We start from the raw sequence: 72,089 nt of genomic DNA, 5'->3' as shown, positions 1-72,089 counted from the left end.
CAAACATTTTTTTCTGAATTTACATGATACATTTTGAAAGAATAAAATAATCTTTTTTTTTTTTACACCGAGCTAGTAGAATGGTGAAGTGGTACATCAGAAAATTATTAAAAACGCGAAAGCAATGTATTCTAGTGTTTAGCATATATGAAGCAAATTGAACGGCCAAAATATTCATAGGCCAATACGTTGTCTTGGTCACAGACCAATGCATTGGCCTCAAAGACCTCATAAACCAATACATTTTGTAGTGATTTGTAGCCTTAAGGAAATCATGACATACCTGATAAATTCTTTTAAAAATCCAGCATATTAGTACAACCTGTCTGGAAATAATTAATTTTGGAGCTTTAATTCATTATGGGATAGGAAGATTCAACTTTTGAATACTCCGCACATGATCGAAGAACATCTGAAGATAGAAGAACAAATATCTCCATTGTATTTATTTCGTCGTAGAGCTAGAATTTTATTCCACTACATCCACTATTGGTACTAGCATCACTATAGGAGCACTTACCCTAGCACATTAGTAATATTGGATGATTTTGTTCGTCTGGTCAGCTTGTTCTCTAATTGATTTGATACTTTAATGAACGCAGGCTGGGAGCTCAGACTGTATTTGTGGCCATATTTATCCGTGGAGAAATTCACGCGCCATCCCTGCTAGAGCTAGTTGAATTCAATTCACCAACTCGACAACTGCGCTCTACTGACTTTTTAAGGATAAGATTCAGCAGGACTCCATATCCTCTCTTTTCTTCACATCTGTCGACACATTTAAAGCCAGGGCCAGATTGTAATTATTGTAAATTAGTTCTCAAGACATTCATTAGGACCTCGTGTAGTCCATTGAATACATAAATCTACTATATATTTTAGCTTTTTTATGTATAGTTCTATGTACACTAAAAACACGAAAAATATTGAACTGTCAAAGCTGAAACTTTTCACACATATAGTTTAAGCACTGCAGATGTTGTTGAAGGTTTGTTTGATCACTATTTTTCTATAAAATCATCTAAATTTTACAACTAAAACTCAGTTTTACTAACACAAACAACACAAGCATGTAAACAAATGTCAAGGTGTATATATCATAGCTACAACTAGGTTTATACAACACGGGGAAATTGATGAAATATCAAACATTTTAAATATGCCGTTATTGTAACTATTAAATTAAATCGAACTTTCAAGTAACGAGTAAAACCATGACACTTTTCTGAACCTCTTCTTCACCAAGCTAGTAAATAATAATAAAAATAATAATACTGAGGCACGGATGAGAAGGCGAAACGAAAGTTGCCAGAAGCGAAGTTTAAGCGGCATCACTCCTGACATCACTTCTAGGCACATATTTCAAAGAGCTAGTCAAAGAAAGGTTCCACGATTTGCGGACTCTTTTGATATGCAGTCGCTGCTGTGAGATATACTAAGATCTTAAAAATTCGAACACAATATTCCTATCATTTCTGTGAGGATTTTACAGTTTCACGATTCAAATATGCATTATAGCATAGCATCAACTCTAAGCTTAAAAGTTTGTTGTACTAAATTTTGTTTTCTTCGAATTGTTCTGGAAATCAATCTATCAAAAACTCCAGACCTTCTGTTGCAGCAGTGAGTTTGTTTCGTTTCGTGTTTCTCTTAGTGATTGCAATTTTTAAGTGAATTTTAGTCGCTTCAGATAAATCTTTAACGATGGATATTTTGGCATCGGTCCGCAGTGTTGGTGAACAAGCGGGGTTACTTGCACAATCTGTGCTGTGTGAGTATTGTGGACGATTTATGCTGTTGCGGTCTACAAAGCGCGCGAATTACAGCAAATGGATTTACAAAAAGTCCCCAACTTGTCGCGGAAATGAGAGGAGGAGGGGAGGGACGTCGATGATGATCAACCAGCAGTAGACAGCCATCGGACGAAGACCATTCCAGTGGTGAGCCCGCAGACGACGGTGTTCAGTTTTGTGCTTTCCTCCAACGCGTTCGAGGCATGCATGCTCCGACGATCGCCTCCTCAGCACCGTTAGTTCACGGTTCATCAAGTTTTTATCGCGCTATTAAGGATGTCCAATCTCCACCCTCAAACGACACCGTCGACTCCGGTGTGCCAAGTACCAGCCGGCCCGCCGTTCGTCCAGTGCCAGTGGGAGATGACGGTACCGCTACCGATGTTCGATGGCAACCCGTTCGAGAGGATGGGCTTCAACACGGAATACAATTTTTTGACGCGAGCCTACAACATCAGCAACGAGACCAATGTTCGGCGGCTGTGGGAAGCGCTCAAGGGCGTCCCGTTTGCCTTATGTACGGCCTGTTCCATCAGAATTGGCCGCCAATTGGCCGGAATTGGAGATCATGGACATGCTGCACCAGAACTTCGACACCATCAACCGGCTTTTTCTCATCCCTGCTGCAGCGCGTGTACGACGCGGCCGGCGACACCTCCGGAGGCCCGCTGCACCAGCTGCAACGCTTCTGCCAAGCGCTGGAAGTGCTGATACACAACACCGCCGCGTACGGGGTAGCGAACGTCATCTACAACGCATTGCTCACGCGCTACATCGCCCGTTCGCTACCGTTTTGGTTCTACACCGTCTGGGAGCGCTTCTACGCCTCGGACGCCAATCTGTACCTGCTCCATTACTTCACGCGGGAACTGATTGGGGTTTTCATACAGCTGGGTATCGGGGTACCGCAACCGGTTCCGCCCAGCATTGCGCCCGTTGCAGTACCGCCTCAATAATAACGCACGCGACGGTAAGCCGCATCAACAGCTGAAGACTACGGGGTGGTTAGTTAAACCCTTGCAAAGGGGAAGAATCAAAGCTAAAAACGTCAAAACACCATCATATACTCATCGAGTGCAGTGAAAAACAGCCAAACTAGAATTATTTGCCAAGGTTTCATATAGCAACTCCATGTGTTCAAACTAAAGGAGGGTAAAATCCCAAATGAAGCCCCCCCAGCCGAAATCGCTGTTGTGGCTACACCATTTGTGAGCGGATGCACCGTAAAGGTATGCAATTGGTGAAACGTGCCGTTGTGTGAACCGTTTGAATTGAATTCTCGTTAAATTAAAGATGATGATTATACTGGAAAGGATGTACAACATAAACTCCCTCATGCATTACTTACATGAGTGTATCAAAATTCGGCTACGCCATCAGTCTAGGGGTGCGGTATGAGGGGGGCCCACGGGCCCCCCTTATTTCACAAATTTATAACAAACTCCCTTTTTCGGTAGACCTAGCGCAGTCCGCTCGCTGCGCTCGCTGCGGGCGCGCCGCCGTTTCAAACTCATTTCTTCAGTCCAACTCATTGGTTTATGATCTCCATCTTGCTCAGTTTTACCGATTAGTTCAAGTCATTACAGTTTCTAACGGAAATTCAACTGTTCAAATATTCAAACTGACTTGATGTGCCACCTATTGCATACTTTCAGGCGCACATGTGGAAAAAATGACGACGATGCGGCGACGGGGGGGCTTCATTTGGGATTATACCAAAAGGAGAGTTGTTCGATAGTTTTTAATATCTTGAAAGTGAAAAATCATAGCTAGAAACGTCAAATTACACAAACACTTTCGTTGCCGCAATTAGTTATTATTATTTACTCGTGGTTGCAAAATTTTGCTACGTCAAAGAAAACCATCGGAAAATGGTACAAGCTGCTGAGGCAGCTTAGTTCAAGCTATATCTACGACCATAAACCTCAAATTGGTGGGGTCGGATGCGTTGTCGAAATCGACGAGTCTGACATCACCAAACGAAAATATCATCGGGGAAGAATGTCCTTCAACAATCAGGTGGAGGCATTTGTCGCGAAACTCGCGATATTTTCATTGAGATTTTACAAAGACGCGATTCCCAAACGTTGATAAATCTGATTACGACGCACGTCCTTCCTGGCTCCACAATTATGACGGATTGCTGGAGAGGTTACAACGGGATTAGTTTGCATGGTTTCCCCCATCAAACCATAAACCATTCGCAATGTTTTGTACACCCGGAAGACCCCACGGTGCACACTAATGATGTGCGCTCTGAGTGAGAATGAGTGAGTGATTCGAATCTTAATATTGAATGAACGATTTAAATCATAACAGATAGTTTTTGTGACTCCCTTTGATTTGAATTCTTAACTGGGATTCGAATCCCAAAAGAATGAACGAGTTGGTAAAAGAGTCGCTAGTTTGTTTACGATAGTGGATTGTGTAGTGAAATACTAGTTTTTGAGTTATTTTGTGTGTCTTCAGACATTTTAAGTACAAAAACGTTTGAAGGACAACATATTAAAAGCACCGCAACTCCGAACATCAAGTCTGGTTGCCAATCGGATTCCAAAACAGTGTGGCATCGGCATCGGATCACTCGGCTCGATATCCCATATGTCCTGGCACTAAGTTTTTATCTGTCCTGGCTCAGCTCGACTTAACTCGTGAATGAATTAAAATGAAACAAACCGTCCGTATACAAATCACCAACGGTTTCATATTCATTACAAAACCAATGATTGTTGAGCATTACCGAGGGCCTTCACACACGGGCAAGACCAAGGCAAGATTTTTTGACACTTCCGAGTAGCTTGTCAAGTATTGCCTTGGTCTTGTCTTGGCAGGCCTTGGCGACAGTCTGTAGGCACTTTAACAACTTACAAAGTTCTTGACACGTACCATAGCAACTGTTTTTACATCCATGTACTACACAACAATGTGCCTTTGACTTGCTACTGAGTATTAAAAATGTTACTAGCTTGGTCACAAGAAGAAACTGCTTCATAGTCAATGCCAAATTTTTGTGTAAATCCTTTTGCCCCGAGACGTACCTTGTATTGTATAATAGTGCCATTATCTTTTGTCGCTTTAAGCAACCACTTCAACTGGTTAATGCCTTTCAGGTTTTATAACTATTAAATCCTTCATTTAATGTTCCATCAAAAATCTGCATGCATCCCCATCCCTGGTTGAAAAAAAAAGTTTAAAATTAGCGTCAGTAAATACTTCATGTGTTTCATTTACGCGTGCTAAAGGTCTTCCTAGATGATGAATTGCTGATATAGATTATAACTAATCCAGTATGAACTGATTCGTTGGTTCAGAAAGTTCAATTTCCGAGAGATTTGTTTTTGTTTCCGGTCCTTGCTCCCATTTTGTTGACGAATGTGACATCACTTCTGATTCACTTGCGCTTTATATAAACTAGCTCATTTGCCCGGTTACACGGGCTGCACTATGTATTTTGTATGTGCTTTCACACCTCACATTTTTTATGTGCTATCTAGGAGGTGAAATGTGGAATTTCAGTCAAATGTAACATTCATTCAACAATTTATTCCAAGCCCAGTTGAGTCACTTTCAAACCGTTGAAATCGGTACTGTCCGACTTCATGTTAATCTTAGGAAGCTTTGAAACTATTTTTGCTAAAAACTGTCTATCAAACATCTCCTTCAATTTTCTCGTGTTTGTCCATCGGAGTGAGCTCTGGATTTCGTTATGGTAGAATTCTATATCATGGCGATATTTTTGTTTTGTGTGTGACTGTATTTTATATGAATTTGTGTTTTGCATGTGTTTCGAATCACTTGAAGAATCGTGTATTGGAGAAAACAGTTCTAAGGAAATTCGCCATCACTTCTGTTGGTGTTGCATTTTTTTTTTCTTTTTTTTTTTTTTGTTTAATTATACCATTGCTAGTTACTATATTGCTAGTACATATTATAAGACCATTGCTAGTTACCCGGTGTCGAGTATTTTTTTTCACTTGACTCTATTGAACGTATTTCATAAGGCCTGGGCCCGGGCCCGGTGCCGCACGAAAATTTTTAATTGCTTCAAAACACAATTTCAACATGAATTTTTTTTTTGATAATCCAAGTATCTTAACTCTTTCCCAAATCAGCTGGTTGCTATAGCAATCAATGCTATGTAACTGTCGGTACTTTTTGTCAAAAGCAAATACGCTTCGATATTTTTGTTCATGCTTCATATTTGTGGACAAATTGAAAATACTAAACATCCGTGGCAAGTTAGCGACTTCAAACCGAGAGCCAAGCGCATCAGGACCGATCATGAAGACGCTATTTCAGTTATTCTGTGGCGGGATTGTTGGTTTGGATAGTTTTTCCTATTCCAGCAGCAGGTTACTGGTTGCATAGCACACTTGCATGCAACTTGAGATTGCGTGCAACATGAGATTGTACAACTTGTAAGCGCACTTCAGTTTGAAGTAAGCAAGTAAGTTTCAGTAATTCAGGAATGAATTTCTCCAATCAAAAAAAAATTTTTTTTTCTTTTTGTTGTAAGTTGGTTTAGTGCTACAAGCTGTACTAGGAGAAAGAACGCTTCAAAAACATTTTTGTCCTAAATTTGCTTCAACGCATTCTGAATAAGTTGTGCGTTTAACAACTTCAGTATCACCACAAGTGATAAGATGCAAATTTTCTTCTTCAAGAGTTGTTTTCGATGCGAAAACTTCAGTTCGAAAAGTTTGTTCCATAGAAAAGTAATACACACTGAGTTCGATCTTCTTTTAGGGAAATATTTGTTAACTTAACCCTTTCAGGACCGTAAGCTATTCAAGACTAAAATTGGCAATACAACACAATATTTTGGCTATTTGGGGTGTAAAATAAGAGAATATCACCAGAAACACCTAGCAGTATGTGTAGGTTTTATATAATTTCATGGGAAATATTTTTCCCTACAACAATATATCCTATATATATGACACAACAAGAAGCTACAGTTGGCAGTAGAAAAGTATCCGTAATAACAAAACACAAAATTACAATGATATTCCACCAGGTGATCTACCGACGTGCATCTCAACGGAAGCATCCATATCAAGTACCCAAATGTTGGACCAGCAGACGCCTCTAGGAAGCTAGGCCCAAAATTAAAGGATGCATCATTTGGTGGTAGCTCAAAATGAATTGGAGCGAAAACTAAAGGAATTAGAAGCGAATCAAGCCACTTTGAAACAAACAGTGCTTCAGCATGGTAGGACAATAGCCCTCCAATAAACGATGCACGAACTGGCCCTCTCACAGGGAAATTTAGGGGGTGCTAGGCTGTGTTCAACAATTGTGGCAAACGAAGCCAAAAATCGTTTGCACGAGGCGATCGACCTGCTATTCGATCGAGTTGTCGACTCGGTCATACTCGGTCATACTTCACATGTTTCGTATGAGACTATTGAGTTGACCCCCTCCCCCCCCTCCTCCTCCCCCTTCAAAGTCGCCCCGCGCAAGATTACCGAAAAAACTGAGGCAAAAGTTGGAACCGAATCTCAAAGTTGGTCAGCTACAAATGTTCGAGAAACACCAATAGGATTTGGTTTGGCTGGGTCCTGTAGGTGATACCAATTAGTTCTACGTCTGGCAGGAAATGAAAAACAATGCAGCCCACCACAGCGCCAGATGACAACCATAATGATTTCCTTGGGTTTTGACCCCGATGAGATTGAAAGCAACGACATCTAAACCTAAATACGTTTAAAATATCTTTTATCAATTTACAGAGCAACGGAATACCGCCTTGTCATCAACATGAGATTCATTTGAAATCTTCAAGCCAATCATTCCAATAATAGATGAAAGCCCAGGTGAAGTTGATCGTCTCCCAAGTAACGACACTGATGGAGCGTCCAAGATGGACAAATAGAAAGGCAGTCAGATAAAAGACCGGACGTAAATCCAGAACCAATGCTAGACAGTTCATCTTGCTCAACTCTCCTAGAGCAAAAGGAAAACTTGTTCAACAAAGCTTTTGTGTTGCCAAAAGTCCTGTCGAAGACTTCGACAATGAAAGGCACCGGCAAACGACTTCCCCCTGCAGTCGCCACTAGTGACAAAGAGAGCAGCTCGTGAAGTAGTAGTAGTATGTATAGTTCATAGAGGCTTTAGGCCGTGTGGCTTCTTTCGCCTCTATACAGCTCGTGAAGCAACGATAGTCTCTGCAGCTAAGAGTTTGAAAGCTAAGTCCGCAGCAAAAAAAAAATGAATTGATGATTTAATTGCTTTTGAAATGTGTTTCTATTGCTTTAAGTTGATCATTGAATACTTTTGAATAAAACTGTTAAATTTCATGAACTACATCCAATTTGTTTGAAGTGCGCCAAGTAAGGAACATTGCAAAAACCATGCGCCAAGTTAGAAACAAAATGTGCCACACAAATAGTTTCTGGAACTTCTTTCGATACTTTGATGTAATCCTGAACTTATTCCACCAAAGTATGAAGTAAACAGACAAATAGATGTTATAACTCCTCATCTACTTGGAGGCTTGCATTTTATGTCTATGGCATCTACTTGTATATTGGTTCCCCACGGTGAGGTTACCAAACCGAGGCAAACGTTTAGGCCAGTAGATTTACATTAATTGTCAAATGCATCGGCAGGATCCATTACCCGTTTCCCTTCAATTAAAATCGTTGATGCTCTCTGACTTGCCGTACTATCTCGTTTTGTTTGTTTTTGTTAATAAGACTGTTAGAAACACTTTGCTTTTGGAACGGGTAATTTTGAATCGCCTCAACCGTCACCTGGAGGACGACCCCTGGGGTCCACACCTCTCTACACGGCAGTTCGGCTTCAGGAAGGGAAGATCGACAGTGGGAGCGATCCAGGAGGTAGTGGCCCGCGGGAGAGAGGCTATGGCATTCGGTCGCACCAACCGGACTGACCGTAGATGCTGCATGGTGGTCACCCTTGACGTGCGGAACGCGTTTAACTCCGCAAGCTGGGAGAAAATAGCTGCAGCACTCCAACAGAAGGGGACACCGAGCTCGCTGATGCGCGTCCTGGGCAGTTACTTCTCGAACAGAGTGCTGCATTTTGCCACGGACGCGGGCGTCCAAGAACGAGCAGTCACGGCTGGCGTCCCCCAGGGGTCGATCCTGGGGCCAACGCTTTGGAATGTCATGTATGATGGCGTTCTAAACGTAGAGCTACCTCCGGGCTCTTCAATTGTGGGATTCGCTGATGACCTAGTCCTAACCATCGCGGGACGTACACCAGAGGAGGCGGCGACTCAGGCTGGCATTGCCATTACGACAGTCCAGAGATGGATGGAGGAGCACGCACTGTCGCTGGCCGTTGACAAAACGGAAATCGTGATGGTGAGCAGCTTGCGGCGGCGGGCTCATCGGGGCATCCCCGTCCGGGTAGGCGACGTGATTATCCGATCACAACGCAGCATCCGCTACCTGGGCGTGCTGGTGGAGGATCATCTCTCCTGGACGCCACACGTGAAACACGTCGCTGAAAAGGCCACGAGACTGGTTAAAGCACTCCGAATTCTGATGAGGAATCACACGGGACCGTCGAGTGCACGGCGACGAATGCTGGCCAGTGTGGCGACATCGGCTATGCGATACGCAGCACCTGTGTGGCACGGGGCGATGAAGCGGCAAGTAAACCGCCGGTTGCTGAAGCAAGTTGATCGCACCTCCGCAAAGATGGTGGCAAGCACGTTCAGGACGGTTCGATACGAAGTGGCCAGTGTAGTAGCCAGCATGCCCCCGATATGTGCATTGATAGAAGAGGACCATCGCTGCCACGAGCAGCGGAGAACCACCAACGTTGCTCCTGGCGAAATAAGGAAAAATCAGCGATCGGAGACCATGCGGAGATGGCAGGACGAGTGGGACAACTTAGCCGAGCAGCCTAACGCCAGCAGGTATGTGAGGTGGGCACATCGAGTGATCCCGCAAATAACGCCATGGGTCGCACGGAAACATGGAAGGGTGAACTTCCATTTGTCGCAGGCTCTTACGGGACACGGATTCTTCCGAGAGTACCTGTTCCTTAAGGGGTTCACCCTATCCCCGGACTGCACCCATTGCGTAGGCGTAGTAGAGAACGTGGAGCACGTGCTGTTTTCCTGCCCGCGGTTCGCAGATGTACGGCAACGACTCCTTACTGACCAACAGGACCTCGTACTCACTGCCGAAACGCTGGTGAGCCACCTTCTCAGTAGTCGCCGAAACTGGGACAGAGCAAACGAGGCAGTACACAGCATCACCAGGGAGCTGCAGCGCTCCTGGCGAGCGGAGCAACAGCACCGATCAACGGCAGCAGCAGCGGAAACGAGAGCGGATGCTGCGGCAGCAGAAGCGAGACGAGTGAGAAACAGGCTGCGTCGACCGGGCGGATACTCGCGCCGTCGCCCGGCACTCACCGCCAGACTCAACGCCATGACGCCCGTGGACAGATCAAACTGGCTTCGGGAGTTGCGCAACATCCGTGAGCGAATCCGTCGCCTGAGGAACAGGACTGTCCAGCGAGCTACGCACCACGCGCTCGAGCGCAGGAACGAGAAATCCGAAGGGACCAACGGAGACTGTCACAGCAGGAAAATCGGCCCCAACAACGACGTCATCGGCGATGACACCCCCCCCCCCCCCCCCCCCCCCCCCCGAATGATCGCTCTACCACGACGGTGCACATGCGCATAGGGAACAGGGTACGTTTTTTACGATCACTAAAAAAAAAAAAAACACTTTGCTTCTAACGCCAGCTGTCAATTCGGCCAAGACACAGTACCCGGTGAAAGTGATAAGCGAAAAAGGGAACTTCATCGATCGGCTGACGGATCGGCTGATCGAGAGGATCGATGACCCTTGGCATCGGCTTCGCCAGTCGAGCCATTGTGCAAATTTCAGCGTGGAATAAAAGACTAGATTTTTGGTTCCGCACCACAGCGGTTCCTAAAGAATTTCTTATTTTTTCTTTGCCTTTGCACAGTCTTGGAACAGTTTCCAACAAAGACCTAAAATAAACTGTAACTCCATCTCTATGAGCCTTTATAAAAAAAAATCGTTGAAATTTCATTATTGCGCCGAAGGAGAGCTCGACAATGGTCTAGCTCTGTTATGTCTGTTAATACAATTTATGCTAACCCAAGCAAAACCTATTGATCCGAAAAAAACCCGGATTAAGTGCTATGTACTCTAAATAAGCCGTGAAACTCCAGAACGCCTACAAATTAGAGTAACAATTCCATAAAGAAGTACTTTCTGCACAAAACGTCCACAATCTTCTCCAATGTGACTTATTTGTTTTCACAAATTTTACCAGGAAAAATGAACTATATTTTAAACAACCCTAAACATGTTTTGTTTTGGTGTATTTTATTTCTGCAACGCCTGTAAAACTATAATTTTTACATAACGAGCGCTACAAATGGTTTGTAAAAACCTTGTAACGGTAGGAGCTTAGTGTAACGGGCTGAGCACCAACAGATGACTTTTGTCCGTGGAACTCACGGGCAATATGATATAAAGGGGGCCCCACTCAGTGGGAAAAATAGACCAATAAAGGACTAATTTTGTAGTTTTTTTGCCAGTACGCGCTAGTTCAACGATCCCACCTTCACAAAGATGCTGTACTGCTCGTTAGTTCGGTCTGTCGTGGAGAACGCATCTGTGGTATGGTGGCCGTCGGGCTCGCGTCCACAGGCGCGCCTTGAATCGATTCAGCGAAAGGCTATCTGTAGCGCGCAGAGATTGTTCGTTGTGGGCCTACGTATTGATGCGTCGGAACTTCTTTCGGGGCTCCGTTCATACGTCCCTGTGAGAACACTCCGTGCTAGAACGTCTAGGTTCGCCGTACCCATTTGGCTCCTCAGATCCATTACTTATGATGTGCCGCGAGATTAATACTGTTTGTGATCGTTTGAAACCAGACATGTTGCAATCCGCGTTTTTGTATATATTTGGCTGTATATAATTAAATTATGCTATTTTGTTACACTGTCAAACACTTCAATGGGACCGTTCAATTTTAATAAAAACTAGGTATAACGGCCCGGTTACAAAGGCCCATGTTGATGAAAGAATTTGCATTAGAATCTAGTAAAGTTGTCTTGAATTGAATTTCTCAAAGCTTCAGCCCAATTAGAAGGTTGAACCTGTATCAAACTGTGAGATGCCAAATTCAAATTCCCAGTTATTCTAATATGATAATGGCTCACTGGCTGCCTTAGGACATGCTCATGGCTGAATGGTAAAGAAAAATTTATCGGACCAAACAGAAGAATTGTTGATCACTGAAGACTTTACATGAGGAATGTGTTTTACATTGCCCGGATAGAATAATTTCCTGACTATCATACTGCCAAATGTAGTCAAAGAAAAATAACATGGCAAATATCCGTTTTATTAATTGTCTCGACAAATACTCCCGGTCTTATCTACTTACTAAATGCGGTACGCGGGAAATACAATCATCTCGTTTGGGAGACCATAGATGTACAGTCATTTGCGAGAAATATGATGTGCTCCTGTGATTTTCTGAATCCCGTTGATAATAAAATGGTACTAATCAAGCCATAGGGACTGAATGGTTGTCCCACTGTCCCATAACAAACCAACTTAATTTAAAAAATTATATTTGCTTCTAAGTGCCCCCCAAATACCTTATCTATTTCAATTAAACGCGATGTGAAATACCAGTGACTGGAGCTGCGCAATTGTTCCACCATTTCAATTTAAAAAGCGTTAAATACAATGTAATAGGATTACTGTTCGGTGCGTTTCCATATAAAGTTGAGGTTTTATTTTAAGTGCATCACTTTGTTCAAGTAAAGACATCACCTTAAAAATATGTCATCATCAATCTTTTCAAACACTGCTTTTCCGAATATTCGTTTTATGAATTTTTCTATCCAAGTATCCTTTCGTTTTACTCAAGCGAGCAGATTGCCCATAGCGATCAAAGTACAGAGAAACGTAAACTCTGTAGGTAGACAGACGAAAACTATTTAACTTAACGTTTCAAGTTCCGTAAAATTGGCTGTGAATTGTTGAGGATATTTTATATTTGTATTTCTTAGAGGCGCGTGTGTGTGGTTTTAGTGTCTGAGCCGGCCCAGTAATTTTTAGTCCAGGAACTGACCTTCAGTGAGAAGTTTTTTGTGATTATGTTGTGATTGTTTCGGTGATAGTGTTTTGTGTCGAAAACTGTGTCATATGTGCTTGTTTTTATGTTGTTTTAACTTTTTTGTATTGAAGCCCTTTCGAACAATTGTTCGCGCATTTCCAGTATTAGAAAACACACAGCAAAAGTGATTCGAGCGAGCTAAACCAGCAAGCTACCCGTGCATATCGAACACGGATTTGGTGCATGTTTGGAACCATGTTGAACGATGCATTATCAATCCAGTGTTTCCTTGATGTGTCTAATCAATCGAACTCTTAGTCCACGGGATCGGCGTCGTTCTTTTTAATCGTTTTCTTTTTCCAAACCTTAGAACTATTTTGAAAAACCCGTTTTACTTTTCTTCAATCGTGTTAGTTTCCCCAGGTCAACTGTGATTGCTATAGCGACACCCTTGGAGTGTCACCTTTCTAGCGTGACGTTAAGGATTTTTTATAATAAGATTAATTAACAAACGCATGCACTGGAGGAAACATAGCACCACCCCGTTTTTTGCCAATCTTTTTCAAATTTCCAAAAAATTTTAGCTTTTTCCAATTTGGAACGTGATTACAATTAGTTTCACAACTTTCCAGTGGATTATGGTCGCTTTCATTTCATTTCATTCATCATTTAAATCTAAAAATGCATAAAAAAGGAGAGGAAATAAAAATAGCGCCACCATACCAGAGAAGCAACCTGGCTAAAAGTTGACAGCTGTTTGATTCGATTTGGTGTCAGTTGCAATTAGTTCTTGTAGGAGGTGAAGTATTCTTCTAAAATTGGGTTTTTTTGGTTGTATATCAGTCATGGGTCGTGGGTAGCATCTTACTTATGAATAAAAGATAAAAATTGAAGCTTATGATTATGCAGGCCTATCGTCAAGAGAAATCGGTGTAAAAATCAACCAGTCACATACCGTAGTGGTACACAGTTCTTGCCAAAAGCCGCAAGTGGTGACCGGACAGAAAATCCTAGGAGGAACAGCGAACTTACGGTGAAAGATAACCGAAAGATTTTTAGAGAAGAAGTGAACCATAAAAGATCAGCGACATAAATTCTCGCAGTATTATAACTCCCGGTGTCTACTAGACGTGTTTGGCAAATTCTGTCAAGCAAGGTAAGCCTAAAGCAAGCCGTAAACGTCGCGAACTTGTTCGCGCGAACAATTTGACATCTTGCTTTTTCGTGTTCGCCGTATTTCCCGATGCATGCGGGATACAAGCACGAACATTGCTGACACATCGCAATCATGCTAGTTTACACTACAGGGCTGTAGAGTTTACTGGTATGACAAGTAATAAATTCATATGTGAATCTATAACGATTGTTTGTTTTTATCTATTGAGCCGAAAGAAAAATTATTTAACCCAAGTAAAATTAATAAAACTATATCTTAACAATCAATTTACAACACGAAATCGTACTTTTTAAGATGTCGTAGATTGGATCTCTGATATTTCCACAATAAATTCATATTCTTCTATCATTCTAGAAAAAAAATGTATAAAAAACAGGGTGTTTTGCCATATCACTTTTGGACAACCTTCGAAAACTTTTCCCTATCATGTTTTGTCATAGGGGAAGGTGGGGCAAGACGCGCCGGTGGGGCAAGATGCCCCGGCCTGTTTTACGCTGAATTAAGCAATTTAAAAATAATTTAAGTAATAGAATATGTTCATCAACGTATCTACTACAGCCTATGTAAATTTCACTGCCTGAAATAACCATTTCAAAAAGAAAACGAGAAAAAACCAAATTGACTCTAAATGATCTAATATTTTGTCACTTTTATGTAAGGTATGGCATGCTTTGATATTATATTTTTTAAACACCGAGGCCTTCTTTTACTACCTGATAATGGTATTTAACGAATACCGAAGAGAAACTGTTTTAAAATTCTCAAAATTTTGAATAAATTACATAAAACGGACGATCCTCAGAGTGGGGCAAGATGCGCCGGCCTAGGTGGGGCAAGACGCCCTAGCATTTGCGCCCTAGCAAAATATGCTATTTTGTATAGCTGTTTTTAAACAATAAACAGCTTTCGACACTCCGTCAGTTTTCTCGGAATCAACGCAGCATGGTTTAAGCAACCGATACCACAATAGTCAGTTTTCTCGGAATCAACGCAGCATGGTTTAAGCAACCGATACCACAATATTTAGTATTGAACGATTTAGCTAAGTCCTACGACCACATTTATTGAAAAAATAAGTCATGTAGCTTCAAATAAGTCATGTAGCTTCCCCAAGTAGTTCTAAAATTAGTTTTAAAAATGCAAGTTTCATATGGTATCTATCAGTGGAAGTTGTTAATATTAACACTTTGTTGACGGGGCCCGTACATGCCCAGACTAGCTTGGTTTAACGAGGTGCCGGCAAGTTAGAAGAATATTATATCAATTTTATTATTGTAGACAATTCAAGACGTCGAAAAGGTTCTGCAGCTAATCGAGCTGGTAAAGGCTTATCAATGTATCTGGAAAGATACTGAAAAGCATCACAAAAATGCAGAAATAAGACGATTGCTCCAGCAAGTGGAAAAGCCTCATGGGGCAATACAGGAGAACAAGAAAGGCAATCGCAGCGGAGCAAGTAACCGGTTCTGGTGAGTAAATGTTATTAAGTTTAACTAAAAGGTTTAATTGCGACTAATGACAAGACTTTTTACATAGGAGCTAACAACGATGACCAGGAACATTGGTATGGCTACCCACATATGCTGTTCCTTGCCGAAACCACCGAGCCACGTCGTTCGATAAGTTCTGTAAGTAATCTTCTTCTTTGAATTTTTGTTCTTCCTTTTGGTGATGTTGTTGTTTAGGCTAGTAGAATAATAGCTTACTCCTTATGGAAGAAAGGTTGCTCAAATACAGGGTATCTTTTATAAGGGTGACCGAAGTAGGATTTTGTTTTGAGATGAACAATCGGAAAATAAGTATCATAATCAACATACCGCCTGTATAATAGTATCATAATCAACATAACCGCATAATCGGTAAAATCCCAAATGAAGCCCCCCCGGCGCCGCATCGTCTTCATTTTTTCCACGTTTGCGCCTGAAAGTTATGCAATAGGTGGCACATCAAGTCAGTTTGAATATTTGAACAGTTGAATTTCCGTTAGAAACTGTAATGACTTGAACTAATCGGTAAAACTGAGCAAGATGGAGATCATAAACCAATGAGTTGGACTGAAGAAATGAGTTTGAAACGGCGGCGCGCCCGCAGCGAGCGCAGCGAGCGGACTGCGCTAGGTCTACCGAAAAAGGGAGTTTGTTATAAACTTGTGAAATAAGGGGGGCCCGTGGGCCCCCCTCATACCACACCCCTAGTTTCATTGCGTAGCCGAATTTTCATAACCTCATGCAAGTAATGCATGAGGGAGTTCATGTTGTACATCATTTTCAGTATAACCATAATCTTTAATTAAACGAGACATTCAATTCAAACGGTTCACACAACGGCATTTGTTTCACCCATTGCATACCTTTTAGGTACATCCGCTCACAAATGGTGTAGCCACGACAGCGATTTCGGCAGGGGGGGCTTCATTTGGGATTTTACCGCATAATCAACTATTTTAACTTAAGGCCCTATCATGTTCATCATGGATACCTTAGCGGTTACATGACTTGGAACAAAAATTTAATCCCTATTTTGTTGATGTTTTAAAATACAGAAGGGCGTCGATTATCCGGGGTCGGATTAACCGGAGGACGGATTCACCTGTATTCCGTTAGTATATTGATTGAAAATATTTCACTAGTACCTTATTGTCTATGAGGATGCGGAAGGGAAAATGGTAACGGATCATTAGCCTTAAAATGTTGCGCTAAGTGCGATCGCATATTTTGCAAAGTTCTTGTAGGCCTTAGAGGAGCCGGCAGCGACAACATCGAAGAAGGTAGTTCTTCACCACTATTTTCGTTATGAGCAGCAGAACTAGATTCTGTACTTCTAGTCGGGGGCAGATGGATAGCTGATGTATAATTATACAATAGATGCCGTCGTCGGAAGTTATGCAAATGAATCGTTGCCATTACCACCTTTTCCGCCACGTGGGGTTCCAGTTCAATTGGCTTCGATAAAACACGCCAAAGCTTCACGGCAATACTAAATGCATTTTCGACTACACGACGCGCTCGCGAATGCCTGTGTTTGAAATAACGTTCTATGGAGTCTGCGGCGTGCATCCCTCCATATGGCCGAAGACAATATTCTTTCATTGCAAACGCTTGATCTCCCAGTAAGTAATATGCCACCTCCATCTTGTATGGAGGTTGAAGTATTTCGGGGGCTGGAATATTTAGCTCCCGGCGTTCTAGATCCGCCAGTTGGGCACTCAGTTACTGGAGTTCGTATACGGGATATGATAAATATGTTCCATTAGACAGTATGATTGAGCGAAGCAAACACGTAAGCGAGATGCAATTTCGACCTTGAGCTTAGATAGCAATAGCGAAGGGGAACGAACGAAGCGAGCGCGAAAGTGAGATGCACTGTGCTGACGCGTCAGGTTCCCCTACAGCGTAAGTATTTCCCTTTACGCGCTGTGCTGTCGCTAAGGAAACCATATACCGTATGTTCCGTATACCATATAATGTAGTTCCCGTTTTCTCTGGGCATACAAAAGGAAATGAAACGTTTTCGTGATTTTGGGGACAAATTTTTCGAACATTGCATTTACTCTTGGGAAAGGTGGTGTTGCAACATGATGAAAATAACCAACGCACAATAAAATCAACAATCAAACTACATCCATAAGGTTGGGCCCTGAAAACGGGCCTTTTTCCGGGCCCTGTAAACGGGCCGTGTTACCGGGCCATGTAACGGGGTCCAGTAAATTGACCGTGTTATCGGGCCACTTAAAGGGCCCTGTCAACGGGTCGTGGTACCGGGCCATGTAAACGGGTCCTGAAACCGGGCAATGTGACCAAGTCTAAAAACTGGGCTCTGTAACCGGGACCTGTTAACGGGCCGTGTAACCGGGCCCTGTAACCGGGCCCTGTAAACGGGCCTTATTACCGGGCCCTGCAAATTGACCGTGTTACCGGGCCACGCAAACGGATCCTGTTAACGGGCTGTGTCACCGGGCCATGTAAATGGCTTCTGTAAACGGACCATGCAAATGGGCACTGTAGCCGGGGTCCAGTAACTGGGTCCTGTAACTGGGCCATATAACCGGGCCGTGTTACCGGACCATGTAAACGGGTCCTGTGAATGGGGAATGTAACCGGTCCCTGTAAATTGGCCGTCTTAACGGCCCTATAAACGTGTCCTGTAACTGGGCCGTGTAACCGGGTCCAGTAACTGGGCCGTGTAACCGGGTCCAGTAACTGGGCCGTGTAACCGGGTCCAGTAACTGGGCCGTGTAACCGGGCCCTGTAAACGGGTCCTGTTACCGGGCACTGTTACCGGCCCTTGTAACCGGGACCAGTCAACGGGTCCTGTAAACGGGCCCTGTAAACGGGCACTGTAACCCGGCCCTGTTAACGGGCCCTGTAATCGGGACCTGTCAACGGGCCCTGTAACCGGGACCTGTAACTGGGCCGTGGTAGTCGAAAAATAAAACAAAGCAAAGCGGAAATATGCAGACACAGTTTCATTGAAATTTTGTAATAAGAAGGAAATGAAACGTTTTCGTGATTATGGAAACAATTTTTTCGAACATTGCATTTACTCTTGGGAAAGGTTTTGCTTCAACGTGATGAAAATAACCAATGCAGAATAAAATTAATAACAAAACTACATCCATAAGGTTAGGTTATAATCCCTGTAGCCGGGACCTGTAAACGGGCCCTGTTACCGGGCCCTGTAAACGGACAGTATAAACGGACCCTGTAAACGGGCACTGTAACCGGGCCCTGTAAACGGTCACTGTAACCGAGCCCTATAAACGGCCACTGTAACAGGGCCCTGTAAATTGGCCGTGTTACCGGACCCTGTAAACGGGCTCTGTTACCGGGTCCTGTAACTGGGTCGTGTAACTGGGTTCTGTAACTGGGTCGTGTAACCGGGTCGTTTTACCTAGTCCGGTATAAAAACTCCAGTAACGTGGTGGTTCGATTACACGCTTTCCAGACTGCACCGTCGCGTAACGCGACGTCGCCTGACAGGCGCTGAACTCCATGCTAAAAAAATCTAGCGCGATTCGCGCGACATCGCGCAAGGTTTTTTTTATATGGAGTTCAGCTCCTGTCAGGCGACGTCGCGCTGTAGTGTGGACCCCTAGTTAGACAGTACGATTGAGCGTAGCAAGCACATAAGCGAGATGCAATGTTCGGCTTTTGTATCGCTTAGATAGCAATATAGCAACGAACGAGCGAAGCGAGCGCGAAAGTGAGATGCACTACAGCATACTGGTTTTCCCACGCGTTCTGCTTTTGCTAAGGATAATAAGGATGCAGGGGAAATTTTGTTGCGCTCTGTACGGGTGAACGATTTGATGAGCGAGTTTTTGGTGGTCGATGGTTACTTTGATTATCGATGGTTACTTTGATTATCGATGGTTACTTTGCCGGAAAATAAAACAAAGCAAAGTGGAAATCTACGGACACAGTTTCATTCAAAGTTTGTAATAGGAGGGAAATAAAACGTTTTCGTGGTTATGGAAACAATTTTTGTCGAACATTGCGTTTACTCTTGGGAACGGTGGTGCTTTAACGTGATGAAAAATAACCAACGCAGAATAAAATTAATAATAAAATTACATCCATAAGGTTGAGTCCTGTAAACGGGCCCTGTTACCGGATCCTGTAAACGGGTCCTGTTACCGGCCCTGTAAACGGGCACTGTAACCGGGCCCTGTAACCGGGCACTGTAACTGGGTCCTGTAACTGGGTCGTGTAACCGGGCCGTTTTACCTAGTTAATTTAAACTAGAGTTGTGTTAACCTGATTCAGACTCATGAATCTGAATGAACCTCGGCCTTATAAGGGATTCATGAATCTTTCGTTGAGAGATAATAAATAAATAATATTATTATTTTTATAAATTTCAGTTTCAAAGTCCCGTGATAAGATGAGGCAATAAACCCTACATTTATACAGTGCACGTGAAGCATGCTTTTTACAATCTGACTCTAAGTGGAAACAGGACTCGAACACGGGTTTACCAAGAGCGAAGCCGTAGTCTTGCCGAGGAACCATAGCACAAGTTAGAAATAATGAGGAAATATCACTGAGGAAATACGCTATGAGGAAATTTCGTACCATAAAAGATTTTCCCATTCGGGATTCGAACATCAAACCTCTGATACAAGGCTCGAGCACCACTACCAGTACACCAGTTGTACGAGTGGATAGCAGTGGGAAAATACAGGTCTATATAGCTATGTGAATAAATTGAACCACCAAGCTGTTAATTTAATAATGGTTATGATAATTTGAAATCTATGTAACAAAATATGATCAGATTTGAAAAAGTACATTAAATATCTAAAAAAAATCATGAAATTTTTTTTTTTAAACCGTCAACAAAAAAGTTTTTCCTAGCCCAGATTCGAACTCCGATCCTCCGGAACAACACCCATGCACTTTGCCCCCTAGACTAATGATGAAAGAAAATTTCCGCGTGATATCACAGCTACTAATATGTCTGTAGGCAATCTGAATGTAGCATAGAAAATGAACCAAGAATAAAAACTTTAGTCACATTTTTCCTCCCCGAGCATCGCCGGGGCTTCGAGCTAGTAATATAATAAAAATGATAATTATAATAATAAATACGATAGTTAAATCTCTAAATTATAAAATTTAGCAAAGTGCGCTTACAAGTTGTACAATCTCATGTTGCACGCAATCTCAAGTTGCATGCAAGTGTGCTATGCAACCAGCAACCTGCTGCTGGAATAGGAAAAACTATCCAAACCAACAATCCCGCCACAGAATAGCTGAATTAGCATCTACATGATCGGTCCTGATGCGCTTGTCTCTCGGTTTGAAGTCGCTAACTTGCCACGGAAGCGTATTTGCTTTTGACAAAAAGTACCGACAGTTACATAGCATTGATTGCTATAGCAACCAGCTGATTTGGGAAAGAGTTAAGATACTTGGATTATCAAAAAAAAAAAATCATGTTGAAATTGTGTTTTGAAGCAATTTAAAATTTTCGTGCGGCACCGGGTCCGGGCCCAGGCCTTATGAAATATGTTCAATAGAGTCAAGTGAAAAAAAATACTCGACACCGGGTAACTAGCAATGGTCTTATAATATGTACTAGCAATATAGTAACTAGCAATGGTACAATTTAACAAAAAAAAAAAGAAAAAAAAATGCAACACCAACAGAAGTGATGGCGAATTTCCTTAGAACTGTTTTCTCCAATACACGATTCTTCAAGTGATTCGAAACACATGCAAAACACAAATTCATATAAAATACAGTCACACACAAAACAAAAATATCGCCATGATATACAAATCTACCATCAGAGAAATCCAGAGGTCACTCCGATGGACAAACACGAGGAAATTGAAGGAGATGTTTGATTGACAGTGTTTAGCAAAAATAGTTTCAAAGCTTCCTAAGATTAACATGAAGTCGGACAGTACCGATTTCAATGGTTTGAAAGTGACTCAACTGGACTTGGAATAAATTGTTGAATGAATGTTACATTTGACTGAAATTCCACATTTCACCTCCTAGATAGCACATAAAATAAATTAAATGAAAAAATAAATTTTCAAAACAACAGTTTTTCTTTAAACGTACTAAAAAATAAAAAATAATGTTAGTTAAATGACATATGTATTTATGTATCAGTTTGTTGTTTTGATCATTATTCGCATTGCATCGAGATTGCTCTCAGTTCGATCGCCATCTACGATGCTATGCGAATAATGACAAAAACAAAAAACTTATACATAAATACATATGTCATTTAACTTACATTATTTTTTATTTTTTAGTACGTTTAAAGAAAAACTGTTGTTTTGAAAATTTATTTTTTCATTTAATTTATTTTATACTTTTACGTATTACATGAACAGAGAAAACAGGATTTATTCTTTTATATGAAAATTGTCATTAAGTTAGTTGAGTCGGAGTGTACTTAAGGAAGGAGTAGAAATCCACTGCCTGTTACTGCAGGATCTGGCGCAACTCGTTTTGCTTTGCTGTGAACAGGATCGCGATGTCCGAGTACCAATTATCAAGGAGTAAGAGTAGGACTGCATTCTGTTTTAACGTATGCTATGAGCACTGAGGAAGTGCTTTCGTTCTACAGCACTGCTGCGAGAGAACACAACATGCGATCTCTCAATGTCACACAGCGCTCTCCCGGGAGAGCTGCTGAAGGAGACCAGCACGCTATCTGTTCAAGTGGGCCAGAACGGGATCGCCAACGCACAGTCATAATCCGGGAGCGAAATATGCGGGTGTTGTTGGCACACTCTTTCATTACTGATCTCCTGTCTTTTATATCTGTCCGATTCAATTTTTGCGACATCCGGGAAGGTGAATGCAAGAAAACTGTTTAAAAAATGTAAGGTTTGAAGGCACATAAAAAATACATAGTGCAGCCCGTGGAACCGGGCAATTGAGCTAGTAACGATAATAAACGATAATAATTGTTTTATATTTCCAGGTGGATGAAGATGTGTATGAAACTTTTGTTGATAGTGGACCCAGTTCCTCGATTGCTACTACTCCAATAACATAACCATCAACTCCCTATTCTGACAACACTCATACAAGTCAACTCGTAAGAGAAAGAGAGTTCACAAAAGTGATAGTACAACTGAGGTCATGAAATTGGTAAGACAGAAACTGGAATCGCTACAGGCAAAGGATGCATTTCAGGTGTTCGGAAAACATGTGTGAAAATAACTAAGAGGGAGGCCTCCCAAGTGCGCAAAACGCAATAGCTCAGAAACTTATTTCTGACATGGTATTCGAAGCAGAGATGGGCACGCTAATCAGAAACTTTCAAATGGTTGACATGGCTTGCCATCGACAGGATGACTTTAGTTCAATGAATGGACAGTATGGCCAAACAATTTGGGTCAACAAAATACGCCCCATCAATTGCCACAAACTCCGCCACAGCCACATAACTACATCCCAGAAGCACTACCTCACAAAGAAACTGCTGCAAACTACGTATCTACTTTCGAATCAACGTGGGACGACATCAACTAAAATATTTTTTATTTTTGTTCACTACCATAAAAACTGGAATTATAATAAAATTAATATGAACTTGAATCGAACTTCAATCGTTAATAAAGTTAATACGAACTTGAATTGTTTTAGACAAAAGTAGTTTTATTTACCTTCATATAATCATTTTTCAGCACCTTGAAGATAGCTTCACTTGTTTCCGGAACGATATCACTCAACGATTGTTTTGGTACAACAGTTGTGAATTCTAAGTCTTTGTAACTTCTTCCGTCTGCCAAAAATCTTAAAGTTGCTGTTAGCCTTTCATGTGGTGATCTTACTGCTCTCAAACAAGTTCTTCTTCTTCTTGGCGTAACGACCTTGTTGGTCATGCCTGCCCCGTTAGGGGCTTACAAGACTTGTTTCCCTGTTGTACGTGGATAGTCAGTCCTCTCGCACAGGGGAGGGTCCAGTCTCGGTTGGGATTCGAACCCACGCCGTCGAGGTGGTGAGCCTCGGCGCTCATGGGCCGAATTTCTAACCGGCGCTACCGCTCGGCTGTCGCGGACCCCCAAGTATCAAACAAGTATTTTGTTTGATTATATACGGTGTGACTAACTCCAATAAGTAAGAATACGTGTTCATGTCCATTCTCAAGTAGTTCCGCCAGTCATTCGGTTCATCACGTAATTCACGCAATAATCTAGTATGGGAAAAGTCCCGCCTTTTTAGAAGCCATTTCTGCGACCACTTTCAACGCCTGGTTCTTCTGAGACATTCCAATCTTTTTTCAGCAAGACAACACGCAAAAGTTGACCACAGGAGAACCTCCTCCATTGCGATATCACTCAAGAATGAGTAAACGCACAAATAAGACTGTACCGTCAGGACGCTCACAATTGCAACGTTTTCACTCCGTCTTAAAACTGCTCAAACTTAAAACGTTGTGCAAAACGGAGCATGTGGACCGGCCTAAAGAGGGGATCAGTCGGGTCAGCGTGCCAACTTAAATTGTACAATTTAAGAGGAGAGTGATAGAGAATCGGAAGCTTCGATTGAATCGGCAACGAATGCACGAAGCTTTCTATGCCTTGCTCGATCCATATAATATAAATCCAACTTTCAAGTAAAGAGTAAACCCATATCTTTTTTCCCTACCTCTTCTTCACCGAGCAACGCCGGGCCTTCAAGCTAGTTTACAATAAACAGGCCAAACATTTGATGGTAAAATAATACCAATTTATGTACGAGCATTTATTGCAGATTCTCCTGCGCGCTCTTTTATTAATCCATTAATGGTATTTTCTACCAAACATGGGTGTACCAAATGCAACATTCTTGGAGTTCATGTACAGCCAGAAAAGAAAGTAATGGTTGAAGGTGTACCTGCATCACCACGCATAGATGCTGAGTTTCGTGCTAGAGTAGATAAAGCACATCGTAAAATCCTCCTTAGAAGATGTTGTGTCTAATCTTAACATGGTTTCAAATTTTCCAGTAGCTGGCAGGCATGGGCAAATTGAATCAGAACTGTATGCTTCACTCTGATCTTTCTACTGAGCGAACGAGTACCGCACATTCAAAACAACCAAAATGTTTCTTCCGCACGCGTGTGGTCCGGACTATGCATACATACAGTGTGCCAATCGGTAAATAGGACGGTCGAAAAAAGAACACTTGTCTGGCTTTGCAATTAATTTTAGGGTACTTAGAATTGATAACAATGAATTTCGCTTACCACATCTTCTTTGTCTATCTTTCTACGAAGCATGTGCAAAAAGAGAGAGTAAAAATCGGTCACCAAGCATCGAAAAAGTTAAAAAAAGTCATACATTTGCCAGCCAAACGTAAAGTTAGACACTTGCTTTTCAGGTTTAATACGTGGTTTGTTGAACAATTTTCAGAACTTTTTGATATTTATTGTTGTTTCTGTTATATTATATGACCGTTTGTTGATGCTTGACAACAGTTTTTTCTAACTTTATTGTAACATAGCCGATTTGAGCAAAATTGCACAGTATACTATTGGATTTCAAGCTGGAGACTCAGAAAGATTCTTCTGAACTTTGAGGCTGATTTAGAGTAGTATCTTTTGTGTTATTCGTAGCTTATAATGAGTATAGTTAACTTTTCGGAACTCTTAATAATGGAATATTCAAACTGTATCAACAATATCTGTCATAATTTTGATCATCATATGAACGTTGTGATGTGTATCTATCGTACTTTAATTAAAAATAAGTTTTTCAGTTCAATCTGATCACCTACAACAACAACAACAAATAACCTACAAGGTATAGGAGTTAAAACAACATTTTTTTTAAACGCATCAGCTCCGTTTTGCGTTAGCAAACTGCCTGCCTTTCTAACCAGAACTGTATATGTTTGCTTCATATGTAAGTCATACTTACTGTGACGAACATTTTTTTTTTTTTTTTGTGTGGCACGACATTCCCTAGTGGGACAAGGCCTCTCTCCGAAGAGAGTTTCGGTGACCGAAAGACGGTATATTATAGATCGGTGGTCAGCCGTTCGTAATACCGGAGGGTGCCAGACTCGAGATTCGATCCCACACCTGTGGTGTGGTGTTTTCTCGCGCTACCGCTGCGCCATGGGCACCCCCATGAACATTACCACATTAAATTAATTTATTTGAACGAGCTAGGAAGAGTACTTTTCAACATAATTTAAAATCATCGTCTATATTAGGTTTTGAAATGTAAAGGAGTTGTTTGAGGGTGCTACGGGTATGTTTTGGAAATAGTTTGGAACCTTCTAAATACTTTCATTGTCTTATTGAATTCTTAGACAACTACAATCGAAAAAGCCTTCAACTATATTTTTGACAATATTGGCATTTTTATCAATTGTTGGTGTATCACAATGCAGTAACTTTTGTTAAAATTATAACACCAGGTAACTTTCGGCATTTTTATCGATTTATGTGATAAAAAAGATAATGTTTCATTCCTTTCAGTGGTGTAACATATTTCAACCTCAAAGTGTAAAGAATTTATCAAGAATTGGAAGGGGTTGATGGACAGTGAACAACCGGTGCTTGCAGTTTTCTTGGAGCTAACGCGGGCATTTGAAACAATATCGAGACCCTTGTTACTCACAGCACTTTCGGTATTGAGGGTAGGGAACTCAGTTGGTTCAGCGATTATCTTATCTGAGGTAGAACCCAGAGGACAATTTTCAAAAAATCTGTTTCAGATCCCATTGAGAACACCCTTGGGGTTCCACAAGGAAGTGTGCTTGGACCAATTTTGTTTATCTTTACTTTTATAAATCTCAGTTTCAAAGTCCCGTGATGAGATGAGGCAATAAACCCTACATTTTTACAGTGCACGTGAAGCATTGCCTTTCTACAATCTGACTCTAAGTGGAAACGGGACTCGAACACGGGTTTACCAAGAGCGAAGCCGTAGTCTTGCCGAGGAACCATAGCACAAGTTAGAAATAGTGAGGAAATATCGCTACTTGAATGGCAAACGTAGATTTTGAAGAAAAATTTTATTTCGTACCATAAAAGATTTTCCCAATCGGGATTCGAACATCAAACCTCTGATGCAATGCTCGAGCACCACTACCAGTACACCAGTTGTACGAGTGGATACCATAGGGAAAATACAGGTATAGATGGTGATCGGATTTGAAAAAGTACATTAAATATCTAAAAAAAATCATGGAAAAAAAATTTAACAGCCGTCAACAAAAAAGTTTTTCCTAGCCTAGATTTGAACTCCGATCCTCCGGAACAACACCCATGCACTATTATCGGATTTGAAAAATTACATTGAATATCTTAAAAAAATCATGAAAAAATATTTCCCAACCGTCAACAAAATAGTTTTTCTCAGCCTAGATTCGAACTCCGATCCTCCGGAACAACACCCATGCACTTAGCCCCCTAGACTATTGATGAAATAAAATCTTCGAGTGATATCACAGCTACTCATATGTATGTAGGCAAACTTAATGTAGCATAGAAAATGAACCAAGAATAAAAACTTCAATCACATTTTTCCTCCCCGAGCTTCGCCGGGGCTTCGAGCTAGTCATGTATATAAATGACATGAAGCAGGTCTTACGTTCCTGCGAGATAAATCTTTTTGCTGATGACACAGTAATATTTATATCGCAAAAGGACGTGAAACAGGCAGAGTCTCTTTTAAATGCAGAATTGGTGGCTCTGGATGGCTGGTTGAAATACAAGAAACTAGCATTAAACATAAGTAAAACACACTACATGGTGATGTCGAGGAGGGAGTGGATCAGCCAGCTTTCCATTGCCATCAACACGGAACCAATTGACCGAGTCTCCCAGGTGCAATATTTGGGAGTCATTCTTGACGACGGACTTACATTCAGTGCACATATTGATGGAGTCATCGCTAAGGTGGCAAAAAGTGTGGGGTGATAAGTAGACTGGGGAACAACCTAATTTTTTTTGGGAAAGTTCACCTCTACAAATCAATTATCTCACATTTTGATTTTTTTCCATCAATATTGTTCCTCGGCAATCGGACACAGCTCAAAAGGTTGCAAAAAGTGCAAAATAGGGTAATGAGGCTAGTGTTGTGTTGTAGTCGGTACACGCCGTCTGCTGTTATGCTGGATGTCCTGCAATGGATGTCGGTAGAGCAGCGGATAGTGTATCAGACTACGATACTAATATTCAAACTCCTGAGGGGCTTGTTACCGGGGTACCTTGGAGAAAGAGTAGTTAAGGGTTCTGACGTTCACCGGTACAACACTCGTAGGGCTCATGACCCCAAGACGTCAAACTTCTCTTCAGTATTTGCCAGGAATTCACTATTTTGTAAAGGAATACAATGGTACAACAGCATGCCAAGAGAGATTGCCGAGGCTGCAAACGTTCGTGAGTTCAAGCGCTTGTGTCCCGTGTACGTTAAGCAGGTTGTTAAGTAGAACCAAGTAGCATGTGAAATGTCTCGTAGTTGTGTATTGTCAAAACTTAATGTTTGTAAGCATTGCACTTGTCATCACGATCTCACAGATGATGATGATGAGATTTTTGTTTTGCAAATTTAAAAAAATAATAAAAATCTCACGATGGTTTCCTTTATAATCAACGATATAATAAACGTTTTGCTTGCTTTTTATAAACGTTGCAAAAATGCTTTTTGAACAATGCACTGATAAATTGAAAGTGACTAATAAGTTAATGATATTAGAAAAAAGTTTCAACGCAAGATTGAAGAAATATTCTAGAAACTCGATAAATTCGAAGGGATTCGAAAATCTGGTTGAACAAACCATTTGACATTAGTGCCTATACGAAAAACAAACGTCGTGAACGGCCAAAAAAAGAGATTATGATCTATGCGTGTGGAATCAACGTCGAAGTATAGTCAAAAAGACAGATATCAACGGCAATCTCGAAAAGGAATTATCCTCAGTGAAGTTGTCAGCTTTTAAAGAAAAGCATTTAAGGCTGATGAGTATGATACACATGTCCTTCAAGTGTTATGCTTATGACAACCAAACCCAGACGCAGTAAAATCATTTTTCGTAGATTACAGCTCCTCAAATACTCGTCGTATCAGTCCCTTGCCAATTCAAAACCAAGAAGATTATGGTACAAGTTCAGAATAATCAAATAGTAGCTCTTTGTTAGGAAACGTCATGTCCGCGTTAGATGCTTTAAACATCATTATTTTCCAGATGACAATATTTTGAATGAAACTTTGTAGTAAATTGAGTTTGTTTTTGTAACGTACGGATGGAATGCCGGCTGTCATATGTTGAATCATCATGATCATGATATCATTGAATAAACTCTCTTCTGCGTTGGCTATCGACGAGTAAAGACGTGCCATGCTGATCTTGTTAATCTTCTGCCCGCCTATTACAAATATCGGCCCTACTATTGTGTCGCACTTATAAGCTTCGTACGTGAAGCCCTTCCGTTATTACCCTTCTATTCCTGTAAGCTTCGTACGTGAAGCCCTTCCGTGATTAAAGGGTGTCCCCGAAAGTATAAGCACGATTTCTAAATTAAGTTTCTGGAAAACGGATGACGCCAAACAGTTGATTCTTCGGGTGTTTGATTGTTTACATTCAAACCTACTAGATAGTGCATCGAAACTATTTTTTTCAACCGTTTCTGTTAAAACGCGAGGCATTTCCGTCAAAAAGCGCAAAAGCGTTCTGCACAAATGGTGCTCGACTCCTACCATTTCGCTAAGGCAATTAGCGAAATCGGTAGGTTTGAGTATCGGAGCCGTACGAACCGCCATCCAAAAGTTTCGGGAAGAGTCCAGCTTCGAGGATACGCCGAAAAGTTATCAAAAACCTGGTCCTATCGACCAACAGTTGAACCGGGAAAGAGCAAAAGCATTCAAGCAAAAATAGGAAAGTTCCATTCGCGATGTGGCTCAACAAATGGGTACCTAAAAAAGTAACGTCCAATGTGCCAATGTCCAAGTATAAAAACAAAAAAAAATCGAAACGAAGTGTAAATCAGGCCGCATGCGTTAAATATCGGGCCCAGAAGCTGTACGACAAGCTGTGGTGCAGCAAATCCTTATTCATCAGCTCGACGATGAGTCGGCCAAGACCCAACCAATTGAGATATTTTGGGCGCTAACGAAAGCACCCTTGAGGAAACATGTTAAAACTACGGAAAACATCGACAGTTTTCAAAAAAAAACTGTAAAACCGTTCAAAAGTGTCGAAAAACGTTCACGACAAGTCTGTGCTGAGCCATATCGGAGGCGACAGATCAAAAGTGCGGTCATTAGCATACGATTAAATTTAAAAAAAATTTGTTTTTTGCAAATAATCCAGAACAGAACCCAAACACAATTTGTTAAACAAAAATTCAGTTTCTGGAACAGGTTTTATTTTTTACCTAATGTTGAAATCGTGCTTATACTTTCGGGGTCACCCTTCATTATCCTTCCGTTCTAGTAAGCTTCGTACGTGAAGCCCTTCTGCGAATATCGCTCTTCCGTTCTTATAAGCTTCGTACGTGAAGGCCTTCCGTGGATATAGCTTGATGGAGGCTGGGGCAATGGATCTCACGGTATAAACATGCATGCCGGTCATACGTCACCTATCCACCAGCGACAGCCGAGGCGAACCCACGCACCTCGCCGCAGCCACCACTATCAGCATTAGTGCATAAGTATAATCTAACCTATAATATAATAAACACCCACGTAGAAGTACAACATTACTCTTTTGTTCTTAGAAGCTTCGTACGCGAAGCCCGTTAGTGACCGTTACCGTTCCGGTTTGCTACAGCTCAGAATCCCACTCATCCAATTGCTTCCAGAACTTTCGCAAAATCTTCTGTGCGCGTGTGTGTGTATGCCGATTCTACATCGTTCCCGACATGGTAGGAAAGGAAGACCTCCTGCGGGCGCTCAGCGTGGCCGGCATAGATGTCTCCGACACGGCTCCGAATTTCACAAATTCGGCAATTGTACACCTTCTTGGTGGTTCCCGGCCCCGCTCCTGAGTCATCATTGGAAATTATTGCCTAGGAGCCTGCCTGCGAAGATAGTCATAACCTCACTATCGCCATGAGGTCGCAACAAAATGGTGACGACGCCATCTTATCTCAACATGACATGGACACACGTGCTTTCGCTGTTTCCCTGGAAGGCAATGCTGACGCCAGCCTGATCGTCGAACATAGTGCTACCAGCCGCCCTGTTAAGGACAATGAGAACCATCGCGAGGACGTACCGCTCTCCGGCCGCCCTGCTGTTCCGCGATCGGTCGTCAACGCTGACCATGATCGTCCCCCTTCTGTTTGCCCTCCCGGCCCTTCCGATATGGATGCTCGCATTGACGCGCTGCGCCGCTGCGTTATTGAACTTTAGGATGCCGATCAGAACCGCGATGTCGAGCGTTGGTTCCATGATTTGGAATACCTATTTCCGCTTCATCATGTACGCGATGCAGACAAAAAGCAGGTGGGTCCTAAAGGCAGGTGTGATGAATTGGTCGGTCAATGATTAGAATACAATACCGTTGCACCTAACAACTACTTGCAATTAACTACGGTCACCGCACCTCCGAAGCCGTTATCATCCGCTCCTGTACATAATGCCGCGACGTCAGCTGTACCTGCCGCGCCGCAGCAACGCACTTCGGCTCAGCCAGCCCCAACCAACACATTCGAAAAGGCCGGCACATCCCGGGAAGACGAGGATCGGCCGATGGTCCCCTGCGGTCTGGCAGTGGACGATATCGAATTCGATATCCCGCTCGTTTCCCCTTCCGTCTCCCATCCTGACGATGGGACCAACACGATCGTAGGCGTTAAGCGCCCAGGGGACGACCTGGACAGCAATGCTGCAAAGCGTGCTGGACTGTTCATCTTCTTTGTCTTCTCCTCTCCTTCCCTTTCCCTCGACGTAGTTTGATTCGGTCTGAAACTGCCTCATGATGGATGGCTTAAGTGATATTATTTTTAATATTGCTTCAGTTAACCTGAATGCAATATCAAATCAAACCAAACTTGACGCACTGACCAACTTTACTCGGACAGCCGACGTGGATATTATATTTCTACAAGAAGTATATAATCCTGACATGACAATCCCCGGTTTCAACGTACTGACAAACGTTAATGAAGCCAGGAGGGGGACAGCGATCGCTTTACGCGAGCAACTAACATTTTCCCGCGTCGAGCGCAGCTTAGACTTACATTTGATCTGCGTTCGGCTTGAGAATACTGCCACCCTATGCAATGTCTACGCTCCATCCGGAAGCCAGCGCAGGGCAGAGCGGGAGGATTTTTTCACTCGAACGTTGCCAGCGTGGAATATAGTGATCGAATGGTGGACGCGCGTCTGGCATACACTCCGAAACTCGATCGAGCAGTAGTCCAACGCATCCAAAACATTCTGCAAGGATGCAACCCACTTGCCGCCTAGTTTCACCATGCTTTCGAGCGGATATGCGGATCGAAGAATTTGATGCTGCGGATACACGCACGATTGCCGGGGCTTGACCAGCGCCGCTACAACCAGCCTACCGTGGTTGAAGTCGCTGGCATTTTTCTCTGCTCCGAGCAAGGCAATCCACGTGATGTTGTGCTGCAAGATCGTGACACCGGATATCTTAACCGGGTATACGAGTCACATCAGTTGTTCGAAGCCATGCAGTGTCCGCTCCTACATCCTGCACGTTTGGCATACCAAAACAGCCAAGATTCGACGTAAGCGCTTCACGACATCCGGGCACCATCGCGGCAAATTTCCCCCGCGAATATACCGAGTACCGGCTGTGTTTTCGGTGAGAGGACGCTATGGCCAACCCGACGTCTTCATCACGGTCACGTGTAACCCGAACTGGCCGGAGATTACTGAGGCGTTGCTGCTCCGCCAGAATCGACCTGATCTAACGGCGCGTGTGTTTCGGCTAAAGTTGAAATCCCTGCTGGAGGACCTGTTGGCCGGAGTGCTTCGCCTCGAAATAGCTCGAATCCACGTGATAGAGTATCAGAAGCGTGATCTTCCGCAATCTCAAAGCCTTGTGATCCTTGCTGAAACCGACAAGCCACGGTCTGTAAGCTGGAAAACGGCTGCTCCTTGCATGAAAGATGGTGTGTGCTCGAACCGGTTTCCTAAGCCGGTTTGCGAAGAAACACGGCAAATGGAGGACGGGTGGCCGGACTGTTGTCGTCAAAAACGTAGCGCTGGACAACCGCCACGTATTGCCGTACAACCCGTGGCTGTTGCATAAGTATAATTGCCACATAAAGTGAAGTACCTTTATAAGTACGTGTATAAAGGACACGACCTGGCGTTTCTACTACCGTACCAGTGGACGAGATACAGCAGTATATCCACGCGCGGTACATTTCCACGTCGCAGGCTGTCTCGACGATCTTCGGATTCGAGGTTCAGGCCAAAACGGTGACAGTTGGAAACCGTTACATTCAAATTTGGTCGCTCCCAAATTATGTTGTTTGCAACTTGCAAGCCAGTTGTCGGAACTTAAAAAAAGATCGCCGGGTCACCTTTGCCCGGTCAGCTGATAAGGAGGAATGACCGCGATCGGCTACCGATCGTCGGTCGGGCGCGTGAGAACCATAGGAGAAAGGACATAAATAGGAGCCAAGAAGGAAGTGGGCTTCACTCTTGGCTCAGAACGGATGAAATAAAGCGAAATTTTTTTTAACTGCCCGCATTTCTGCGAGTTAGAAGAAATCGCTTACTTTTATTGAAGTTATTGAATCCGACATCTGCCCAGACACGGTTTTTCCAGCTGACGGCAAACGATTCTTACGCGCGCAGGCTGACGTATCAGGACATCCCAGCCTACTACCGGTACGCAAAACCGTCAGCTACATAGCGGCTGTCGTGGCACGATGGCACGGGCAAACAGTGAATCCGCCGTATCCAACAGAACGGTTTCGTTGTTGGCCGAATGGTCGACTGCCCTATCTCCGGCATGGAACGATACTGTCTGCGATTGCTACTCTGCTACCGTAACGGTCCAACTTCCTTCGAAGATTTGTGCACTGTAAGCAGTTCCGTGTATGGTTCCTTCCAGCAGGCAGCCGCCAGGTCCGGGATACTGCTTGACGAATCGGAGTGGGATCGGTCGAACCAGGAAGCCGTATCATTCCAGATGCCATCCCAGCTGCTTCACCTGTCCTAATACTATCGGAAGGTAAGCCACTAAACCCTCACAGCCTGTGGGAAGCATACGCCGATCATCTGTGCGAGGACTACCATCGGCAACATCGAGAGCGCTACTCGCTGGACGATTCTGAACAAAATCGCCCTTTGCGTGCGGCGGAACACTTCTGGGCTTTGCGGTCGAATGACCAGTATGTACGTGGGACGACGACACCGAAGACACTGGAAACGTTTCCCAGTATGCCAGAGCTCTTACAGCATGCACAGGGTGCAGAACGCTCTTACAGCATCACTGGATTGGATAGAATGCTCCGTAACGTAGAAAGGTTGAATGCCGAACAGCGTGAGGTGTACAACACCTTCACTGAAGCGGTGGATCGGAGCAGTCAAACAGAGCAGAGCGGAGGACGTGCGGCAGACGAGGAAAGTGGAAGCCTATACTTCCTGGATGGACCCGTTGGCACTGGGAAGTCGTTTCTACTCGAGACTATCCTGGCACACACCCGACGTTAGACAAAGATTGCTCTCGCATCAGCCTCCAGAGGAATCGACGCATTGCTTCTCACTGGTGGAAAAACAGTGCACTCTACGTTCAAACTCCCTCTAATTTTGGACGAAAATTTCCATTGCAACATACCCGCCTAGTTGCAGCTGGCGGACTTAATCCGACAGGCGACTATGATCGTGTGGGACGAAGCATCGATGAGCAGCCGGTATGCGCTCGAGGCCGTGAACCGAACGCTTCAAGATATCGTCGGAGTACGTCGTCCGGTCGGTGGGAAGGTTGTGTTGCTGTGTGGAGATTTTCGCCAAAACTTACCGATCGTGCCCAGAGGAACGGATGTGCAAGTGGTGCAGCACTGCATCAAACGGATTCCGCTATGGCACCTCTTTTGTGTGTTGCGGTTGCGGGTGAACATGCGCCTCCAAACGGCTCCGAATGCACAGGATGCTAATGATCTTCAGGAGTTTCTTCCGATTTTCTGCTCCGCATTGGTGAGGGTCGGCATCAAACGCTTCAGCGATTAGACACCACCTTCGCCAGTTAGCAGGGCGACGTTCTATCGTTGATCGGTCACGTATACCCAGATCTTGGTCTTCAATATAAGCACTCCGGATTTTTTTTACCGACCGCATCCTGTCACCACGGAATGTCGTCGTGACCGCAATCAACAACAGCGTGTTGGAAGGGCTAAATGAACCGGAAGAGGTGAATCTGTCCGTCGATACGTTGGTGAATAGCGAGGAACAAGAAACGCTAATGCTGCCGACCGAATTTCTTAACGCGCTGAACATGAGCGGCATTCCGATGCATAGGTTACGGTTGAAGCGGTATTTGCCGGTACTACTTCTCCGTAATCTCAACACCGAGCGTAGATTGTGCAATGGGACGCAGCTGCAGATCGTGTCACTTAGACCGCATTGCCTACATGCACGGATTCTGACTGGCAAGCGGCAGGTTCAAGACGTATCGTTGCCCCGTATCTTCTGCGACAGCAATGATGCGACCTTGCCGTTTCAGATCCGTCGCAAACAGTTTCCAGTGCAAGTGTGCTTTGCGATGACCATCAACAAGGTATAAGGTCAATCGCTTCACCATCTCGGACTCAGGCTGCAATGTGTCATTAGGATAAGTTCTTACACGCAACGTGCTTATAAACGTAATACCTAATTTAATTCTATTCTTTTCAAAATAATTAACCAGCAATTGAAGAACACACGATCGAGCGGATGTTAATAGTATTGGAGAAAAATTGTGGCGTATCGACAGATGGACGGAGTGCAATTGGGCGTCACGGAATTGTATGCAAGGTAAGTTTCTACAAATAAAGAAAATTATAATTGTACCATTCTATACAATTCTTTTCAATTACATTTCACTCATCAGCAAATATCGGTATAGTATTGCAAACCAATGATTGTGGTGCCTTGAGCATGGTTGAAAAGTGGAATCCGAAAAATGTTCGTGATTTTAAATCATCGTTTGAAGAGGTGTCTTTAAGGAAAGTCCTTACATGCGTAGTGCTTAACAAATGTACCATACTAAATAATACTTGTTTTACTTTCCAGTCTTCAGTCAATGGCCGCATCAGGAATGAATTTTCAGCAGCAGCAACAGCACCCAGCCTCGCGCCGATCCTGAGTGGGAAAGTGGGAAGTGGGAACCGACGAGACCAGCCGCAACCCTCTGACGGCGGTATGTCGTCGTGTAGGTGCAAACCGGCATTGATGTTGCCTATTAGGAGCTTTCTAGCGCAAGGGCTTCACGAGAGCCTAAACGGCTTTCGGGGTGCTCTTCAATGAGCCATACCCCAACCACTGGCTCAAACCCCGCAACAGTGGTGAAGCGGCAACATGGAATGGTAAAACAACCTTCCAAATAGTAACATGGCCCGTCCACCGCCATACTGACAGTCAGATTATTTTTCAAAGTATTAAAGTGATGTAACTTTACAATAAAAATTTACTTCCTTAGATTAGCTTGGTTAACTTTTTTCTTATCACCAACAAAAATTTGTCTATTTTTGTAGTGCAAACGCTATTTATATTCCACGGCTTAGTTTAAGACGACGTCCCATTCTTCGGATAGAAAATAAAAACTGTGTATGCTTATAATTCATTACTGACTCTTCAATACTATCCTCTTTGATCTACCGTTGCATACTATGAAGAATCAGCTTCGGTTTAGATTTGATATGCGCTCGACTTAAGACTGTTAAATGTGCACTGATACTATATCATACAAGGGCATGTTAACACGTTCCGTACCGCGTCATCCAAATATGGGTGGTAGCAGTTCTGGTTCTAAAAAGTTTTTCACGCATAAATAATTGAAAATGCAACATAAAAATTATTTGAATATTTTATAAAAAATTTTTTGGGAAGCTAAGTTTTTGCTTGGCCTTCGAAAACAATCGGTTTAACAAATATTATAAACAAATTTTCATTAAAACAATTGTACTAAAATTGTGCTAAAACGCTTGGTACGCAACGTGTTAAGTCAACTATGGCGAACATGTACTAATTTATTAATAAATAAAATAATCAAAATAGACGAGCATCAAAATGTACAGTACAGAGTCATAGCTGTACAGTCTTTCCCCGAGTTACGCGACACTCGAGTTACGCGAATTCGACTTAAGCGAATGTTCAAATTTTGACAGTTCATTGAGTTTATGACGTAAACTTCAGTTCTTCAGACTCATCATACGTCACTTGTCATTTGCAAATTTTCACATCATTACACCGCCATTCAAAACACGTCGTCAACAAAATTAAAAGCGAGTAAAATGAATAACATACGCAAAAATACCGAAAAAAGAAAGAGAAATGCAATAACTTTTGCTAAAAAATTGGAAATAGTGAAGCTGTTCGAAAAAGGAAAAGGATTTACAGCTATCGCCCGTGCAGTGAATCGTCCCGAGTCGACAATACGGACCATTGTGAAAACAAAAGATCGTTTCCTTGAATCCGTGAAAAGCAATGCGTTGATGCAGGGTACAATAGTTACGTCGCATCGTGATGAAACGATACAGAAAATGGAGAGTTTATTGCTGATATGGATTGAGGATCTAACCACAAAAAAAATTCCGCTGTTTGCAAAACATTAAAGATAAAGCCGTATCGTTACATCACGATATAAAACGTCAAGCCAATAACGACGATACTGTAGGATTACCATTTAAAGCAAGCAATGGTTGGTTTACACGTTTTAAAAAACGAACAAATTTACGAAACGTTAAAATTCACGGAGAAGCGTCCAGTGCTGACGATGATGCCGCCACCTGTTTTCCAGACACATTTGCCAGAGTTGTAGAAAACAATTGTTATCTTCCACAACAAATCTTTAATGTAGACGAGACAGCGCTTTTCTGGAAGAAAATGCCCTCGCGGAGTTATATTACTAAAGAAATGGACGCAATGCCAGGCTATAAGGTAGCTAAAGATAGAATAACGCTAATGATTGGGGGTAATTTAGAAGGAGATTGCAAATTGAAGCCACTTGCCGTTTACCGCTCTCTAAAGCCACGAGCTTTCAAAAGTGTAAATATTAACAATCTGCCGGTCACGTGGAAATCTAATGCGAAAGGATGGGTAACCCGAGCCATTTTCGTCGAATGGTTCAATGAAAGTTTTGTACCCGAAGTGAAACAATATTGCGAAAAAAATGACATACCGTTCAACGTGCTATTGTTACTGGACAACGCTCCTGGCCATCCGAATGAACTTGAGACTATGCATCCAAATGTAGAGGTATTATTTTTACCTCCAAGAACAACGTCTTTGTTGCAGCCGATGGATCAAGGAGTGATAGCTGCATTGAAATCGCATTACATTAGAAACACATTCGAGCAAGCATTGAAAACGGTAGAAAATGGATCTACGACACTTAGCCAGTTTTGGAAAACCTTTAATATTTTAAATGCAATAAATAACATTGCAGCTTCTTGGAAACAAGTGAAACTGACAACAATGCAAGCGGCTTGGAAGAAGGTTTATCCACATTTTTTTGTAAATTATCATCCACCAGTCAGTAGCCAGGAGACTCTGGATACTGTGTTAAGTGAATGTGTTTCCTTGGCACATTTTCTCGAAATAGAAGTAAATTACGAGGAAATGGAGGAGCTTGTAAATACAGCGGGAGAGCCTTTATCTAATGACGAGCTCATTAAAATGCAAACGCTAGAAGTACTCGAAGAGTATTTAGAAGACGAAGATGAAAATGTTATTGAGGAAGATAAATGCTTTACATCAAAAGGATTAGCTGAAGCATTCAGCCATTTGGAATTAGCTTGATCAGCCATCGAAGCGATGGACAATGATAAGGATAGATTTGAAGCAGTGAGCAGCAGTGTACGAGAAAAAATGCAAATCTATAAGTTAATTTGGGAAGACAAAAAAAAAACTGCAAAACAGTTGACGTTGGACAATTTTGTTATAACTTTGTAAATTAAAAAATATTAACAATGAATTTGGTATAGAATACAATTCGAATAAACTTAATAAAAAGAGGAACTTAACGTATTCGTATTATTTTGAATATGTTTTGAATGATGATATTAAATACTCGATCTCTTAACACCAGGTATAAACCAAGTGTCAAGCGGAACTCGACTTACACGAAAACTCGACTTACGCGAATGCCTCCGGCACGCATTATTCGCGTAAGTCGGGGAAAGACTGTACTCGATAGTACATCAATGTCCGCAAACAATATGTTTCCACCATCACAACAAAAATTGCAAAAAAAATCGAGAATTAAAGAAACATTGTAACATCCTTCTATTCAATTATTGAAAGTACTATAAACCAGGAAATTTTACTACAAACATGGCATCCACTTTTCTTTTGGATCATCCGTTTATCTTTTGTTGGAGAAATCGTTAAAATCAAACTAAGGTATAGTTACGTGAATAATGCGAGCATACAGGTAAGGTACGGAAGTTTAACAGAATAGCATTCATAATTGATTTTCTAACCCCAATAAAAATATGGAATCAAAAAAATAAATGAATAATTTGTAATTATTGAACGCGAGTGATACATACTTCTTCATTCATGGCACCCGAACAATAAAAATGTGATTGCATTGCACATCAATTTGAAGTGTTTCCAATGATACCCGGATGTAATGATGATTGACACTTACCTATCTTCTTCTACTTACCGGTGAACAAAATATCCTTAGCCCTTGTTATCACACTTTTTTACATTGAAACGCTGGTCGTCGGCTCGAGCATGGAAACTGAAAAACAGCAAAAAAAAAAAATAAAAAACAACAATTCACAAACTGTGTTACTAGATTTTATAAACAATCTACGTGTTGAACATAAATATTAAGAGTATATCTCATGAGGTTCGTGATAGTAAAATATACTGTAAAAAAATTACTTAAAAACTGACTGCTCCGGAGGCATGTCCTGCCTGATATCTGCCTGATGCCTGAATTTTTAGTAAATTAAACTACATTAAATTCGAACTTTTTCGTCATACTGAAAGAATAGTATGATGTTTTAATATCAGAAATCTAAAGATCAAAAGAACGTTAAATTTCGTAACTTCGGTATAACTAAAATTTCTCAAGAAATGAGCGTAATGTGAAATGCAATCTGGTGACACCAGCTGTTATTTATATTCTAGAATCTATCTAATTTTTGAAGATAAATCCAACACAACAAAGAACAATTTTTGTACACTTACCTTGAATTGCAATGGTGAAATTATCCGTTGCACATTAGCTAACACTTTTTCCTTAGCGCAGTTCTACACGGCGCTGCGATAATCCTTCGACCGCCAGTTTCTGCCTTTTGAACACCTTTGACATACGAGTTGGCCGACTTAGACAATTTTGTTTATTACTTTGGCACTTCCGTGTTCGCGGAAACCCGGTCGCAGAAAAGTCGCAGCGCCGTGTAGACCTGCCGTTACCTATCACTCTTTCACTGCCCCACATCAATAACACGTCATGCATTTGATAAGACATATGATAAGACAGCCATAATATTCGGTTAAGCTGAAATGAACCAAAAAGCAGAGTCATTAATGATTCAGTCGTACCTTTCAACAGATTTCATAGTAATTTTCAACTCACCACATTATTTGGAAGGAAATTTGCCGTCATTTAAAACTCAATTCAGTTTATAAACATCACATTGCACATATTTCTGACGAAACGAAACATTATAACATACCAGCCAACCACTGTTTACACTTCTTCCTTCATTGTCAACATAGCGAAGTAATCCTATTGTCGCGCCTACGTGAGGAACACCAAAGCTATTACGTGCGACTTATTACTTGTCGCCTAAAATCTTCACGTAAACCCAAGCTAGTCGCCAAACTTAATCTTTTGGTATTTCTTCTAAAACGAATAACATTAAAATTTCAATGCCAATAGTTTCGGTGATCAACCTAATAAATAACCAGCTTACTCACCATTAAATTATGTATCCATCTTTTGTTCTGCCGCCGAACAATATGAAAATCCTAGAACAATGTGTATTCAGTACATTTTCTGCACCTGTAAAAGAAACAAAAACATGAGAATTATGTAAAGCTAGACTAAACCTGTACAGCTTCTCATGTAACTCTCAATTGAAGTTAAAATATAGTTTGATAAAAGCTTCGACAAATACAGTAACATCCGTACAGTACAGTAACTCATTCAATTGCTGAATTGATACGGATTGACAACTTTTGTGACACGATTTCAAGATTTATTAACGCCCAATAACAATTGGCTACGATCATTGAAACGAAATAAAAAAAACGAACACTCAATTCTTTTTACACTTCGCTTTTCTACACCTTAGGAAAGTTTCAAAACTGTAGAATGATGCGCATTTGTATTTGTAGGTACCCAAACCGTGCCATGAGCTAGCACCCTGGCGTAATACACCGTCACTAGCGCAACTTAAAAAATTACGCGCAAATTTGCAATAAAATGTTCAAGTTGGCAAACGCCTTACCTAGCATACAAGCCTTCTTCTCAATCATATCTGATCGGAACAACAAATCCGCGGCTTTCTACACTTGATGTACAAACATCACTAGCATGAGCTAGCACCCTGACGTACACTATCATAAAATCTCTTTTCACTTTACAAAACTAAGGCCGGCAAAAACAATAAAAAATTTACAAGTTAGCCACCACCCCAACAGTTAGAAGCTGAACAATCAAAGCCTACTTCAGAGTAATTGTATCAAACCGGAACTAGAAAACCGCGTATTGGTACAGTTTTCTACACTTTGACATTTGGTAAACGATAAAAACCTTCGAAATAATTTTTCAAGCAAAATTATATCGACTCGTCATTGACAGTGAAACATTTCATATGAGGCAATGTTTTCCCAAATGTAAAACGGCCGTATGCTTTATAAAGCCCCAATAATAATAACCCCACCCTTTGCGCGTTTTCCGCAATTATTAGACCGTTCGCCGCACCTTTTAGCGGCAGTCATTTTTCCGAGTCTTTTATGAGCGCTTTTGTTCAAAGAGTCAATTGTAGAGGTGGATGCTTCATTTCGTGGTTTGAATTTTCCGTTACGTATCAATAGTTGCGAATATTTTTTTGTTTAGCTGGAATTTTCTTTTTCTTTTTTTTAAAATGTCTCGGGAAATTCTTTCTGAAAATTGTAAATGAAAATCATTATTTCCATAAAGAGTTTTAAGATTTATTTTCATAAAGGTCGCCTTTTCAAAAACATTCTTATTTACATTTGTACATTGTGTCACTCATTTTGACCCCAACGTAGTTTTCGATTTTTAGGCGTACCATACCAAAAAACTGGTACGCTCCTAGTGTCAAAAATCGATTTTTCTGTCAGAATTGAGCGATGCAATTGTAGTCACAAAACCTCCCAACGAGAAATTTTAGCGTCATTTTGATGTAAAAGAATTCTCTTGAGACCTGATCGCTCTTCTTTTCAGAAGTGTTTTACACCTTCTTTTGCAGCAGATTTCCAATGCAATTTTGGATGTAAAACACTTCTTAAAAGAAGGGTAAAACAATTCTCTTGATACTTGCGGGACACCGCAAAAGAGAACTGTTTTGACAACGTGACTGTGCAACGTGTTTATAACACCTATTTCTGGCTATACGCGTAAAAAACGTATACCCATTCCTAGTAGATTATATGAGCTGGGTTCAGGATATCTTTTCTTTCCCATAATAATTATTTTCGTACAGGAAAATATTTTTGATTGTTTTATTATTTTGATACATCTATAATATTATATATACATCGTCCGGTTCGGTAGGCAATCAGGGGAAATGTTCAGAAATCGTCCGACGCCTCCTCTGGTTCGTGCTGGCAAACAGCGACCACGGATCGTAGCAGGCTCCTTCGATGTACGATGTGCAGCACCACTCCGTCATGGCCAGTGAAAACACGTAGAACGCATTGATGATTATTTCAAGCCGCTTCTTCCTCCTTGTCGAGACCCTGAAATGTGTGAAAAGCACGGACAAATCATCATCAGTAAGAACTCTCTGCTGTGGGTTCTTACACACGTACTTACTGTCTGATGCGAGTTAACACGGCCCCGGTTAACCACCCCGAGTCGGTCAATCCAAGCGCTTCCTATCGAACACTGGCCACCGATACTATGTTACAACCGGTAACAACCGATGATCGCCGCGAAGTCCGTTGGCCACCGACCAACTATTTACACTGCGTTGCAGTTTCTATACCTGTCGATGAGGGTCATCGTCCCTTCCTGTTTTCGAATGCTTGCTAGTTGGCCAGACTTGCACAGTAAACAGTAAACAGTAAACAAACAAAGGTTTGACAGCCAGTACCTCTTTCCACTGCGGTGCCTCCCAAAACAAATTATTGGTAGGTTATGAGGTGTCCATGCCTACCAAAAATACACTCGGCAAGGTTCTTTTAGGTAGGCATGGATACCTTTGGTAGGCAAGTGCAGCAGGGTTCTCCTTGGGCTCTCACTCTTTCCCTATGCTTTGTCCTGCTCACGTTATATATTCAAACTGAATCCAGCAGTTTACGGTTAAAGATGGTAATTACAGGCAAATAAAAACAATAAGATTCGTTTTACCACATTGTTTCACGACTTAGAAACCATGACAGTAATTTTATCAACGGGTTTAATGCTCATAACTTCTTTCAAAACGTAATAGTTGTTGGATTAAGAACTATGACCAACAAAGCGGGTAGAAATTTTAAGCAAATACATCGTATCAATTATTATAAAAGAAGAAAAACGATGAAAAGAGAACGAGTATTCTTGTTTAATATCTCCTGGTTGGAACGACAGGTGCAGCGTATTATTTTCATCCATGGAGTAAAGTTGTCATGTTTCACCAATATTATGGTATGGAAAAATAATAATAACCGTTTTAAATTCCATCATGATTCTAAAATATGCTATTTTTTTCTATCACTCAATTATCTATTTATTTCTATCAAATGCTCTTCACAAATTAACTGATAACTGCTTGACAAGTTCTTACCAATATGAAAAGTCTAGCACTTCATTGAGCTCTGTCGAGCACACCATCGTCAGCCAACCCAGAAGTGCTGGGTTGCATTTGGTATGGTACGCTGGAGCTCGACCGTACCAAGTTTTTGGTGTGGTACGCCTAATGTGGTCACGCGGTAAAACAAAAATTTCAGATTTTTCTGTTTGCCCAGTTCCGAGAACCTACTTGACTATACCTAGATTGCTTTTCATGGCCTTATCACACTGGTCACCAACGGCGGCTTGGCGAAGGCACTGGACAGTCAAACTGGTGTATTGAGCAAGCTCATTGCAGCAGTGGCCCCCTTGTTTGACTGTTCATCTCCACATAGCGAACTCTCCTCCGACGAACTGACGAACTCAGTTCCCGCAACAGCTGGGAAACTCGTAGGAAACTGGTAGGAAACTCTTGACAGCACTAGCAAAGCCCCTGGTTCTGACGTTTAATAACTGACGGATTAAGAAGAAGCGAAGAAGACCGAAACAAATGCGTGTCCACTTAGCGAACTCGGGAAACTCGAAACTCCATACAAGTTTGACAGGAGTTTCACCAGAGTTTCCTATACCGCCGTTTAAACACGCCTGGAATTCCAGGTGGCGGGAACGGGAAAAAGTAGCCCAGATTCGACAGAATATCCAGCGGGAACGAGCTTATTCGCCCGATCTGTCAAAGTGAAGCTTTGTTTACGTTTTAGTTTGTTTACGTGATCTAAATTGGCGGCAGGTAAAAGTGGAATTGTGAGTCATTATCAAATATAAAGTTTATGAATGGTGTTGTTGAGTTCCTCCTCCAAAATTTTGCGTCGAAGACTACTCGCATTTTGGTTTCTCCCCAACAACATCGGCCGCATCCATATACGTTGCCCATACCGACGTTGTTGTAGCAAGCGAATGAAACTTTTCATGAAACGTTTCAATTAAGCAAATGCGTCCGTTCCCGCCGGGTCGTAGTTTCGCGTTTTTTAAACATAGCGGGAACGAAATCCGTTTTTTTCATATGGAGTTTCCCGTCGTCCAGCGGGATTCCCGCGGGACGGCGGGAATATTCGTGCGAATACCGCTGTGTCTAGCCGTCGCTTATGAGTTCGCTATGTGGAGATGAACAGTGACAGTACGGTGGCTATACGAATGCCACCAGTGATGACCAGTGTGATAAAGCCATTAGGGGTCATATTGACCCTTATTTTTAAAACGCTATAACTGCACTAGTTTTGAAGATTTTTCAAATCCACAAACTGCTACTTTTTAGTAAATTGGTTTTCTATATTTTAACGGTTTTGGTTTTTTGATGCATTTCTTCATCATCCCGCTAGCTCGATGTAAAGCAAAAATGGTCGAAATTGAGTTTTTCCAGCTTTTATTTATTCAAAATTGCTAATGAAGATCTAGAAAAAATGTTCTCCTTGGGGTGTGAATAAATTGCACATACCGTTGGTGGTAGAATCATATTCTTTTGTCGAGGTTTGTTTTGGGGTTACATAAAAATAATTTTTGATAAATATTGGGCACATTCAAAAACCCGGTTGACAGAAATTTAAATTGTTGCTGCTACTATGTAGTTCCAGTAAGAGTTCCAGCAATCTGCCATGGAAAAACTTAAGTTTCCATGCTGTAAGCAATTGATGTAACTACATGACAGCTGCAAAAAATTGAATTTTTGTCAACCGGGAATAGCATTTACAAACGTATTAATTTGTAGTAAAGCAAACGGCCGTTTTACATTTGGGAAAACATTGCCTCATATGAAATGTTTCACTGTCAATGACGAGTCGATATAACTTAGCTTGAAAAATTATTTCCAAGGTTTGGATCGTTTACCAAATGTCAAAGTGTAGAAAACTGTACCAATACGCGGTTTTCTAGTTCCGGTTTGATACAATTACTCTGAAGTAGGCTTTGATTGTTCAGCTTCTATCTGTTGGGGTGGTGGCTAACTTGTAAATTTTTTATTGTTTTTGCCGGCCTTAGTTTTGTAAAGTGAAAAGAGATTTTATGATAGTGTACGTCAGGGTGCTAGCTCATGCTAGTGATGTTTGTACATCAAGTGTAGAAAGCCGCGGATTTGTTGTTCCGATCAGATATGATTGAGAAGAAGGCTTGTATGCTAGGTAAGGCGTTTGCCAACTTGATCATTTCATTGCAAATTTGCGCTTAGTTTTTTAAGTTGCGCTAGTGACGGTGTATTACGCCAGGGTGCTAGCTCATGGCACGGTTTGGGTACCTACAAATACAAATGCGCATCATTCTACAGTTTTGAAACTTTCCTAAGGTGTAGAAAAGCGAAGTGTAAAAAGAATTGAGTGTTCGTTTTTTTTATTTCGTTTCAATGATCGTAGCCAATTGTTATTGGGCGTTAATAAATCTTGAAATCGTGTCACAAAAGTTGTCAATCCGTATCAATTCAGCAATTGAATGAGTTACTGTACTGATGTTACTGTATTTATCGAAGCTTTTATCAAACTATATTTTAACTTCAATTGAGAGTTACATGAGAAGCTGTACAGGTTTAGTCTAGCTTTACATAATTCTCATGTTTTTGTTTCTTTTACAGGTGCAGAAAATGTACTGAATACACATTGTTCTAGAATTTTCATATTGTTCGGCGGCAGAACAAAGGATGGATACATAATTTAATGGTGAGTAAGCTGGTTATTTATTAGGTTGATCACCGAAACTATTGGCATTGAAATTTTAATGTTATTCGTTTTAGAAGAAACACCAAAAGATTAAGTTTGGCGACTAGCTTGGGTTTACGTGAAGATTTTAGGCTACAAGTAATAAGTCGCACGTAATAGCTTTGGTGTTCCTCACGTAGGCGCGACAATAGGATTACTTCGCTATGTTGACAATGAAGGAAGAAGTGTAAACAGTGGTTGGCTGGTATGTTATAATGTTTCGTTTCGTCAGAAATATGTGCAATGTGATGTTTATAAACTGAATTGAATTTGTTTTATAAACTGAATTGAGTTTTAAATGACGGCAAATTTCCTTCCAAATAATGTGGTGAGTTGAAAATTACTATGAAATCTGTTGAAAGGTACGACTGAATCATTAATGACTCTGCTTTTTGGTTCATTTCAGCTTAACCGAATATTATGGCTGTCTTATCATATGTCTTATCAAATGCATGACGTGTTATTGATGTGGGGCAGTGAAAGAGTGATAGGTAACGGCAGGTCTACACGGCGCTGCGACTTTTCTGCGACCGGGTTTCCGCGAACACGGAAGTGCCAAAGTAATAAACAAAATTGTCTAAGTCGGCCAACTCGTATGTCAAAGGTGTTCAAAAGGCAGAAACTGGCGGTCGAAGGATTATCGCAGCGCCGTGTAGAACTGTGCTAAGGAAAAAGTGTTAGCTAATGTGCAACGGATAATTTCACCATTGCAATTCAAGGTAAGTGTACAAAAATTGTTCTTTGTTGTGTTGGATTTTTCTTCAAAAATTAGATAGATTCTAAAATATAAATAACATCTGGTGTCACCAGATTGCATTTCACATTACGCTCATTTCTTAAGAAATTTTAGTTATACCGAAGTTACGAAATTTAACGTTCTTTTGATCTTTAGATTTCTGATATTAAAACATCATACTATTCTTTCAGTATGACGAAAAAGTTCGAATTTATTGTAGTTTAATTTACTAAAAATTCAGGCATCAGGCAGATATTAGGCAGGACATGCCTCCGGAGCAGTCAGTTTTTAAGTAATTTTTTTACAGTATATTTTACTATCACGAACCTCATGAGATATACTCTTAATATTTATGTTCAACACGTAGATTGTTTATAAAATCTAGTAACACAGTTTGTGAATTGTTGTTTTTTATTTTTTTTTTTGCTGTTTTTCAGTTTCCATGCTCGAGCCGACGACCAGCGTTTCAATGTAAAAAAGTGTGATAACAAGGGCTAAGGATATTTTGTTCACCGGTAAGTAGAAGAAGATAGGTAAGTGTCAATCATCATTACATCCGGGTATCATTGGAAACACTTCAAATTGATGCGCAATGCAATCACATTTTTATTGTTCGGGTGCCATGAATGAAGAAGTATGTATTACTCGCGTTCAATAATTACAAATTATTCATTTATTTTTTTGATTCCATATTTTTATTGGGGTTAGAAAATCAATTATGAATGCTATTCTGTTAAACTTCCGTACCTTACCTGTATGCTCGCATTATTCACGTAACTATACCTTAGTTTGATTTTAACGATTTCTCCGACAAAAGAAAAACGGATGATCCAAAAGAAAAGTGGATGCCATGTATGTAGTAAAATTTCCTGGTTTATAGTACTTTCAATAATTGAATAGAAGGATGTTACAATGTTTCTTTAATTCTCGTTTTTTTTGTAATTTTTTGTGATGATGAAAACATATTGTTTGCGGACATTGATGTACTATCGAGTACAGCTATGCCTCTGTACTGTACATTTTGATGCTCGTCTATTTTGATTATTTTATTTATTAATAAATTAGTACATGTTCGCCATAGTTGACTTAACACGTTGCGTACCAAGCGTTTTAGCACAATTTTAGTACAATTGTTTTAATGAAAATTTGTTTATAATATTTGTTAAACCGATTGTTTTCGAAGGCCAAGCAAAAACTTAGCTTCCCAAAAAATTTTTTATAAAATATTCAAATAATTTTTATGTTGCATTTTCAATTATTTATGCGTGAAAAACTTTTTAGAACCAGAACTGCTACCACCCATATTTGGATGACGCGGTACGGAACGTGTTAACATGCCCTTGTATGATATAGTATCAGTGCACATTTAACAGTCTTAAGTCGAGCGCATATCAAATCTAAACCGAAGCTGATTCTTCATAGTATGCAACGGTAGATCAAAGAGGATAGTATTGAAGAGTCAGTAATGAATTATAAGCATACACAGTTTTTATTTTCTATCCGAAGAATGGGACGTCGTCTTAAACTAAGCCGTGGAATATAAATAGCGTTTGCACTACAAAAATAGACAAATTTTTGTTGGTGATAAGAAAAAAGTTAACCAAGCTAATCTAAGGAAGTAAATTTTTATTGTAAAGTTACATCACTTTAATACTTTGAAAAATAATCTGACTGTCAGTATGGCGGTGGACGGGCCATGTTACTATTTGGAAGGTTGTTTTACCATTCCATGTTGCCGCTTCACCACTGTTGCGGGGTTTGAGCCAGTGGTTGGGGTATGGCTCATTGAAGAGCACCCCGAAAGCCGTTTAGGCTCTCGTGAAGCCCTTGCGCTAGAAAGCTCCTAATAGGCAACATCAATGCCGGTTTGCACCTACACGACGACATACCGCCGTCAGAGGGTTGCGGCTGGTCTCGTCGGTTCCCACTTCCCACTTTCCCACTCAGGATCGGCGCGAGGCTGGGTGCTGTTGCTGCTGCTGAAAATTCATTCCTGATGCGGCCATTGACTGAAGACTGGAAAGTAAAACAAGTATTATTTAGTATGGTACATTTGTTAAGCACTACGCATGTAAGGACTTTCCTTAAAGACACCTCTTCAAACGATGATTTAAAATCACGAACATTTTTCGGATTCCACTTTTCAACCATGCTCAAGGCACCACAATCATTGGTTTGCAATACTATACCGATATTTGCTGATGAGTGAAATGTAATTGAAAAGAATTGTATAGAATGGTACAATTATAATTTTCTTTATTTGTAGAAACTTACCTTGCATACAATTCCGTGACGCCCAATTGCACTCCGTCCATCTGTCGATACGCCACAATTTTTCTCCAATACTATTAACATCCGCTCGATCGTGTGTTCTTCAATTGCTGGTTAATTATTTTGAAAAGAATAGAATTAAATTAGGTATTACGTTTATAAGCACGTTGCGTGTAAGAACTTATCCTAATGACACATTGCAGCCTGAGTCCGAGATGGTGAAGCGATTGACCTTATACCTTGTTGATGGTCATCGCAAAGCACACTTGCACTGGAAACTGTTTGCGACGGATCTGAAACGGCAAGGTCGCATCATTGCTGTCGCAGAAGATACGGGGCAACGATACGTCTTGAACCTGCCGCTTGCCAGTCAGAATCCGTGCATGTAGGCAATGCGGTCTAAGTGACACGATCTGCAGCTGCGTCCCATTGCACAATCTACGCTCGGTGTTGAGATTACGGAGAAGTAGTACCGGCAAATACCGCTTCAACCGTAACCTATGCATCGGAATGCCGCTCATGTTCAGCGCGTTAAGAAATTCGGTCGGCAGCATTAGCGTTTCTTGTTCCTCGCTATTCACCAACGTATCGACGGACAGATTCACCTCTTCCGGTTCATTTAGCCCTTCCAACACGCTGTTGTTGATTGCGGTCACGACGACATTCCGTGGTGACAGGATGCGGTCGGTAAAAAAAATCCGGAGTGCTTATATTGAAGACCAAGATCTGGGTATACGTGACCGATCAACGATAGAACGTCGCCCTGCTAACTGGCGAAGGTGGTGTCTAATCGCTGAAGCGTTTGATGCCGACCCTCACCAATGCGGAGCAGAAAATCGGAAGAAACTCCTGAAGATCATTAGCATCCTGTGCATTCGGAGCCGTTTGGAGGCGCATGTTCACCCGCAACCGCAACACACAAAAGAGGTGCCATAGCGGAATCCGTTTGATGCAGTGCTGCACCACTTGCACATCCGTTCCTCTGGGCACGATCGGTAAGTTTTGGCGAAAATCTCCACACAGCAACACAACCTTCCCACCGACCGGACGATGTACTCCGACGATATCTTGAAGCGTTCGGTTCACGGCCTCGAGCGCATACCGGCTGCTCATCGATGCTTCGTCCCACACGATCATAGTCGCCTGTCGGATTAAGTCCGCCAGCTGCAACTAGGCGGGTATGTTGCAATGGGAATTTTCGTCCAAAATTAGAGGGAGTTTGAACGTAGGTGCCTATCGCGAACGCAGACGTCAGTCCATATCGATCGGTATCGCTTTATCTATCGGTAGCGATATCTACTCGAATTAGCTACCGCGAACGTTCTTCCCATATCGATAGATAAAACATAATCAATCGATAAGGCAAGCAGTTCTCATGCTGTCAAACAACCATTTGTTTACATATGGCTTAAAAATTAATCTGGATAACAATTGTCATCTAATCAGTTTGATTATTGTTTTATGCGCATTTCTTCGTTTCGTTCCAACCAGTTTTGTGTGATTAGTAAAAAGCTATATTCAGCATGAATGCATTAATCTTCTTGTCGAGTGATGATAGTGAGGAAGAGGTTAATGCAGTGAATCTTGCGGTGCATCGAAGGACATTAAGGAGTAATCTGGACTTGTTTGAGATCTCCGATGTAGCGTGAGTAAGCAGTAATCTTTGAGAAAATGCATTCACTAATCCTACTTGTTGATTTTCTTCTAAAGGTTTGTGTCCAATTTTCGTGTGTCGAAGGCATTGTTCACTGCAATACACAGTAAAATTGCATCATGTCTTGCTCGGAAACATATGCGTGGGTTCTCATCGCAAGACAAACTGGCGGCAACTTTAAAATTTCTTGCCCAACGGTCATACCAGCAAGGTGTTGGTAACGACTTCACCGTTGCAATTGGTCAATCAATGTTTTCCGATATTTTTCACGAAACGTTGTGCGCCCTTGAAAAGGAAATCGGTATCGAAGTTACTGTAGAAATGACCCAAGGAGAAAAAGCTGCAGCAAGACGGTATTTTTATGAAAAGTCTGGGATTCCGGGAGTTGTGATGTGTGTGGATGGAACCCACATCAGAATCACTGCACCAAAAGACAACAAAGAAAGTTTTTACAATCGCAAGGGATTTTACAGCATGAATGCAATGATGGTAAGCATAACTGTTCATTAATTAAAGATGTGTTCGTATTTTCTGTATCGTTAAACATCAACTTATTTTTCAGCTTTGTGACCGTCGGAAGCTAATTCGATTTGTCAATGCAAAGTTTCATGGATCACATCATGATTCATACGTTTACAGCAACAGTCCTGTTGCTAACTACTTCGAGGAAAAATGGAGGAATGGTGAAAGGCAGTTTAAACTATTAGGTATGTATTTGTTAGTTGATCTTTGGGTGGTCAACACCCAAAGTAATGCAATAGACACCAATAATATCAGTTTTCTGGTGTTAATTTTTGGGGTCCACCCAGCTAGTTTGAAAATTATGACGGAATGTTAATCATATTTCACTCAATTGCAGCTGATTCTGCATATCCCTCGAAGCCCTGGATCATCAAACCTCATCGCAATGCTAACCAAAACAGTCCGGAAGCAGAATTCAATGAAAAACATGCTAAAGCACGATCCATCATTGAGAGAACGTTTGGAATGCTCAAAAACAAATTTCAATGCCTCTGCACAACATGTGCATTATGCACGGATTGACCACTGCAGATCCGAATGAATAACAATAAATAAGAACGAGCTAGAATTGATGTAGTTGTACACAGATTATTTTTTTGTTTTTCAATTTTTCTTCTTGGTACTTAACCGAATTTTCTACGAATGTTTTTCCGTAGCTCACGAACTCTCGTAGTAGTGCAATTATTTCGTTTTATTATTATTAACGATAATTTTTTTTATAATTTACGTGGCGATTCCTAGCAGTGGTCTGCTGCCGAAGATCGGAAACGTTTTGCTGGTCTGTAGAAGCCTCTGAAGTTGAAGCCACAGTTCGTACAGGATCACTCGTAGCATCCTCAATTGTTTCAGGTGATTCAGTTGTTGCAGCCTCGGTTGTTGCAGCCTCCTGTTCGATTAATGGTTCCTCTTCTGTATCCGGATGATGTCCGTTTTGTCCGTTTACGTGTTGGTGTTGGGTATACCGGCTGCATTTTCATCCAGGTTGACCAATTGAATGATTCTTTCATCCAGATCATTCAACTGTTGTAGTTTCGCTATGCCTCCGTCCGTCTTCTGCTGTTCCCGTCGGTTGTGGGCTAGCTTTGTTTTGGCAGCGGACTTTTTTTCAGTCCATGTCTGTAAAAATATTAAATAGTATTATAAAATATAATATAAAAATCAAGAAACAATCTATGTAGAGCTATTCAAAATACTTACTCGTTTCCACGCTGCTGGTTCCTTTCTAGGACCTATTGAGTTCAGATTTGCAGCTACCTCTTTCCAAAATGACATTGGATTAGTAAAACTGCTTTTCGCAACCTCGGGATGCTCTTCCATTATATCCATGAACTTTTCCAGCTGTTCACGAGTAGCACGACACTTCCTGTAAGCATCAAAGCATCTATTACATATTTTAGCTTTTTTTTATGTATGGAGTTCTATGTACACTAAAAACTCAACTAATACTGACCCGTCGCTTCTGAAACTTTTCACACATTAAGTTTAAGTACTGCAGATGTTGTTGAAGGTTTGTTTGATCACAATTTTGTAATAAAATTATCTAAATTTTACAATTGAAACTCAGTTTTACTAACACAGACAAAACAAGCATGTAAACAAATGTCAAGGTGTATCCAACATAGTTACCCTAAGGTTTATACATCAATGGGAATTTGATGAAATATCAAACATTTTAAATATGTCGTTATTGTAACTATTAAATTCAAACATATCTTTCAAGTCTTAGTCAAAACCATAATACTTTTCTCAATCCCTTCGTCACCGATCAACGCCGGGGCGTCAAGCTAGTATAATATATATATGCCACAAATATATTACGTGTAATAAACACTTACTCGCTTTCTCCACTTTTCTTGGTCATTTCAATAACTATAATAATAACTCCACTGTTAACACTTTGAGGGATCTATTTAAGCTGAACTCGGTTTTGCTACTTAATCCAACGTGGGCGATTCGTCGCAAACCATCGACGGCGAGCGAGGCAGTGCTTTCACGTTCAATCATGTCTCGATCTGTTTTCTTTAGAATTAGAACAATGCTGTCTACAAAGCGATGTCTGACTACTAATAGAAACAATAATGTCTCCACAGTCTGCCGATATATATATAAGTTATGAGATGGACCTTGCTCGTTCGAGCTTCGAGAGTCAACTTGACTATATTTTTGAGATGCTTATGGACTAAGTACAATCTAATCTTATCATTACGCATACTTATACCTTACACTATCTTACAACTACTCGTACATAGCGTCCGGGGCCGTAACGTATATATATATATATATATATATTTATATATATTTATATATATATATATTTATATATATATATATATATATTTTTTTTTTCTCGCACAGTTCGCACTTTTCGCACAGTGCGCACTTTTCGCACAGTGCGCACTTTTCGCACAGTGCGCATTTCTCGCACAGTGCGCACTTCATGCACAGTTATCTTTTTGCTACTTGTAATTCTGTTGCAGATCGATGAACATAAATCCATAATATGTAACATGCTCGGATAGTTGAATTTTAATTAGTCACACATTTTAACTTTTGAGCGGATTCAAGGTGGAATTAAGATTTAATATTTTTAGGGTGTCCCTTTGACTCAATGACACTTTTTAGTCTACTTGGCATGGAATTGACCAAATTTGCCGTGACGCCATTCCCATTGTTCTTCCAATGCGCCTTTCACCCCATCCTTGTTATAAATTGTCCATCGAAATCGAATGGAGTTGTTTTAGGACATTATAAAGAAGCCACACGTTGGTCATTGTCTTGATCGAAAATAAACCTATTATTCCTGCACCTGGTGCGGCAAGGCGCTTTCTATCCCAGAAGCCACAGAAGCCAAGAAAAACTCCCACAGTAATTTCTTGAACTCGTTAATTTTATTCACGGGTTAAAAAATTTGCACTGCACTTGTTGGCGTTCTGAGAGCGAAAAAACGATCGCCCGCACTGCAACCGAACTTTTCGACTTCGCCACCGGTCGTTTATACCCTAATTAGACGAGGAATGTATGTCATTTTTCTAGAAGTTATCTGCCAAATGCGCTTGACATTCCTTCCTCAAAATCGGAATCAGGCATGACTGGTTCCGATTTTCTTTCGACTGGAATTTATACGTCAAAGTGGCGATTTTTTTACTTTTTGCTTTGTTGTTTGCAACGGATTTTGTTCGTTACTCTAGGATGAACAGTACGCTAAATTCAAACATGAAAATGATCAAATATCTGCAAAACCCATTTTGTGGAACTTTGCGTTATTACACGAGCGGACATCATTTCTATGTCGAACGCCCTCCCAGAGCCTACTTTGACAGTAAAAGGATGGCAGAAAATATGACAGATACATTCCTCGTCTAATAAGGGTATTACCCGAATCTGCTAGTTCCCGGTGCAAGTTGGTAGCAATGACCTGTGGTCAACCGAACGGACGGTACAGTGCGAGCGATCGTCTTCCCTTTTTCTTCGATTTCGTGCCTTCTACCGGGATTTTGCGGGACCCAGCTTATCATCGAACCGTTACTTCATCGTTATCTCCGCTGTGCGTTATCAATTAAACTTCAGTTTTTGATATTACAACAAAAACAACGATCATGCAACACCTATCTTCAAGTCCGAGCTTTGCGATGCTTGGTCTTAGTGCTGTCTTCAACATATTTATGTAATATTGCTTATTCATAATATTAAATTCATACAGCCCCATATCATGAGTGATCCTCCGACAAACTGTACAGTTTTTACTATAAATTTTGATAGTAATGGGTTGGCCGACTTTCGCCATACCAATCGGCGTCCATCGGAACCAAACAGGTTGATTTTTCATTCATTGGTGAACAGAACCTGCCGAACGTAAACTATTAGTATATCTGTAATTGATTAACTAGCCTAATTAAAGCTATGATTTATCTGTTTCCAATAATCATATCTTTTATTTACGTGTTCTTTGGCCATCAATCTTAAACGGCTGTTCTTCTCTGAAATAAGTGGCTTCCTACGAGCGACTCGGGCTTTGTAATTTTGTTGCTTTAAAACGCGATGCACTGTGTCCACACTCATTGCAACGTTTACATTTGCCAGCATGTGTTTAAGGTCCATGGCTGACAAAAACGGATTTTGCTCTATTCTCTGTAGAATGACTCTTGAATAGAATGACCATTTATTTTGTTAATTGTTTTGTTTCGTCTCAATTCCTAACTTTATTGACTATTCTCCCCGTGTTTTTGAAGCGGTGAACTGTATCTTAAACAGTTGACTTGCTAATACCCATGATTTCGCTTATATTTCTTATTGAATTTCCTTATACAAAATTATCGATTACAATTTTTCGTTCCTCCAATATCTTATGCTTTCCTCAAGAAGCCATGATACTGTTCACTATCAGTTCGCAAACCCAACTGATATCATTCCGATTAAGTTGGTCACTTCTACCAAATAGTAATGTTTTGTTGTTCTTTTTTTTCGCAATTTTCATAGCGAGAACAAAGAAGAATAGTAGCCAACTCATAATGTGTTGCTAGAACGACCTAAAGTCACTTGAAGTACGCCAAACGGTCATTAAAACTTAGATGAAGCTTAATCCATCTTTTACATATTTTAAAAAATGGGTTAGAGGATATTATAAAAATGCTGTGTAAAAAATGTTGTATAAATAAAGTCAATGACATCGGTCATTGTAACATAGATGAAGCGTGCTCCATCTTTTACATATTTTCAAAACTATGTTAAAGGATATTGTAAAAATGCTGTGTAAAAAGTGTTATATAAATCCAGTCAATCACCAGTAAACCAGTGAAAATAGAAATCAAAACAAAAACCAAATGAGATGAATATTTGAAACGACAAATCACTCGGCAATATGTTCGGTAGTGCTTCCTACATGGGAAGTACGACTAGTTTGTATGCATTCAATTTAATGCGTTTCAAGCGTCGTAGGCCCCGACTTGGCTTTGAATACTGGCACGCATGCTTTAATTGCAGATTGCATGTAAGCAACGAAATGATTTGCAGCATCGTCTATCGAGTTGAAATTGCAATCGAAGCTTTGATTAAATGATGTAATAAGATCGATCAGTCGGGAGACGTCAGCTTTAAAAAAATTCAACCGAGAACCACCTCTAGGTGTCTCTGTTCTGGTTTGACTTGAATGTGGTAGCTGTACATCAAATATCAGGGCAGGATGGTATGGATCTTCATTAAAGTAATGGTTTAAGTCACTTTATAGCTGGATCGGCTACACGCGAAGCTGCTGTGAGATTGGCGAAGATCAAGTCGAGCTGACGGCCAAAAGAGTTGAGAACAGCGTTTATTTGAAATAGACCGTTGAATGTCATGCCATACTGAATCCAGTGTTGGCCATAGATTGCGACTCGGGCACATAGTGTGTGAATGAAGAAAGTTGAAAACTATCAACATGTGACGATGTGTTGGAGCACTTCCATCCAATATCGGATCTATTAAAGTCACCAAAAACATACAGCGGATCACGATCACTAGTCCGGTTCGACATATCACGAATACTATCATGTAGGAGATCGATAGTGGCTATGTTAGTGTTACGTGTCAGAGGAATGTAAACAGCACCAACAGTAACAGCAATATTGGACAATTGCACATTTATCCAGACCTGCTCAAGATTGTTTGTAAACGGTGTGAGCTATGATGACACCAAGGAAGCTTTGCAGGCAATAAGTACACCATCACCGCGAGAAAAGATACTGTTTTCGGGAGAGCGATCACAACGACAAATGCGGTAGCGTCCATAGGCGAAGAGAGATGTGGGTATGGTGTTGATGAGCCAAGTTTCGGTGAAAATAATAATATCAGAATCCGATTCATGAAGAGCCAGCCGCAGGTCAGTGATTTTTGTGCGCAGACCGCGCACGTATTGGTAGTAGATAGAAAGTGCTGTTATTTTGTGACTTTGATGACGGATGACAGGACGATGCTCGGCAGATGTTTGCGAGATGGTGTGTGTATGAGGCGATGAGTGTAGATTAAGGCTGGTGTTAGTGCTTTACCGCGTCAGGTTTTGACAGGCAAAAATGTATGGGATTTGACAGCTGCAAGGTTCGCACGATTTATTCGCATCAAATGATTTTGATTTTATCGGATGGACGCATCCGATTTTATTTGTCAACAAAGTTGGGCTTTATAAACTCGGAGTTGTGGTTTTCATGTAAGAAAAATAATAAAATGCATTTAATCGTATTAGAATCTGAACAATTATAGAAAAATTGTGCGGACCTGTCGTCCGACAAAACATCGTGCGGTAAAGCACTGACACTAACCTAACCGGGAGTGTAGTTATGGAAAAGCCCCGCTACATGAGCCGCAAACTCCAAGCGCAAACTCAAAAACCGTATAAGTTTACGTCAAAATCTTTGCGGTTCGTGTAGCCGCGTTTTGTGGTGCCAATGCTGTCGCCAGTCAATGCAAGCGCAAAGTTCCTGACAGTCTACGCACGGGTCATTCTCTGCTTTTTTTGTTTTTGATATTTCAGTTAACTCAAAAATCATCAAAAAATTGATATTTCAGTTAACTTTTGCATCAAATTGGGTGTGTCGGTATTGGTAACAGCAGGCAAGGGCGTTTGAGGTTCAAAGACCTCGGCAAAAGTTCTGCGTCGTTTGCGGGTAGGAAACATCGGGAGATCCACACCGGCCGCTCGGCTGCTAATTGGACTGGAATGTTGGGCCGAATTTGCGAATCTCAGACTTCAATGGCTCAAGAATTAGTGCCTTCATGGTGTCCACTGTGGACGAAAGAGCCGCTTGAAAGCCGACAAGGAGACCGGCTTCTTTTACCGCCCGTGATCGAGGATTGTTAAGTACAGCAGTACAACCGGTGCAGCTCCAATGCAAGTCGATGCGCTGGTTCACCTCTTTTAAGAGCGCATCAGGTACACGGATGCACTTGAAGTGAAAGGAGCCTCACAGTAGCATTACTGAACTGATTAAAGCATCACTGGGTTCCACCTCGGACGCACACGACGAGCAAACAGCCACCATTTTGAGTAAACTGGCTTAATGATGCGCACAACAATCTTCTCAGAAAACAGGCAACAACTGCCGAAATACACCAATAAGGCAACACACCACAGTTGAAAGTTAGACGCGTGAGGTTAATTATGCCTTTGATCACAAAAAGATATGTAAACAGCACCGAAAACTTGGTTAATCATAAGAAACAATCAGCAGCGATACGGGAATAATCCATCTTTGTTGACGACCTGTCTAATGGCGATATGTAGCTGTAAATATTGAGTTGCTGTGCTAAAAAATAGGTAAGCAATAGAGCGTATACGGCCATTACGATACAATATGCTATCCACATTATTGCAAAGTTCTTGAAACACTGCATATTTTATCTAAAAATGATCGATGGCAAAACACAGAAACATACTGCGCAGACTTTTCAATAAAAATTGAGATGATAACATGCACGAGCACGCGGCTGTCATAGCCGGTTTGGCTGGTGTATATGGGCCTGAGGGGCGCGAAGGACAAGTGATATGGGGTGAGACGAGTGGACGGGAGAAAGCTCCATAGTGGGAAATTAAATAGTCATGTAGTTCAAACCAGTCTAGCATAGAGATGGGATTTTTTTCAAAGGCCTGGAACGGATAGGAACTGGGTGTCACATACTTCGGAACAGGTCCGCGGAACTGGGTGCAAAGAATCTGCTTGGGAGGATAATTTATTATAATGTGGCTCTATTCGAATTATCAAAAAACAAAAAGGTCATTTGTTTCAAATTTCGATGCGTTAGTTTATTTCCATTTAGTTTTGGTACAGGTACATTAGAAACAGTTTTGTTTAGCGACCATAGTTGTGGGGGGTCCGCGACAGCCGAGCGGTAGCGCCGGTTAGAAAATCGGCCCATGAGCGCCGGGGCTCACCACCTCGACGGCGTGGGTTCGAATCCCAACCGAGACCGGACCCTCCCCTGTACGAGAGGACTGACTATCCACGTACAACAGGGAAACAAGTTAACGGGCAGGCATGACCAAGAGGTCGTTACGCCAAAAAGAAGAAGAAGTTGTGCTTCAAAAAACTAACCTCCTCAACATTCTTTGTCGCCATCCTATTTCGCCTATCTGTTATAAGATTTCCCGCATTGGAAAAAAATCGTTCACAGGGAACCGACCGATGCACATTATATTGTACATGTTGGGGTAGTACATATGGTTTTTTTTCCACCACGCCAGTGGATCTTCGTTCCGCATTGCATCTTTGTGCTTCTTGTAGCTATCTAGTTCGTAAATGGCTGCTGCTTTGGGGTTATGTGTTGGTCTTTTAACATTCTTTTTTTTGTCGTATTCTCCCCACAAGCGGTCCATCGCTTTACTTTGGCATTCCTCGACTAAGTCCCTAACCATATCATCTGCACGATTTTGCCTTGCCTTCAAAGTTGCTACATTATTTAAAATTAAATCGTACATCTCGCGGTATTTCTGTTGGTCATTTAAAAAAACCATCGCGCTTGTGTCTAGGATCCAGTAAAATAGATTTTGAAACTAGTTGATTGCTTATAAAACTGGACAATTTTTCTCTTAACCTTCAGGTCTACGACCAAAAATACCTACGTTAACATACGACCGCCTACCCGGGTAGGCCATACGTTTTGTATGGGGGTTTGCATTTTGCTGTGCTTCAAAGCTAATATCTTTTGTTCTAGATGCCGTAGTGAGTTGAAATTTTCAGTAATGATACTTAAGAATGTTTTCTAACACATCCCATTCAAATAATAATATTAAAAATTCGATAAGTAAGTAATTTGTTAATTCAAATATATTTTATCCCATAGATCTACAATCGCCAACTCTGTAAACCATACATTTTCAATAAGTAATTGTGTTTGTTTATAATTCTTAAGTTTCTGGTGAAGTAACTTCTTGGTGCCTTTCAACATTTTTGCTTATAAATTGAAATTTCAAAGATTTAGAAATATTTTTCTATTAAATTTTACGTTTTGGAAATGTTCATGTTCCTCTGTAAATTCAGTGGCATATCTGGAAGAAATTCTTCATTATACATTGTTACATCTGATATTTAAGCCTTAACATTTTAAAACTTAGCTCATATACATAAATTCGATCGTTTTGTTTCAAACGATAACAGTTTCTTTGGTATTTAATTCAACCCGTTGCATCATGATTTTCTTGCAATTAAAAATTTATTATTTTGTGTAGCAAATGATGAAAGTTCACCTAAAATGCTTTCGATGCCACTGTGTGGTCCAAAATGTAGCATAATTTGCATATTTGTACATCGTCTTCGAGTTTATCTCATTACTAATTGTTCGAGGAGTTCGAGGAGTAAAACAGTCTTTCATAGTGTGTCTTAGATAAATTAGGATTGTTTTCAATATAAATATAAAAAGAAAAACCCGAGGGGCACCTCCTTTCACCTACTGGTGGTTTGTCTTGGTACAGAAAAATATAAACTCTCGTATAAAACGTATGACTTACCCGGGTAGGCGGTTGTAGATTTAAGGGGTATAAATCGAAAAATGATGTAAAAAAATACTAAGAATAAAAATAAAAAGTCGGTTTTCGGCAGAATGATAGAAAACATGTTGCTTGAGGCATTCCAGGAATTTCGAGTCGATATAACTGTTCATTTCGAAGTAATAGCAAAATAAAAGGGCAAAACTTACCCAGGTAGGCCGTTGTAGATCTGAAGGTTAAACCTGCTATTAGTTCATTAACTAATTCTTTAATCTCAATTTCTAAACCTTCTTTCTGCTCTTCTTTTAGCATTTCGTGCAATAATATCCTACAAAGCACTCATGTTTTAGATATGGTTATTGTTTTTTCAGCTGAATCATCTTCGGTTGCTAATTTAAATAGTTGCCGAATGTCTAAAGCTTGCTTTAACACATCCCGAGTAACAAGAATATCCATGTTGCGCTATGAAAGGGGCGTTTTTCATGGTATCATCGGGCTCCTGATGGAACCTGCGAAATATGTAGGTTGCGTGACGCGATGTTTTTTATACAATGCGCGGTGTTTTAATGGAGGCGATGTTTTCAATATTTTGTCATCATATACAAAGGAAAATTCCCGAGTCGTAATTTTATATTAAAAGAACATTTTTTATTGAAATATATTTATAAACCACGTTACAAACCGCTTATTCGCCAGGAGCCGCCTTTACTGCAAAAATCAGCCATCTCCGCACGTAACTTGCATTCCACCGCGTGAAGACACCGCGGTTGGGCTTCTGGTGCCGCTGTTGCTTGCGTTGGAACTTTGGAAAAGAAAATGCATAAAAATTAGCACAGTTTTGGATTTTTTCTGATTTTCATGTATCTTAATAACGTTTACTTACCGAATATTAACGAAAACTGCCGCTATATTACTATTTTCTTCACATTTTTGGTGAACTGCAATTTCACTCTGCAAGCGGTGGCAAAATCAAAACAACTCTGCTGACAGCAGGCAAAACTGCCCAAGGCTCATAGAGCTGTAGGTTGGTTTACTTTGGCTTGTTGACATTTGGTTCAAATTCATAATTAATTGTCAAAATAATATTTTATTTTTTCTTCATTGCTTGGTAATTATGAGCAGTGTTTGAAGTGATGATTGATATAAAACTGAACACATTGATTCTATTTTGCGCAATATTTGGATCTGGTTCACTTATTTTGCTTTCAGTCACTTAAAAATGTGTTTTTTAATTCTCCACTACACTTCTACGACTGAAAGTAATAGCTCGATAGAAGATCCATGTTTTTGACATAATATTTTATTTCTTTACATTATGAATCATGATGAATCATGGTATGAGAAATGTATAGCGATTGTTTTGGTTTTTCGCTTTCGCAGTAATCAATAAACAATATTTTTTTCAGCTGTATACAACGAACATCATAGCATTACGTTATCGATTGGTGGCTGTGCGAGCGATCGTTCTTACTCTCGCAACTGCTCAAGATAAAACAAGTGCAGTGCTAATTTTCAACCTATTGATCGAGTATATACGCTGAAGCAAGAAGTTCAAAAACTTCCTGCGAAGTTTGATGTCACCTGAGAAGCGCGAGAGAAAGTCCCTTACTGCGTTTAACGCAGCAATACATAGAAAATACTGACAGTTAAAAAAATGGTTTTCATGGACATTTCATAAAACTCATTTTTTAAGTGCCTTCATCGTAGTCATGGTTAAGTTTTGATATGAATCAATTTTCCGATTCAACTTCAGGGTTTTTGTGGTTTGAAAAGTTTAACGACATTTACCAAACCTACCCTGTTTAATGCGCCTTGGTCCGAACCTGTCCGTGTTGCAGTGCCATCTGCAAGTATGGGTCCATCAGGGGTGGGATGAGGAAATTCCTCCTGATGCATCGCTTCGTCGCGGTGTTTTGTTCGCGATGTTGTGCTACCGCTTGCAAGTATAGACTCGCGGAGAGGAGCACTGGGGTAGCACTTTCATCGCCCGGGCGTTTTGTATGGAAAAAGTTGCACCTAAACCCGCCGTCGCGCAATTTTGTTTGTCGGGATTCCAATCCCTTTCCTCTAAAGTATTTTTTATATTAAGAACTCCTATGCAGGTCAATAATGCTTCTTTATCATCTATAAATCTACTTAACATATCGTAGGTGGAATTCCACCGAGTTGGCACATCCTGTTTCAGTTTTAAGTTTGGTAGATTTAAATGTTGCTGCATTTGAGCTAACTTATGTGTAGCATTTGAACTTTTTTTAAAATGTTGCACTATTACCTCCACTTCATCTATGGTTTTTTTTAATAGAGGTATTCAAACTCTTTTGCACTATTAAATTAAGTGTGTGCGCAAAGCAACTTAAATGACTGATGTTAAGACTCTGGACGGCTGACTTCATGTTTGCAGCATTGTCTGTTACTATTGCTACGACGTTGCTTTCTATTTTAAAATCTACCATGACGTTCCTCAGCCATTCTGCAATAATTTCATCGGTGTGGCTTACAGGAAATTCGGAACATCGCAGCAAATAAGACGATAACTTGCTGTGTTCATTTATAAAATGAGCGGTGACTGCATAAAAATCCGTGTTATTGTAGTTTGTCCATCCGTAGGTTGTTAATGCTATGTGTTTCGCTTTCTGGACTTCATTCTCCACTATTTTTAGTGTTTCACTATACAATATAGGTGTAAGTGAGTTTGTTAAGGTTTTCCTACAGGACAGCTTCTTCTTCATCTTCTTCTTTTCTGGCCCGCTCGCAGTTGAGCACGTCGTGCTGACATGGCCTGGTCGCCAATCGCTTTCCAGGTCGCTCGGTCCATGGCTGCAGCCCTCCAACCCCGGTCGCATCCGATGTCTCGCAGGTTCTGCTCCACTTGGTCCATCCACCGAGCTCGCTGAGCTCCTCGTCGTCTCGTGCCGGGCGGGTCGCTGGTGAGCACCTTCTTGGTGGGGCATGAGTCCGGCATCCTCATGACATGCCCCAGCCAACGAATCCTGCCGGCCTTTGCCACTGTCAGGATGTCCGGCTCACCATACAGCTCAGCTAACTCGTGGTTCATCCTTCTCCTCCACACGCCCTGCTCACACACACCGCCAAAGATAGACCGGAGCAAGCGCCTCTCGAAGACTGCGAGGGCGTTGGCGCGTCCTCCGTGAGCAGAGTCCAGGATTCATGCCCATAGAGAACGACCGGTCTAATCAGCGTGCGGTATATAACACATTTCGTGCGTGGGAGAAGCCATCTGGACCTCAGGAGTTTGTGGAGTCCATAGTAGGCAAGATTCCCCCTCACGTTGTTGTCCGGAGTTACGACAGCGCCGAGGTAGCAAAACTCCTCTACTACCTCAAGTTCGTCGCCGTCCACTGATACACTGCTCCCCAGCCTGGCTCTGTCACTATCGGAGCCTCCAACGAGCAGGTACTTCGTTTTTGTCGCGTTGATCATCAATCCAATCCTTGCGGCCTCGCTTTTCAGTCGGGTGTACGCCTCGCACACCGTCCTAGTGTTCCGCCCGATGATGTCGATGTCATCCGCGAAGCCGAGGAATTGGAGAGAGCGGGTGAAAAACGTGCCACGGATGTCGAAGCCCGCGCTCCTCATGACACCTTCCAGAGCGATGTTGAATAGAAGGCAGGAGAGTCCATCACCTTCGGCCCTATTCCGGGGAACGGTCGTTCCCGGGAAGGGTCGTTCCCGACGATTTGACAGTATAACAGAAGGCGTTACAGTAGGCGGTATTTTTACAGCCGAAATCAATCGTGTCGTTTGTTTACTGTTGTTTGTTTACTTTTGAATTTGGATTTGTGAGATTACAATTGCTCGAAACATGAATTTTATTCATTTTCCCATCATAAATGATGCTGAAAACATCAGAAAATTAAATATGTATCGGTGAAAGCTTCGGTTAAACTCGAATCCAAAACAGCTTTCTGATACAATGTAGGTAATGAAAAGAATTTAATTTGGACCATGAATGTAACCTATTTACATTTCAGGTTTCAACAAAACTTTAGGATATCCAAAGATATTTTCATGGATATTGTAACCATGATTGGACCCCACATAGCCGCTCGGACCGATTATGGTTTGACGGAGGAACAAAAATTAGCAGCTTGTTTGCGGTACTTTGGTGAAGGAAGATATCAGCATGGAACTGGAAAAGATTTCCATGTTGCAATGGCGCAGTCAACGTTCTCGAAGGTGCTACGTGATGTACTTCCACCAATGCAATCCCTTTTGGGCGACTGGATAAAATTACTTATGACCGAAGAAGAACGAATTGAGGCTAAGGAATATTTTTTCCAAAAGAGTGGCCTTCCTGATGTGGTGATGTGTGTAGATGGAACACACATCAAAATAAAAAAACCTAAGCTACGGCCATTGCAGTATATGAACCGAAAAAAATTTTACAGCATAAATGCTATGATAGTAAGTATAACGATATATGATATTATATGAGCTTTTATCGAAAATTTTTATGTTTCCAGGTGTGCGATCATAAAAACCGAATTCGAGCAATCGATGCCCGGTTTGCTGGGTCTCATCATGACGCACACATTTGGAGGGTTAGTCCAATAATCTAGCATTTTATGGATCGACACAGAAATGGATTCAACGATAAATTGCTAGGTACATTTATAACAAGAAGTTGTGAAGAATGTTATTAACTGATTGTCTTTTTGATTAGGTGATGCAGGTTATCCGGCAGCAGACTGGCTGATTACGCCTTACAGGGATCCAAATTCAGGGTCTCCAGAATCTGAATTTAATAGGAAACATTCGTCTGGACGTATGATAGTGGAGAGGACAATCGGTTTGCTCAAGAGTAGATTTAGATGCTTGTTAGGAGTAGATGGAATGTTTAATTATGAACCGCAAAAATGTGCACAAATTCTTAATGTATGTTGTGCTTTACACAACATATGTGTTGAAAATAACATAGAGTGGAACCACCATTTCCAATCTTTACTAGAAGATGTGGGAAATGATTCCGATTAAAAAATAATCGAAAAAACAAACATTTACTGTTTTTGTCTTTTTATTTCTAGTTCTTCCCGTTTCAAGGCCATTTTCTTATTAGCTATTTCTATTCCTAATTCTATTTTTTTTCTTCTAGTACTTTGTAGTACTCGATCCTGTCTTTTTCGAGAGCTAGCTTCTCCTTTTCTATTTTCTTCTTCTACTCAAATTTTTCCTTTTCCAAGTTCAACTGTCTTTCAATAAGATCATTTTTTTTAGCCATAAGGCTATTATATTTTCGCTGCTCGAATAATTGCAGCTCGGCTATTGACCGTTCGGCCTAGCTGCACCTATTTGCCGCATTGATAGGGGCGTTTGTCCCCTTGTTGGCGTCAAAGCAGGTGTTGATGGATCCACCGATGGTTCCATCGTTGGTGGTATCGATGGTTCCGCAGATGGTTCCACCGATGGTTCCCCGTTGGATCCACCACTGGTTCAGGCGATGGTGCAGGGGTTGCTGATTGGGAAAAACCCATTCCCATTACTGGAACATCAGCGTTCCCAATTACAACCTTGTTGAGATCCAATATCGCGATGGCCTGCTCCTCGAGCTGCGAAAATGCCTTGATCGAACAAGGCCCTCCGCCGGTTGATTGGTACTCGCGATTGTTGTGGGCGAGCTTCTTTTTAAGGCCATATTTATATCCTTGCCAAGCCTGGAACGAAGTAAAAACATTCATGGGTTAACTGATATTAGTAATATTTTGTATGATATAACACGCTTACCCTTTTCCACCCTGTTCCATCTTTCGATGGAGAACCAAGGGGGTTTAATTTGCCTGCTACGGCGTTCCAAAATGTTGGACTTCCCACGCACTTATCCTGCGCAACGTCGGGATTGTCCTCTATGAGCAAAAGAAGCTCCCTCAATTGGATCTTCGTAATAGCCTTACGTTTATTCTAAAAAATAAAGAGTTGTATTAGGATAACTGAATAATAACTGAACTTTTTTTTTAAATAAATCAATTACCTCCATTATTAATTCCTTCAATCTATCAATCAAAACAATTTCACACAGCTCAAACAATCCACACTAGTCCGTGCTCCACTTGCCACTGAACCGGTACCTGTACGGCTCCACGCAAATTTGAACGAAATACTTGAACTTACCATTCATGAAAATCGCATTGCATTGCATTGGTTGCCATAGAAACTAGCGCGCTTGAGGGAATGGTCGGATCGTTATAGCCACCAGGTTAACTGAGGAAACCCACCTGGGGCAGATAGCCTGAAGAAACCTGCTGGCCTGGAGAAGGATGAACTGGTTTTTCGTAACGGTTTTACAATTTGCACATACACATGCTTTTTTTGCCGATTTTTCGATCTGCCATTATTCTAAGGTTGTCTTAGAGTGCTACAGGGCCAATAAGACCCACTTTGTACCAAACTCAAATTTCTCAGAGTTTCGCCCCATCGAAAAATACTGGGCAATCACAAAACTTCATCTAAGACGAAGTGGTGGAACAGTTAGAGATGTTCTTGGCACGAGGAAGTGGACGGAGGTTGCGATAATGGTGTCTCATTCCATGATATGGGCGCTAATATAGGAACCAAAAAACAAAATACGCGAATTTAAAAGAACATGTAACAATTAAATAGTAAAAACCTATTTTTATAACAAACGTCATGAATAACTGTAGAAAAGAAAAATACTTATAATTTTTTTTTTGCTTTTTATAATGGGTTCTCGGCCTTGTCACTCTTTCAGCCGGCGCTTCAGTTTTAATTTCCGGGTGGCGTCACTAGAAGCACCACAGCAGCGCGCTTTCCTTGGTTCAATTTACTTATGGTCACACTTTAAGATATGTTATAAGATCCCACACAAGCTAATTAAGCCGGGTAAGATAAATGGAGAAGAGCATCATTTACCAAACTAAAACAAGGCCATTGGTGTTGCTCATTCTTTGTATGTTGTTCGGTATCCAATCTAGCAAAGAATATTGGAATTATTAAGCCACATCGAAAAGATAGTGGAATTGAGTGGGTAATCAACCTGAATTTTGTGGAAACCCAGTTCAGTAACTTTCTATAATCGGGTTTTTTTTTGGGGTTGGGGGGTGGGTTATATATAGAATTTTAGTAGTGTTACAACGCATCTATCAAAGCGACCTGTTAGTGCCCTATAGTTCTTCTTTTCTGACTGGTATTTTTGAGAAAAGCTATAAGTCTTGGAGTCAGGCATCCTATTGAGCCATTGCTCTTCCAACTAGTATGAGGTTTTGAGTAGATGCAGCAAATCTACTGCATTCTCTTCACTAGATTGTAATGCCTTTTATCAGGTTAAGGTTTTAGTGACCAACAGTTCCTCTTGGCCTGATAGCTTAGATAATAATTAGAACTTGGATTGTTTTGTTACCATTCAACCATAATCATCTCATATGGCATTAGAAAAACCTGGATAGGAATTAGCCGTTCACAGTTTGATACGGCTTCATTATTCTAATTGGGCTTTGATTCACTAAATTTACCGCATCTTCTTCCCGGGAACGTAAGTATCTAGGAGCAAAACTAAACTAACTAAAATGCACAAAAAGTAAACCCCCATTAATAGTTTTTGGTCTAAACTGGTAGGAGGTTGTGGATGTGGAGGTTGAAATTTTTTGAAACCACAAATAAATAAACTTAATGAATTTTTTAAATTATAACTTGTAGATAATATTTTGGGAAACACCCTCAAGTATCTTCACTGAAAATTTCAAATCGATCCGACATCTATGATAAAAGATGTATCACATAAAAAGATAAAAGATAAAAGATGTCCGACATCTATGAGGTCTGAAGTAGAGGAAAACAGAATCTCCCATACAAATTTATAGACTACACGGGTTGACCGGTTGAACGAGTAAGGGGTATCAATCGAATAATGAAAATGAAAATTATTTAAACTCCTTTGAAAAATTTCTTTTTTCGGCAAAACGATAGAAAATTGATTTTTATAGTCGTTCTGAAAGTTTCATGCCGATACGACAATCCAATCAAAAGTTATGTGGAAATAAAACTCCAAAAACTACCCGGGTAGACGGTTGAACGGATGCTCAAAGAGCAGCAAAAATTTTCCCCATACAATGCGGGAACGACCGTTCCCGCGTATAACAGTTTAACTCTGGCGTATAACAGAAAACGAACATTTTTTAAAAAATTTGACAGTTAAACGTAAACAAACTACGGGAACGACCGTTCCCCGGAATAGGGCCGCTTGTCTCAGACCCCGATGAGATTCGAACGAATCCGACAGCATGTTCGAAATCCTCACCTTACACAGCACCCCCTCCATTGTGGCCATTCCGTTCAAACGGTGTGACGGCGTGAACGCCTGGAATACTGGCCTCCTCGTGGCGCCACTGGACCCCCTGGAAACAGGGGTGACGAACAGAGATCCGGGTGGGAGGGATATCCGCCCTCTCGTACACTATCAGAGTGATGGGCCAGGGTTATGGTTGTGTGCCGCACACGGAACGGGGTTTGTTAGGTATCTTTAATCCTGGTTTTAGATATCTAGCCCTCCGGTCTGTTTAGCCTCTCCGGAGGTTAGGATGGACCCTATGTCAGCGGACAGGACCGCGAAGACGTAGGGAGTGTTTCGGCAGGGATTCACTCTCCTGGAAGATTCACGAGAAGTCGCAAAGGTCGAAGTCAAGTTGTGCTCTGTGCCTACCGGGTCGCAGGACCTAGACCGATGCGCGAGCTATGAGTGGACGTCCGGCTACGAGGGAGTGGGTTATCGTTCTGGTTTCTCTCTCCTGGGGTTGTTGGTGGGCGAGTATGATGGGATAGCGTCTAACCATCGAAAGTCTTACCAGCAGCAGAACGGAAGGGTCGCTCAGTGTTTAAGGAGGGCAGGGCGGGCTATGGGGCGACTTGACTTTTGTCGGTAAGGGATCCACCGGTGAGGCGAACTATGCGATAGTGGTCATGTCAATCCAGAAACCTATACTGTCAAGGGCCTGGTAGAACAGCAGCCAGGCCAAGCGGATGAGGGCAAGTCTGACTTTGAGGCGATAAAGGATTGGTCGGCGTAGGGCGCTGAGGTTTGCGGCACCATGATGTCTGAGTCGTCCATGACTGAGTCAAATCAAACGTCGGACGACCCCAGGATAGGGACCAGGCGTAGATTGCGCAGTAGCGTGATTTTGCGGCTGGTTTCAACACGGTGAAGGGAACAGAAAGGTTACTTGAGGTTTGTGATGCTTTGGGGAGGGATGCACCGGGGGTGATGTGGGGTCACCTGCCAATTGCGGTACCAAGCCATCGCTGATCAACCTCTTGGACACCGGTCGTGTTCAGGGCCTTGTACTTACCAAACAGGCCAAGGTGGACGGCACGTAGACCGAGGAGGTGCTCGGTTTTGCGGGCCAGCAATCAACATCTGAGGTGTCAGATACTGGAAACCCGGCACGTAGACTAGGCAGGAGCTTAGTTTTGCGGGCCGTCGAATCCGAGTGGTGTCAGAACCAATGTGCAAGTCCACAAGAAGGATTTTAGGAGGTATTGGTGTCAGATAAGTCGGCTGTCGGATCGATCTTCTGAGCCGCTTAAGTTGCACTGCACTGAGTCCGTTGCTTTAGGCGTGGGAAACATGACCCTGGTAGGCAGGGGGTACCAGTTAGCCCTTTAGCAACACGCGCTTTCACCCTTCAGGAGTTAGTTGCGTGCCACAGCGTCCGTAAAGTGAGATTTTAACCTAAGGACAGACGCCTTTTCCATCCATGCTTCTACCGTGTAGGTGTATAGCGGGATGGAATCCAAAGGGCTAGAGGAGGGAGTATGCTTGTTTCGTAGTCCGGGACATCGGGACATCGAGCAAGCTGAACCCTCGTCCAAAAAAATTGTGGCCTCCAGCAGCCGTACCAGCTTCTCGGGAAAGCTGTGCTGCCGCATAGTCTTCCATAGCTCCTTCCTGTCTATGGTATCGTAGGCCGCCTTGAAGTCGATGAAGAGGTGGTGCGTCGGGATCTGGTGCTCCCGGCACTTCTGGAGGATCTGCCGTAGAGTGAAGATCTGGTCGGTGGTGGATTTGCCTCCAACAAACCCAGCTTGGTAGCTTCCGACGAAATCTGTAGCAAGGGGCGCGAGTCTGCAGAAGAGTATCTGGGATAGGATTTTGTAGGCAGCATTGAGAACTGTGATGGCTCGAAAGTTGGCACAGTCCATTCTGTCACCCTTCTTGTACACTGGGTGGATGACACGCAGCTTCCAGTCATCCGGTATCCTTTCCTGCTCCCAGATTTTCACAATTAGCTGGTGCATACTGACGGCAAGCTCTACCGAACCCATCTTGAATAGTTCTGCCACCAGCCCATCGCTGCCAGCTGCTTTGTTCGGTTTCAGCTACTTGATGGCACTAGCGACTTCGTCCAAGGATGGTGGGAGCACATCGTCATCTACCTCCTGACTAATGTGTTGCTCAATTCTGCCTGCGCCGCTGCTGGACTCCCCTAATTCCGCTCCGTTCAGGTGTCTCGAGCTGCGTATAGAAGGCGTCTTTGTCGTCATCGCTGCTCTCAAGGTGCGGGCTGTGCACATTAATAATGCTCAGGTTGTAAAAGCGTCCAGGTATCCTCAACCTGCACATCTTGTCGTTGATCGGCCACCATCCGATCACACGCTTGAAGTGCTACTGTTTCGAAGCCGCGGGCTCTCACATTCTCTGCGAGTATTCTGGTACTCCCGGGTGAGGTAAGAGACCTGCAGTTCCATGTACCGAGTTTCCAATCGTAGTCCTTTTTCCGTCGCGTAGGTCTGGCATGATTGGTCCAAATCGGGTTTTCTTCTTGGTGGTCGTTCGTTGCGATTGTTACAGGGGGTGGCTTGCAAGGCCTCTCCCCCCGCCTCCTATCTCGTCGGTGGAACAACGCATCCTAGCTGTTTTACGTCCCGTAGGATGCCAGGACAGGGTGTACAGCCGCCCCTAACATGGGGAACAGACGCTGGTTCGAGCCGCTCCTAACATGGAGAACAGACGCTCGGGGATGAACTACTTGCAAGTAGCAGTCCATTCCCCCTCTCAATTTAGCCTTGCCGCCCATCCGCCCAAGGGGGTGGGTTTCCCCGTGTACCCTAGCTTGGATATTTAGGCGAAAAGTTACCGTTCTGTACGTCGCGGACGTATTGAGTAGGAGTTGGG

At 41.7% G+C, this 72,089-nt stretch overlaps 3 protein-coding genes, 1 long non-coding RNA gene and 1 pseudogene across 4 annotated transcripts; 3 read left to right on the top strand and 2 right to left on the bottom strand.

Moving 5' to 3' along the window:
- Window positions 1–16,697: 16,697 nt before the first annotated feature.
- Window positions 16,698–31,453, bottom strand: LOC131264591 (uncharacterized). Its single transcript, XM_058266868.1, has 2 exons — window positions 31,156–31,453; window positions 16,698–17,248 (listed from the first exon to the last, which is right to left on the bottom strand). The coding sequence occupies exons 1-2, from the start codon at window positions 31,451–31,453 to the stop codon at window positions 16,698–16,700; spliced, it is 849 nt and encodes a 282-aa protein (XP_058122851.1).
- A 646-nt stretch (window positions 31,454–32,099) lies between these two features.
- LOC131264589 (uncharacterized) lies at window positions 32,100–35,240 on the top strand. Its single transcript, XM_058266867.1, has 3 exons — window positions 32,100–32,616; window positions 33,690–34,166; window positions 34,768–35,240. The coding sequence occupies exons 1-3, from the start codon at window positions 32,100–32,102 to the stop codon at window positions 35,238–35,240; spliced, it is 1,467 nt and encodes a 488-aa protein (XP_058122850.1).
- A 3,658-nt stretch (window positions 35,241–38,898) lies between these two features.
- Window positions 38,899–41,272, bottom strand: LOC131265931 (uncharacterized). The gene is made up of 5 exons (XR_009178341.1): window positions 41,128–41,272; window positions 40,595–40,679; window positions 40,251–40,520; window positions 39,860–40,172; window positions 38,899–39,404 (listed from the first exon to the last, which is right to left on the bottom strand). It is a non-coding gene; the product is annotated as an uncharacterized LOC131265931 (long non-coding RNA).
- A 9,573-nt stretch (window positions 41,273–50,845) lies between these two features.
- LOC131264588 (putative nuclease HARBI1) lies at window positions 50,846–52,020 on the top strand. The gene is made up of 4 exons (XM_058266866.1): window positions 50,846–50,967; window positions 51,033–51,465; window positions 51,539–51,683; window positions 51,836–52,020. Exons 1-4 carry the CDS (start codon window positions 50,846–50,848, stop codon window positions 52,018–52,020), a joined length of 885 nt encoding a protein of 294 aa, XP_058122849.1.
- A 12,895-nt stretch (window positions 52,021–64,915) lies between these two features.
- On the top strand, window positions 64,916–66,101 carry LOC131264587 (putative nuclease HARBI1; annotated as a pseudogene).
- The last annotated feature ends 5,988 nt before the right edge of the window (window positions 66,102–72,089 follow it).

This window comes from Anopheles coustani, chromosome 2 (genome assembly GCF_943734705.1).
Source record: "Anopheles coustani chromosome 2, idAnoCousDA_361_x.2, whole genome shotgun sequence".
NCBI lineage: Eukaryota > Metazoa > Arthropoda > Insecta > Diptera > Culicidae > Anopheles > Anopheles coustani.
Note: the sequence above shows the minus strand (reverse complement) of the source record. Positions and strands in the feature narration are given on the sequence as shown.

Coding starts and splice junctions, on each gene's coding strand:
- LOC131264591 (XM_058266868.1), bottom strand. CDS start 31,453: ATGAGGCAGTTTCAGACCGAATCAAACTACGTCGAGGGAAAGGGAAGG. Junction 17,249..31,155: donor TTGGGGCTGGCTGAGCCGAA/GTGCGTTGCTGC, acceptor TGGCGGATCTAG/AACGCCGGGAGCTAAATATT.
- LOC131264588 (XM_058266866.1), top strand. CDS start 50,846: ATGAATGCATTAATCTTCTTGTCGAGTGATGATAGTGAGGAAGAGGTT. Junction 51,466..51,538: donor ACAGCATGAATGCAATGATG/GTAAGCATAACT, acceptor CTTATTTTTCAG/CTTTGTGACCGTCGGAAGCT. Junction 51,684..51,835: donor AAGGCAGTTTAAACTATTAG/GTATGTATTTGT, acceptor ACTCAATTGCAG/CTGATTCTGCATATCCCTCG.
- LOC131264589 (XM_058266867.1), top strand. CDS start 32,100: ATGTTGTGCTGCAAGATCGTGACACCGGATATCTTAACCGGGTATACG. Junction 32,617..33,689: donor TGCTCCTTGCATGAAAGATG/GTGTGTGCTCGA, acceptor TACTATCGGAAG/GTAAGCCACTAAACCCTCAC. Junction 34,167..34,767: donor TATCCTGGCACACACCCGAC/GTTAGACAAAGA, acceptor CTTCAATATAAG/CACTCCGGATTTTTTTTACC.